This window comes from Solanum verrucosum, unplaced genomic scaffold (genome assembly GCF_900185275.1).
Source record: "Solanum verrucosum unplaced genomic scaffold, falcon-dt-bn FXZP01000492.1, whole genome shotgun sequence".
NCBI classification, from domain to species: domain Eukaryota; kingdom Viridiplantae; phylum Streptophyta; class Magnoliopsida; order Solanales; family Solanaceae; genus Solanum; species Solanum verrucosum.
This window is the reverse complement of record NW_026020541.1, coordinates 10,994-83,082: the sequence shown is the minus strand read 5'-3', so window position 1 is coordinate 83,082 and position 72,089 is coordinate 10,994. Positions and strand designations below refer to the sequence as shown.

At 36.3% G+C, this 72,089-nt stretch overlaps 1 protein-coding gene and 1 pseudogene across 1 annotated transcript; both read right to left on the bottom strand.

Annotated features, from left to right (window-relative positions):
• Positions 1 to 19,357: 19,357 nt before the first annotated feature.
• On the bottom strand, positions 19,358 to 56,755 carry LOC125810004 (histone-lysine N-methyltransferase ASHH1-like; annotated as a pseudogene).
• Positions 56,756 to 58,814: 2,059 nt separating this feature from the next.
• Positions 58,815 to 71,167, bottom strand: LOC125810006 (histone-lysine N-methyltransferase ASHH1-like; the record flags this gene model as incomplete). The annotated part of the gene is made up of 9 exons (XM_049489522.1): positions 58,815 to 59,123; positions 59,708 to 59,888; positions 60,254 to 60,288; positions 61,104 to 61,305; positions 61,442 to 61,535; positions 61,610 to 61,694; positions 61,914 to 62,000; positions 70,144 to 70,300; positions 71,103 to 71,167. Coding segments are annotated over 9 exons (1,215 nt in total), but the record flags the coding sequence as incomplete, so codon positions are not given.
• Positions 71,168 to 72,089: the final 922 nt, after the last annotated feature.

Sequence of the window (72,089 nt, the reverse complement as noted above, 5' to 3'; positions counted from 1 at the left end):
TTTCAGTATCTATATCATGTCCAGATTATATCATTGCTCAGTATGCTTTGTTCAGTTATATGTTATTTCAGCTTTACTCCATCCTGCATGCTCAGTACCTTTCAAGTACTGACGCATACGTGCGCTACATCTTCTCGTGATGTAGGTTCAGGTTCTCAGCATCCAGATCACGCTTAGATCGGTTCCCGATCTCTAGTTCAGCAGAATCAGTGGTGAGTCCTCATTCTCCGAGGACAATAGTCATGAGTTTCTTTTCAGTATTCTTAGTCTTTAGTTTCAGTTTTGCTAGACCTAGTTGGGGCATGTCCCAACATTTCTAGTCAGTTTAGAGGCTTATTTCAGACATAGTTAGATTCAGCTTAGTGTTTTAAGTTTGATATTTCTTTTGTATTAAACTCTCAGATTTGATATATTCAGTTATAGTATATGGGTATTCCGTATCTTTTCAGATTTATTTATGAATCAGCTTCCGCATCAGTTTATTTTCTTTAGTATGCTCATGATCATGCCAGCAGGGTTAGCTTGGGATCACTTGTGGTCCTAGGTCCCGTGTCCGCGTCTTGGGGGTAGCTCGGGGCGTGACAAACTTGGTATCAAAGCATTAGGTTTAAGTGTCCTAGGATGTCTGAAAAGCCGCACTAAGTAGAGTCTTTTTCATGGGTGTGAAGTGCACCACATCTAATGAGAAAGAGGCTATGAAGTGTTTTAGGAAAACTTCACTTTCTTGATATTCTTATCGTGCGTTGGTATGATCTCCTTTCTAATCCATCGTTATGCGCTTAAGATCATGCCTCTTCATAGAGCTTAGGCAAGGAATACTAATGCACGCAATGCTAATGCAGTTCCTCTAGTCCCAGATCAGGGAGTTTCGAATGCAGAGTTTCAAAACACTGTTCCACTTCTTGCTCAAAGTATGAATAATCAGAACAATCAGCAGGTTGAAGGAGATAAGCTTAGGGAAATTGCTAAGGTAACCAAGAAAGCTAGAACAGGGAACTATGAGTACTCTCAACAGAAATCGGGTGGTGGAAATCACTCACAGTTTCGACAAGATCAGAATAGTAGGGCACCAGGCTCTAAGTCTCAGGGAAGTGTTTCAGGAAATAGGACCTACCCAACTTGTCCAAAGTGAGGTAAGAACCATCCAGGCGAGTGTCTTGCAGGCAGGGAAGGATGTTTTGGGTGTGGCCAGTCTGGTCATAGGGTGAAGAATTGCCCTTCTGCCAGGAACGGGCAAGAAGGTAACAATACTAGGGCTCAGTCTACAGCTCCAACAGTACCGAAAGGTCACCCAAATCAGCAGGGTAACTCTTCTGGTACAGGTGGCGGACAGTGCCAAAACAGGCTCTATGCTCTTCAGGCTCCCCAGGACCAGGAAGATTATCTTGATGTGATCACTGGTATGTTTCGAGTTTTTCTTTAGATATTTTGTAGTGTTAGATCCAAGGGCTACCCTTACCTTTGTAACTCTCTTTATAGCAGTAATCTTAGGAGTAAGTCTAGAAACTCCTTCAGAACCCTTCTTAGTCTCTACCCTAGTTGGTGACCTAGTTATAGCTAGACGGGTATACAGAAATTGCCCTATCACAGTGTCTCAGAAAGTCACCTCAGCAGATCTTGTAGAGTTAGAAATGGTAGACTTCGATATAATTCTAGGCATGGATTGGTTTCAATTCTGTCATGCCTCAGTCGATTGTAGAATTTGGGTTGTTTAGTTCCAATTTCCAAACGAGCCAGTCTTAGAATAGAAGGGTAGTATCTTAGTGCCTATATATTGATTATCTCTTACCTTAAGGCCAGAAAGAGGTGAATCTAGAGGGTGGTGTAGCACATATTGAGGAAAAAGGGAATGAAGTAGAAAAAGATGTTCATCGTCTTGCTCTCTTAGGATTTAGTCTTACTAGCACATCAGATGGCGGTGTGATAGTCCATAATAGATCAGAATCTTCTTCGGTAGTGGGAGTTAAGGAAAAGCAAGATAGCGATCCAATATTGCTAGAGCTTAAGGGTGCAGTCCAGAAGCAGACAGTGGAGGTTTTCTCCCAAGGGGGAGATGGTGTACCTCGCTATCAAGGTAGATTGTGTGTTCCTGATGTGGGTGAATTGAGACAGCATATTCTTGGAGAATCCCATAATTCCAGATATTCTATTCATCCAGGCGCCACTAAGATGTACCGCGATCTGCGGAAAGTCTATTGGTGGAATGGTATGAAAAGAGATATAGCAGATTTTGTGGCTAAGTGCCCCAATTGCCAGCAAGTAAAGGTAGAACATCAGAAACCAGGAGGTATGACTCAAGAGATTGACATTCCTACTTGGAAGTGGGAAGTGATCAACATGGACTTCATCACAGGTTTACCTCGTACTCGCAGACAACATGACTCCATTTGGGTGATTGTTGGTAGGGTTACTAAGTCTTCTCGCTTTTTGGCGGTCAAGACTACAGATTCGGTAGAGGATTACGCCAAGCTTTACATTAATGAGATTGCAAGGTTGCATGGGGTTCCTTTGTCTATCATCTCAGATAGAGGTCCTCAGTTTACATCTCATTTCTGGAAGTCATTTCAGAAAGGTCTTGGTACTCAGGTTAATCTTAGCATAACATTTCATCCGCAGACGAATGGTCAGGCAAAGCGTACCATTCAGACCTTAGAGGATATGTTGAGAGCTTGTGTGATCGACTTCAAGGGTAGTTGGGACGATCACCTTTCTCTTATTGAGTTTGCCTACAACAATAGTTACCATTCCAGCATTCAGATGGCCCCTTATGAGGCATTGTATGGGCGTAGATGTAGATCTCCAGTTGGTTGGTTTGAAGTAGGTGAAGCAGCCTTGATAGGACCAGATTCAGTCCTTGATGCTATGGAGAAAGTGCAACTCATTAGAGATAGACTTAAGACTGCCCAGAGTCGCCAGAAGTCTTATGCAGATGTGAGAAGAAGGAAACTAGAGTTCCAAGTTGATGATTGGGTTTTCCTGAAAGTGTCACCTATGAAGGGGGTGATGAGATTTGGCAAAAAAGGAAAGCTCAGTCCCAGATATGTAGGCCCTTACCGGATCTTGAAAAGGATTGGTAAAGTGACTTATGAGTTAGAGTTGCCAGCAGACTTAGCAGCAGTGCATCCAGTCTTTCACATTTCTCTTTTGAAGAAGTGTGTGGGTGATCCAGCATCCATAGTGCCATTAGAGAGTGTGGCCGTGAAAGATAGTCTTTCTTATGAGGATGTACCAGTTGAGATTCTCGATCGTCAGGTTAGAAGGTTGAGAAACAAAGAAGTCGCTTCAGTCAAGGTTTTGTGGAGGAGTCAGTCAGTAGAGGGAGCTACTTGGGAAGCAGAAGCAGCCATGAAGTCCAAGTATCCTCACCTCTTTCCTTTCGATTCCATTCCAGCTTGAGGTAATAGTTCCTCATCAGTTTTTCAGTCATTCATGCGTAAATTCAGTCTTAGAATCATGTTTCTTCAGTTTGTACTTGCATTTTCAGCGTATTTGCATGTTCTTGGAACTCAGTTCAGTCAGAAATTCAATTTTCAGTGTTTAGTGGTAGGGATTGTAGCCCTCTCCCTCCATTTCAGCTAGTCTAGTCTTCATTCGAGGACGAATGGTCCCAAGGGGGAGATAATGTAACACCCCGTATTCGAAACAGACAAAAATACAGATTTTGAGAAGTTGCAGGTGCAACTTACGGTCACCATCCACGGACCGTAGGTCAGACCATGGCCCGTGCTGGTGGTCCGTGGTTCACCACTGCAACCCCTCCCCAAACCAGCTCAGAAAATTGGCTAAGTCCCGACTCACGGACAGACCCACGGTCCGTAGATCAGACCACGGTCCGTGGTCTGTGTCCGTGGATCGAGACCTCCTTTACCCAGCCTCTGACACGAACTACGGTTGACCAGCACGGACCGTCGTTCGATCCACGGTCCGTAGGTCTGATGGTAGATCGAAGGTTAGCAGCCAGTTAGCTGAAAATTCTGATGGGTCAACTTCAGATGGTCATAACTTTTAGCACAAAATGAATTATGTGTCCCATGATCTATGTTTAGATAGATAATTGAATTATCTTTCCAACGCCACCGAGCTTGCTAAATTCCGAGCTCCGAGTGAAAAGTTATGCCCGTTTTAGTGAAGCCCTGTCGGGCATACTCGATCTACGGACCCAATCGACGGACCGTCGATTGATTGACGGACCGTCAATCAGGTCCGTCAGTCACTCTGACAGCAGCTAATTCAAGGGTCTTTTGGTCTTTTCCTATTTCGTTTAACCCTTAAGATACGTCGTTTAGACCCTAAATCAGGAGATTTTAATCAGTTTAAACCTAGAAACATAACTAGAACTTACCTAAGTCAAATCATTAATCAAACTTAGAAGAATTAGAACGCTAAAAGGAGAAAAGAAGTCAAGAACCCTAGTTCAAGAACGCAGCAAGGTTCCTTCAGTTCCAGCCCCGAAATCGAAAGATTTCTCCGTGGAATTCGTCACCAGGTATGTGGGATTTCACTAGTGGGTTCCTTTCGCCCATTAGGTCCCTAGAATTCAGCCAGATTCTTGATTCCATGATTATGAACAGACCTAGGGTTTCTAGAATCTCAACAGATCATCATGAATTAGTTATTTAAATGTTCCAAATCAGATTATCATGTTAATGCTCAGTTTATCGCATAAATTTCAGAACCCTAGCTATGTATTTCATTAGTTCTTGAATTACACATGCTAGGTCAGATATTTCAGTTATTCAGATATACATGCTCCAGTTTTATGCCACATTATCAGTATATTTCAGTATACACCCTATTTTGAGTTATAAATCTTGAGAAGCTTTTCTTTAAGACAATACTTGAGTTTTAAACTGAGTTTTTGAGAAAGTTAAGATGAGTTTGAGAAAGAGCTTCTAAAACATGATTAGTATGACAATTGAGTAGGTCATCAATGTATGAATAGTATGGTATCTAGATATACCATCAATGTTTATGCAGTATGACTTCCCAAGTCATCAATGATCAGAGTATTGTTTTCTAAAAAGGAGTTTTCAAGTATGAGTATCTACATGTCAGTATTTTAAGCTATTCAGTATTTCAGTCATAATATATTCAGTTATACATGCCTCAGTTTATGAATGCATCATTATCAGATTAATTGTTGCATTCTCAGTTTGCATGTTCAGTTTCGAGCTATCCAGTATTTACAGAAATTCAGTCATAACTAGTTAACCATTTAATTCATTGGGAGTAGCATAATACCGAGTTGGACTAGGGTTTCAGCGTACCCATATAGTCCCAGAACTACGAGCCACGTAGGTGTAAGTCCCCTCTGTGGGCAACATCAGTTTAGTGATCACGCCAGCATGCCTCTATACCTCTGGCAGGGTATATTGGGTCCTCTCGATGGGGCGTATACATCGGACTCCACATTTAGCTCATGTGGTTTTATGTCGGTTATTAGTAGCTCCCACAGTTCAGTCAGACTCTATTGCATTGACCATATTTCAGTACAGTCAGTATTCAGTCTCAGCATGTTATAAATTTGGTCATTGCATTCAGTTAGCTCAGTATTCAGTATTTCAGTATCTATATCATGTCCAGATTATATCATTGCTCAGTATGCTTTGTTCAGTTATATGTTATTTCAGCTTTACTCCATCCTGCATGCTCAGTACCTTTCAAGTACTGACGCATACGTGCGCTACATCTTCTCGTGATGTAGGTTCAGGTTCTCAGCATCCAGATCACGCTTAGATCGGTTCCCGATCTCTAGTTCAGCAGAATCAGTGGTGAGTCCTCATTCTCCGAGGACAATAGTCATGAGTTTCTTTTCAGTATTCTTAGTCTTTAGTTTCAGTTTTGCTAGACCTAGTTGGGGCATGTCCCAACATTTCTAGTCAGTTTAGAGGCTTATTTCAGACATAGTTAGATTCAGCTTAGTGTTTTAAGTTTGATATTTCTTTTGTATTAAACTCTCAGATTTGATATATTCAGTTATAGTATATGGGTATTCCGTATCTTTTCAGATTTATTTATGAATCAGCTTCCGCATCAGTTTATTTTCTTTAGTATGCTCATGATCATGCCAGCAGGGTTAGCTTGGGATCACTTGTGGTCCTAGGTCCCGTGTCCGCGTCTTGGGGGTAGCTCGGGGCGTGACAAACTTGGTATCAAAGCATTAGGTTTAAGTGTCCTAGGATGTCTGAAAAGCCGCACTAAGTAGAGTCTTTTTCATGGGTGTGAAGTGCACCACATCTAATGAGAAAGAGGCTATGAAGTGTTTTAGGAAAACTTCACTTTCTTGATATTCTTATCGTGCGTTGGTATGATCTCCTTTCTAATCCATCGTTATGCGCTTAAGATCATGCCTCTTCATAGAGCTTAGGCAAGGAATACTAATGCACGCAATGCTAATGCAGTTCCTCTAGTCCCAGATCAGGGAGTTTCGAATGCAGAGTTTCAAAACACTGTTCCACTTCTTGCTCAAAGTATGAATAATCAGAACAATCAGCAGGTTGAAGGAGATAAGCTTAGGGAAATTGCTAAGGTAACCAAGAAAGCTAGAACAGGGAACTATGAGTACTCTCAACAGAAATCGGGTGGTGGAAATCACTCACAGTTTCGACAAGATCAGAATAGTAGGGCACCAGGCTCTAAGTCTCAGGGAAGTGTTTCAGGAAATAGGACCTACCCAACTTGTCCAAAGTGAGGTAAGAACCATCCAGGCGAGTGTCTTGCAGGCAGGGAAGGATGTTTTGGGTGTGGCCAGTCTGGTCATAGGGTGAAGAATTGCCCTTCTGCCAGGAACGGGCAAGAAGGTAACAATACTAGGGCTCAGTCTACAGCTCCAACAGTACCGAAAGGTCACCCAAATCAGCAGGGTAACTCTTCTGGTACAGGTGGCGGACAGTGCCAAAACAGGCTCTATGCTCTTCAGGCTCCCCAGGACCAGGAAGATTATCTTGATGTGATCACTGGTATGTTTCGAGTTTTTCTTTAGATATTTTGTAGTGTTAGATCCAAGGGCTACCCTTACCTTTGTAACTCTCTTTATAGCAGTAATCTTAGGAGTAAGTCTAGAAACTCCTTCAGAACCCTTCTTAGTCTCTACCCTAGTTGGTGACCTAGTTATAGCTAGACGGGTATACAGAAATTGCCCTATCACAGTGTCTCAGAAAGTCACCTCAGCAGATCTTGTAGAGTTAGAAATGGTAGACTTCGATATAATTCTAGGCATGGATTGGTTTCAATTCTGTCATGCCTCAGTCGATTGTAGAATTTGGGTTGTTTAGTTCCAATTTCCAAACGAGCCAGTCTTAGAATAGAAGGGTAGTATCTTAGTGCCTATATATTGATTATCTCTTACCTTAAGGCCAGAAAGAGGTGAATCTAGAGGGTGGTGTAGCACATATTGAGGAAAAAGGGAATGAAGTAGAAAAAGATGTTCATCGTCTTGCTCTCTTAGGATTTAGTCTTACTAGCACATCAGATGGCGGTGTGATAGTCCATAATAGATCAGAATCTTCTTCGGTAGTGGGAGTTAAGGAAAAGCAAGATAGCGATCCAATATTGCTAGAGCTTAAGGGTGCAGTCCAGAAGCAGACAGTGGAGGTTTTCTCCCAAGGGGGAGATGGTGTACCTCGCTATCAAGGTAGATTGTGTGTTCCTGATGTGGGTGAATTGAGACAGCATATTCTTGGAGAATCCCATAATTCCAGATATTCTATTCATCCAGGCGCCACTAAGATGTACCGCGATCTGCGGAAAGTCTATTGGTGGAATGGTATGAAAAGAGATATAGCAGATTTTGTGGCTAAGTGCCCCAATTGCCAGCAAGTAAAGGTAGAACATCAGAAACCAGGAGGTATGACTCAAGAGATTGACATTCCTACTTGGAAGTGGGAAGTGATCAACATGGACTTCATCACAGGTTTACCTCGTACTCGCAGACAACATGACTCCATTTGGGTGATTGTTGGTAGGGTTACTAAGTCTTCTCGCTTTTTGGCGGTCAAGACTACAGATTCGGTAGAGGATTACGCCAAGCTTTACATTAATGAGATTGCAAGGTTGCATGGGGTTCCTTTGTCTATCATCTCAGATAGAGGTCCTCAGTTTACATCTCATTTCTGGAAGTCATTTCAGAAAGGTCTTGGTACTCAGGTTAATCTTAGCATAACATTTCATCCGCAGACGAATGGTCAGGCAAAGCGTACCATTCAGACCTTAGAGGATATGTTGAGAGCTTGTGTGATCGACTTCAAGGGTAGTTGGGACGATCACCTTTCTCTTATTGAGTTTGCCTACAACAATAGTTACCATTCCAGCATTCAGATGGCCCCTTATGAGGCATTGTATGGGCGTAGATGTAGATCTCCAGTTGGTTGGTTTGAAGTAGGTGAAGCAGCCTTGATAGGACCAGATTCAGTCCTTGATGCTATGGAGAAAGTGCAACTCATTAGAGATAGACTTAAGACTGCCCAGAGTCGCCAGAAGTCTTATGCAGATGTGAGAAGAAGGAAACTAGAGTTCCAAGTTGATGATTGGGTTTTCCTGAAAGTGTCACCTATGAAGGGGGTGATGAGATTTGGCAAAAAAGGAAAGCTCAGTCCCAGATATGTAGGCCCTTACCGGATCTTGAAAAGGATTGGTAAAGTGACTTATGAGTTAGAGTTGCCAGCAGACTTAGCAGCAGTGCATCCAGTCTTTCACATTTCTCTTTTGAAGAAGTGTGTGGGTGATCCAGCATCCATAGTGCCATTAGAGAGTGTGGCCGTGAAAGATAGTCTTTCTTATGAGGATGTACCAGTTGAGATTCTCGATCGTCAGGTTAGAAGGTTGAGAAACAAAGAAGTCGCTTCAGTCAAGGTTTTGTGGAGGAGTCAGTCAGTAGAGGGAGCTACTTGGGAAGCAGAAGCAGCCATGAAGTCCAAGTATCCTCACCTCTTTCCTTTCGATTCCATTCCAGCTTGAGGTAATAGTTCCTCATCAGTTTTTCAGTCATTCATGCGTAAATTCAGTCTTAGAATCATGTTTCTTCAGTTTGTACTTGCATTTTCAGCGTATTTGCATGTTCTTGGAACTCAGTTCAGTCAGAAATTCAATTTTCAGTGTTTAGTGGTAGGGATTGTAGCCCTCTCCCTCCATTTCAGCTAGTCTAGTCTTCATTCGAGGACGAATGGTCCCAAGGGGGAGATAATGTAACACCCCGTATTCGAAACAGACAAAAATACAGATTTTGAGAAGTTGCAGGTGCAACTTACGGTCACCATCCACGGACCGTAGGTCAGACCATGGCCCGTGCTGGTGGTCCGTGGTTCACCACTGCAACCCCTCCCCAAACCAGCTCAGAAAATTGGCTAAGTCCCGACTCACGGACAGACCCACGGTCCGTAGATCAGACCACGGTCCGTGGTCTGTGTCCGTGGATCGAGACCTCCTTTACCCAGCCTCTGACACGAACTACGGTTGACCAGCACGGACCGTCGTTCGATCCACGGTCCGTAGGTCTGATGGTAGATCGAAGGTTAGCAGCCAGTTAGCTGAAAATTCTGATGGGTCAACTTCAGATGGTCATAACTTTTAGCACAAAATGAATTATGTGTCCCATGATCTATGTTTAGATAGATAATTGAATTATCTTTCCAACGCCACCGAGCTTGCTAAATTCCGAGCTCCGAGTGAAAAGTTATGCCCGTTTTAGTGAAGCCCTGTCGGGCATACTCGATCTACGGACCCAATCGACGGACCGTCGATTGATTGACGGACCGTCAATCAGGTCCGTCAGTCACTCTGACAGCAGCTAATTCAAGGGTCTTTTGGTCTTTTCCTATTTCGTTTAACCCTTAAGATACGTCGTTTAGACCCTAAATCAGGAGATTTTAATCAGTTTAAACCTAGAAACATAACTAGAACTTACCTAAGTCAAATCATTAATCAAACTTAGAAGAATTAGAACGCTAAAAGGAGAAAAGAAGTCAAGAACCCTAGTTCAAGAACGCAGCAAGGTTCCTTCAGTTCCAGCCCCGAAATCGAAAGATTTCTCCGTGGAATTCGTCACCAGGTATGTGGGATTTCACTAGTGGGTTCCTTTCGCCCATTAGGTCCCTAGAATTCAGCCAGATTCTTGATTCCATGATTATGAACAGACCTAGGGTTTCTAGAATCTCAACAGATCATCATGAATTAGTTATTTAAATGTTCCAAATCAGATTATCATGTTAATGCTCAGTTTATCGCATAAATTTCAGAACCCTAGCTATGTATTTCATTAGTTCTTGAATTACACATGCTAGGTCAGATATTTCAGTTATTCAGATATACATGCTCCAGTTTTATGCCACATTATCAGTATATTTCAGTATACACCCTATTTTGAGTTATAAATCTTGAGAAGCTTTTCTTTAAGACAATACTTGAGTTTTAAACTGAGTTTTTGAGAAAGTTAAGATGAGTTTGAGAAAGAGCTTCTAAAACATGATTAGTATGACAATTGAGTAGGTCATCAATGTATGAATAGTATGGTATCTAGATATACCATCAATGTTTATGCAGTATGACTTCCCAAGTCATCAATGATCAGAGTATTGTTTTCTAAAAAGGAGTTTTCAAGTATGAGTATCTACATGTCAGTATTTTAAGCTATTCAGTATTTCAGTCATAATATATTCAGTTATACATGCCTCAGTTTATGAATGCATCATTATCAGATTAATTGTTGCATTCTCAGTTTGCATGTTCAGTTTCGAGCTATCCAGTATTTACAGAAATTCAGTCATAACTAGTTAACCATTTAATTCATTGGGAGTAGCATAATACCGAGTTGGACTAGGGTTTCAGCGTACCCATATAGTCCCAGAACTACGAGCCACGTAGGTGTAAGTCCCCTCTGTGGGCAACATCAGTTTAGTGATCACGCCAGCATGCCTCTATACCTCTGGCAGGGTATATTGGGTCCTCTCGATGGGGCGTATACATCGGACTCCACATTTAGCTCATGTGGTTTTATGTCGGTTATTAGTAGCTCCCACAGTTCAGTCAGACTCTATTACATTGACCATATTTCAGTACAGTCAGTATTCAGTCTCAGCATGTTATAAATTTGGTCATTGCATTCAGTTAGCTCAGTATTCAGTATTTCAGTATCTATATCATGTCCAGATTATATCATTGCTCAGTATGCTTTGTTCAGTTATATGTTATTTCAGCTTTACTCCATCCTGCATGCTCAGTACCTTTCAAGTACTGACGCATACGTGCGCTACATCTTCTCGTGATGTAGGTTCAGGTTCTCAGCATCCAGATCACGCTTAGATCGGTTCCCGATCTCTAGTTCAGCAGAATCAGTGGTGAGTCCTCATTCTCCGAGGACAATAGTCATGAGTTTCTTTTCAGTATTCTTAGTCTTTAGTTTCAGTTTTGCTAGACCTAGTTGGGGCATGTCCCAACATTTCTAGTCAGTTTAGAGGCTTATTTCAGACATAGTTAGATTCAGCTTAGTGTTTTAAGTTTGATATTTCTTTTGTATTAAACTCTCAGATTTGATATATTCAGTTATAGTATATGGGTATTCCCTATCTTTTCAGATTTATTTATGAATCAGCTTCCGCATCAGTTTATTTTCTTTAGTATGCTCATGATCATGCCAGCAGGGTTAGCTTGGGATCACTTGTGGTCCTAGGTCCCGTGTCCGCGTCTTGGGGGTAGCTCGGGGCGTGACATAATATGGATCATATTTATGATTCTTACGATGATGATTGGGCTGAAAAAGATCCAAACGGTTGCATGATCCATTATCAATGACGAATCATTATAATGTTGAAAAAGAGGGGAAAGTAGAACATGTTGATAAATACCATTTTCTACCCAAGGTTCATATTTCTAATATATGTAGTTGACTTTGATTCATAAATTTATGTATAATGCCTTCGTTTCAACTTTATGATACATTACAATTTCATCATGTACAATGTACCGTGTTCAAATATTAGTTTTGATATATAATCCTAATTTATTAAAACACAAATTAGTATATATCATGTTCATAATTATATATTTGATACATAACTATTGCAAATTTCGTTATCTTTTACTACTAGATACATACACACATACTTATTCAACTAGAAGACTATGTATCAGTAGACATTATCAAATATTATTGTTGATATATAAACACTAATATTTTATAACAATACCAGTTTGTATCATAATCATAATTATGTATATGGCACATAACTTTGTTATGTATATAACATCGTTATGTATCATATGTCGTTATATGCAACACTATTTTATAACTAAATCAGTGTATATCATATTTATAATTATTTTTTTGTATATGATACATAAATTTGTCGAATTGACTATGTATTAGATGTTGTTATGTATCTGCAGTCCTCGAGTAACATTTTAAGACATAGTTGCACCAATTGTTTAACGCATGTATATCAAATTCAACAAATTTTAGACTTTATTGTATTTATCATATACATATCAAATAACCACAGTGTTATATAGCAATCACAAAATAAATGTTATTGAGAACAATTACATGTATATTATATCTCTTATAAACTACAACATTTTTTCAATTAGAATAAGAGACATAAATAATAATGTATAATGCATAATTTTATGGTCATGATACATAAATAGTAATGTATAGTCAATGTCGGTGGAGGGTGAAAACGCCATAGAGGCAATGATAATGACACGAAGGGAGTGGCTGAGAGCCCTCAGAGAAGCTCAAGAACTTCTTCAAACCCTTGACGATGATAGTCATAAGGCTAATAATGAAGATATTTATGATGTATCTTCTCAAAGTTTTTGATAATTTTGAATCAAAATTGAAAGGATCTTTGATGAACTTGGAGAAGTATTTTGAAACTCAAATTTTCTAATAATTTTGAATCAAAATTAAAAGGATCTTCGATGAATCGGGAAAAGAATGATGAACTGGGAGAAGAATTTTGAATGTCAAACTTTTCGTCAATTTTGAATCAAAATCAAAAAGATCTTCGATGAACTGAGAGATTCACAAAAGAAATTATTTGTCCAACAACTATTCCATCACTTTTGTATTGTTTATAACTCACTCGCTTTCCAGACTCCTGAACGTCTCAAAAAAATAGAGATATTCATCATGTATTAGTTGTTGTTTTCGACTTTTTTTTAATTTGGTACGATCTGGGAGAGATTTGAGAGAACAAAATTTGATTTTTTTTTGAAGTTGTTACGATTTGGTGGAGATCGACATTAACTTGATTTGGGGAAATCAATCACATTCAGTTTTACATTTCCTTTCCTTTTAAATCGTAACTGATTTTTTTAATGTATTAGATGTATTGTATCCGGCTTATGTATCCAAATGAAACTAATTTTAGGGAATTTTTTTAAATTGAAAAAAGGTAGGGATAGAAATATGTAATTTGCTCCTTACACTATGGAATTCTTAATTTTTTTACATAATAATTTGATAAACAAAGTTATAGATGTAGAAAGGAATACTAAGTTGTTTGGCTCAAAATCATAATTATAATTACTTATTATACCTTTTATATGATATAATTAATATTATAATTATGATATGAAATTTTTTCTCTAACTCTAACTATACCCTTAACATAATGTAGGATATATTAGTTTCTAGGCTTTTGGTAGTTCTTTTAATATTTGCAAATGAAAATGTGTAAACAGAGATTCTAGAAATTGCATTTCGACTATGAACAAGTATTCTAAAAATAACATTTTGACAAAATATGAAATGTAATAATAAGTGAATAGATGTTAGTGAATTAGTCAAGAGCACACTAACTCATATTCAACGAAGTATGTAATGTAATAATTTAATTTGAAAAATCCTGAAAGTTGAAAGAAAGATTAATATCTACTAAATTGTTTCGTTCAAAAATAAAAATTATAATTTGAAATTATTTTTGCCATCTATATGAGATAGATAATATTTTGATCGTAATATAAATTTTATTTTAATTTCAACTATATTCTCAATTGAATACAATATGTATTTAATTTCAAATTTTATATCGAAATAATTCACTTAATCCCTCCAACCAAATGACTCATAGAGATAGGAAGAAACATTTTGATTGTCAAAAGTTTTTAGTTGGTTCTTTAATATTTGTAAATGAAACCGTATGAATAAACATTCTAGAAATTATTTTTTTACAAATTGTGATTTGTAAAATAATAGTTTGATGAATAATGGTGCACTAACCATGAGAACACTAACTCCTATTAGATCATAATTTTACTTATTTGTACTATCTATAATACAACAACAATAACATACCACTATAATCTCGCAAGTTAAGAATTTGGTTGAGGGAGGATAAATGATACTCTCTCTCTACTTCCTTTCCTTTTTGGCCAGTTCCAAAAAAAAAATGACACATTTCTATATTAAGTAACAATTAAACTATAAAATTTATATTTTACCCTTAATAAAATGATTTACAGCCACAAAAATTTCTATCATTCATTTTGAACCACAAGTTTTAAAAGTCTTCATTTCTTTCTTAAACTCTATGTCGAGTCAAACTACCTCACATAAAATGGAACGGAGGGAGTAATAAATATCCAAGTTAAGAAGGGTAATTAAGATTTAAGATAAACTTTATAAATTTTCATGTCCCTGTCAATATTTACACTTTTAATTTATTTTTAAAAAAAAGAAATCGTAAATGTGGAAAAGGAAGACTAGATCTAGTAAGTTGTTAGGTTCCAAATCATATAATTTGAAATTATAACTTTCTATATGAGATATATAAGATGATTGTGATATAAAATTTATCTTAATTTTAGTTATATCATCTACTAAATGCAGGACATATTTAATTGTAAATTTTATATTGGAATAATCAGTTAATCCTTTTAACTAAACGATTAGGAAGAATTTTTTTGATCAACTTTTAATCGTTTCTCTAATTTTTGTAAATTAAATAGTATGAACAAACATTTTTTTTGATGGATATGGAATATAATAGTAATTTGATTTTTTTTAACAATAGTGAATGTGGAAAGCAGGGGAGGATCATAATTATGATTATTTATTTTACTTTCTATATGAGATTAAATAATTTTATGATGGTAATAAAAAATTTATCTTGATTTTAATTATACCCTCAACTAAGTTCGTGATATATTTAGTTTTAAATTTTATATGTAGATAACTGACTAAGTTCTTCTTACTAAACGACTCCTAAGTTAGGAAGAGACTTTTTGATAGTCAAAAGCTTTAATTCCTTCATTTGTGATGAAACAATACGAACAAACAGGGGTTTCCTCGAAAAGACGAGGACTCACCAAACACTGTTGCTAGCTGATTAGAGATAGTACTAATCATCAATATTAGTCACATTCCGTTGAAATAAAGCCCAATGTTTTAGCTCCCTTTTTTCATCAACATATTTTTTCATTTCTTCCCTTACACCATCCGGGCATTTTTCACACCTGAGACGTCCTTGTAAGTACCAACTAGATGTTGTTTGTGATGAAAGATTCCGCCATTAGTAACTTTTTTACAAAAGTTACATTCAATTGCGTTCCTATTGGTCTCACTTGTTCTTTTCCCATATTTTTTTTTAAAAGCAAATTTATACCACTAGACAGTGGTCTAGTGGTTTTTATTAATAATAATCATAAAAAATTCTCAATAGAAATAAGTACAAGCAAGGGAGGCTAGGTCCTTACCAATCCTAATGAGGTACCTAACCTCTACTAATTAACAACCATAAAGAAAATACGAGCTAGAGAGAACTAGATATTCTATGATCATCACAAAGTTTATATGACGCTCTATGATGATATTACAAGTGAGGATTCTTAAGTAATGAAAAATCATAAAGGCCAAGGAGAAAGTTGAGTTATCGACCTCAAACTTCCTTTTACAGATGTATGAACTAAACAAGATAGATTGACCTTCTAAAGGAACCTGAAATATGTTTCTCCTGTCTTCTTCTTCAAATCTGTCCAATAACAGTTGACAATTCCAACCGGGGTCAGCCATTTTTAATTGCTATTAAGATCAAAGAAACATAATCAGCACTATATTTTAATCACTGTAACAATATATAATCACTGTTAAGAAAAATCAGCAAAACAGAGCAGAAAAACAGCAATGTTGGTACAGTAAAACAGAACAGAACAAGACTGCAAAACAGAGCAGAAGAAAAGAAGAGGAGGAAAGAAAGAACACTTACCTGAAGTCAAGAAGCAACAGAATGAAAACCGCGACTGAACTGTCGAGGACTGAGGTTAAACATATGCGCGACTTGTTTTTTCATTCAAAAATGCACTTTCAAAAGGTCAAAAACAAAAAGTATTTTATTCACTTTTAAGAGAAGATGAGGAGGATAACTCCCTGCTTATTCCTTGTAAAAGTACTACAACACACGGCTACCTACTGTCCTTATATTGTAATCCTCGACCGCCAAATCTTCTTACTAGAGTCATGTCCTCAGTAAGTTGAAGATGTGTCATGTCCCATCTAATCACCTTCCCCAAATATTCTTCGACCTACCTATACCACTCTAAAAATCTGTTATAGCCAAACTCGCACACCTACTTACCTGGAGCTTCCCCACACCTCTTCTTCACATGCTTGAACCATCTCAACCTTGCTTCCCTCATCTTGTCCATCACGGAGGTCACTCCTACATTGTCTTGTATAGCTTCGTTCCAAATCCTATCACTCCTAGTATGCCTACACATCCATCTAAGCGTGTGCGTTCTTGACAGGCAAGCACTCCACCCCATACAACTGTGTAGGTCTAACCACCACTCTTTAGCCTGGCTTAACCTGAAACTTTTGGATTCTAGGGTCTGTCTCCAAACTTCTAACCTATCATTAAATCCACCATGGGTCTCTCAGTCAATACTATGTCATCTGCGAATAACACACACCAGACACATCCACTTGAATATGTTGCGTCAATTCGTCCATCACTAAGGCAAATAAAAAGGGCTAAGGGTTGATCTCTAGTGCAACCCTCTCATGATCGAGAAGTGTTTTGAGTCACCTCCAACCGTTGTTACCTGGCTCTTTTCTCCATCGTGCATGCCTTAATTACTCTAATGTAAGCCACACATACATCTCTAGACTCCAAACACCTCCATAGAACCTCCTTAGGATCTTTATCGCATGCCTTTTCTAGGTCAATAAACACAACGTTTAGGTCCCTCTTCCTATCCCTATACAACTCCAACAATCTCCTTATAAGATGGATGACTTTTGTAGTTGACCGCCCTGACCGAATCCAAATTGGTTCTCGGAGATAGGCACACCCCTCCTCATCTTTACCTCGACCACCATCTCCCACACTTTCATAGTGTGGATTAGTAACTTCATACCCTTATATATAGTTGTTGTAGTTTTGAATATCACCATTGCTTTTTGTACAAAGGGATCAATGTAAATACAAGTATATTTGTGTACGCAGTAAGAACACGAGGATCACCTCAAAATTGTGTTTCAAACACTGCAAGAACAGTAGCCTTAGGCCAAGTTCATCAGGTGCGAATTTTTTACTAGACTTGATGACACTTTTGGGGGATGTTGTATCTAAGGATGGGATTACGGTGGATAATAAAAATACAGTAGCAGTTCAAAAATGGCGAAGACCCACGAGATTTATACAATGAAACCAACAAGATTTATACAGACCACAAGAGGCTGAATTTGTTATCCAGCAGAAAGATTTGATTCTTCAATTTACAATGATAAATAAAATTACTCAATGACTACGTAGAATTTTACCATTCGGTGTCATTCAGGAAAGAAAATGATGCGGCAGATGCATTAAGGAAATCCATGGGCTATTTGGCTCATATAGCTCCTGCAAAGAGACTTTTGGCCTAAGATATGCATAAACTTGAGGATATCAGTATCAAATTTAGTGTGAGAAACTCAAAGACATTGTTGGCTTCTGTTCATGCCAAGTTTCTAATGGTAGAACACATCAAGGCCACCTAATACAAGGATGGGAAATTGTGTGAATACCGTAACGTCGTTCTAGTGATTACAGACAAGGATATGACTTATTGCTGGCTATGAAGGAAGATGTTGCTAAATTCGTTTATAGTTGTTTGGCTTGTCACCAGGTTTAAGCTATCAACAACCCATAGGACTGCTATAACAGTTTTAGTTTCCAAAGGTGAAATGAAAAATCTTTTCTACAGATTTTAAGACCAGGCTACCACGAACCCTTAGAGGTTATGACTCTGTGTGGGTATTTGTAGAAACCAGATTCCCAGTACACTTTTAACGGTAGAGAAAATATGCAGAAATTATACATGAATTAAATTTTCCGACTCCATGAAGTTCCAGTGTCCATCATTTCTGACAGAGGATGACTGTTTACTGTACGCTTTTGGGAATCTTTTCAATACATGAGTAAATCTTAGTTCCATATTTCATCCGGAGACAGACGACAATCTGAGCATACTTATTAGATGACATGTTAAGAGTTTGCATTCTTGATTTCAGATGTTTATGTACCATTAGCAAAATTTTCCTACGACAATGACTTTCAGTCAAGCATTCAGATGGCTCAATATGAAGCCTTGTATGATAGGCAGTCATTCTTTCATCAGACAGTTTGAAGTTGGTGAAGCTAATGTATTGGGACTAGACTGGGTACAGGAAGCTCTGGACAAGGTCTAGCCAATCAGACAAAGGATGCTCACAGTTCAAATAAGATAAAAAGACTTATGCGGATAAGTGAAGAAAAAACTTTGGGATAGTTTGGTACAAAAATTAATAACGCAGTGGTTAGTTATGCTAAATGGAGGGTTTATTTTATATCAAGTGTTTGGTTCATTGTTTCCCACCAAATCTTGTGTTCGGATTAAAACTCTACGAAAAGCTTCTTTTCTCTTTTATTTGAACTGTGAGCATCCTCAAGTTTAGCTCTTTGCTAACATACTTTTAATTTAGAACTCTTAGAGTAGCGACGTTAATCATTTTTATTAGTGTCATGAGTAGTATTCTTTTTCTCTAAAATACCAATAAGAATTGCTTGGAACACTAGCTCCTAAGCGCTGGTCAGGATCCTAAATTGGGTCGTGACATGAGAATACAAGGAAATAAAATTGTGTAAACAAGAATTCCACCAAGTGAAGGGTATATTAGCTCTACTGATAATTCAGAAGCAACAAAAAATCTGCAAAATAAATGGAGACAATAAATATAAGCAAAAGTTCACATTAAAAGCTAAAAGGTAGTTTTCACAAAATCCTCCACAGACCATAGGACAAACAAAATCAAATTTATAATGGTTCAACATCTATTTCTCATCTTCATCAGCTTCATCAACTAGCTATAATTGTTGCATTCTACGACTGTTGAAGGAAGTGACTATTCAGTAGCTTCACCTTCTTCCATATCTTCATCTTTATCATCACTAGTATTAGTCACATCCGCTTGAAGTAAAGCTTGACGTTTTTGTTCCTTCTTTACATCAACATATTTCTTCATTTCTTCCCTTACAGCATCCGGGCATTGTTCACACCGTGAGACGTCCCTGCAAGTACCAATAAGGTGTTGTTTGTGACGAAAGATTCCGCCATTAGTAACTTTTTTACAAAAGTTACACTCAACTGCGGCCTTATTGGTCTCGCTTGCTCTTTTCCCATATTTCCAACCCGGGTCAGCAGTTTTTAATCACTGTTAAGATCAAAGAAACATAATCAACAAGATAAACAAAGTAATTGAAATAACAAGTAGTAGTAAAAGTGAAGAATAAGATACTATGCAAGTACTACTAAATGAAGAGAAGATGAGAAGGGGAGAATAACACACGACTACCTACTATCCTTACACACATCAACCAAATATTTGCAAAGAATCACCGATCAATTTCAACTCCTTTGAAGTACCTGTTCAGAAACTTTGGCAGATATTTGGACTTGAACCACTACTCTAAATACTCAAGGTAATACTCCCACCGTATCCATTTATAGACTTGTGACTAGTGTTGGACTTCACTTTCGCATTTGGAGATGGACTTAGTATTATTGTGTTGCGAATGGCTACTGATAAAGATATTACTTGTTTAGTTGATATTGATTGGTTCTATTGTTGATTCTGAGATAGGGGAAATTTTTGGATAGCCCTAAAGTGGAGGAAATCTGTCCGATTTTCTATTAATTATCAATAAGCATTGCTTTGAACACTAGCTCCTAAGCGTCAGTCGTGGTCCTAAATTGGATCGTGATATGAGAATACAAGGAATAAAAGTAAGAACAAGATATTTGACCTTCAGCTTGGGTTTGCGTTGAGACTTCTTGGTTGCGCTATTAGTTGGTTCCCACTTGAACGTAGACCCCTCACCGTCATTCAATATCTTTGTGTGCTCATTTCCTCCACTAGTTCTGGAGATCACTATAGTAGATTCATCATCTGTTGAGTCATAAACTGGAAGATCATCCACGATATATCTGTAGTAAGAAATCCTGATTGAAATAAATATCCAAGAATTAGAAGGATATGAGTAAAAGCTGTAGCATTCAAACTATAATATCATGGACAATTTTGCTCCGATGAAACTCATAAATCACTACCTGAAAGTTTTTCTTATTACTGCTACAAATAAGTGAACTACCTCAATTATATCATTTAGTTAGAAAGTAAAGGTCAAGTCATCCAACAGTAAACCAAAATGATACAAGCTTCAACTCTAATGTTTCTCTTTTACATAGAGAATCAAGATGTAGAAGTAATGGAGCTCCTGAAACAAATCAAGTTAACAGAACCAGAGTCTTAAGATTTGTACAAACTACAAAAAAACAAAGTTGAGCATTACCTGTCATCCCCATCTTCCCAGACATGGTTGTACTCCTGAGCAAAGATAAAAAATGGAACAAAAGAATAACATATGAGACTGATAGATTCATATCGAATTTAGAAGCATCTATTATGTTTTAGAGTACTGAAGAAAGCATATATCAACAGGTAGCTCTTTCCTCCCCTTTCTTTGTTATGTTTACCAATATGAGCACATCTACCACACTCTTTCTAATAAATTTCATTTGAATTACTAAGTTCTACTATTTACGTTAGCTGGGATTATTGTTCCTTTTCAGACAATCTCAAATGAACTATGAAATCTATGTCCAGTGTCATAATTCAAAACCCATTAAGATTGTGTATCAATGTCTCAGGATTAGAACACAGTGCTCTCATCCTGGAAGACAGTGACAATCAGTTTACATCTATTGTCCCATTGATCAACTTTGTTTTAAATGAAAAAAGAGAAGAAGACATCTACTACAACTATGTTATAAATGAAAAAAGAGAAGAAGACATCAATTGTTGTGCTATAAATACAAGCATAATAAGCAATAAGCATTTATCTTTTTCATTTTATCAGAGCAATAAGATTTATCCTGAATGACTTTCCTTTTCAGCTTCAAATGCAACACACTGAGTTTGACAAGGATACACCATACTACAACATGTGACTTGTGGATTGTAGCATGTGATTAGCAAATTCAATCTATATGCATAAATCATTACTCTGTTTGTTGTCTAAAATCTGGGAAGAAGGAACATGTGATATGATACTACAAAGGGTATTTAAGATATAACAATTCATAAGAAACTTAAGTTACCCGGAATCGTCGACACTTGGCACCCAAAAATAAGGAACAGTTTGCAGCTCCACACAGACCACGAACATTTGCACCCCCGTAGTACCACTCAAAATTATATTCATATGTCAGCTCCATTCCAACAGATATATCTTGCTTCGCAAATATACCTACCCTTGTTTCCCCCGACACTATCCATTTACTTGTTTCACAATTTGGACTGCTGTGAAATTCAGGAAGACACAGTATCAGTGCTATCAATAAACACCAATTAACCATAACAATATATCACTACCTGACCAAGATAATTATCTTATTTCGCTTTTCATCAATTTGACAACCGGAGTTCCAGCACTTACCATGAATGATTTATGAATCTTGCAAGACTTCCCTTCCGGGTGGAGTCAATGAAATCATTACCATCCACAGAAATTATGTACACGTCCTTGAGGTCTGCACAAATCATATGAAATTATAGTAGTGATCTGTTTATGTATTACTGTTGGAATGTATGAGTCCACCTATCAGTCAAGGATCAGGTCCTTTCACTCAGCAAGAACAGTAACTAAAATATGCGTCCACTTGTTTCGATGGGACCAGGTCCTCAGCACAGTTACAATAACAGAAAATAAACAGAGTGCTGAAAGTAAAGATTGCACAACAACTTTACGTGGAAACCTCCTTGCTCAAGGGAGTAAAACCACGACCTGGCCTGCCAGGACTTTTCAAACTTCTTTCACTAATCTTCTCCAAGCAAAAGTAAAAGCAAGTTTACAAACCGAGATTAGCCTACTAATCCCAACTCTAAGCAATACCTCCTATTACTTAGATGAGCCAAACCGGATACAACACCGCCCACTATACTAATCCTAACCGATTAATATAGACTTTTAGAGTAAGAACCTAAGTTACCCTTAACCTAGTTCTTACAATGATTCAAACAAGTTTGAAACGTTTCTTTCACAAAACGAATCCTACAATGTAAGCACTATTACAAGCAAACAAAGTAACAGCTGGTACAAGAAGCTCTTGAAGTTATCGATCAAATCCCTTGTTGTTCTTGAAGCTCTTGAAGTAATTGATCAAGTCCCTTGCTGTTCTTGAAGCTTGAAAGACTCTCTCTTTTTAATGAATTTTCAATATTGTTGTCTTTTGTTTAGTATATACCACAAAAAGTTATTACCAAACGTACAAGCAACCTCCTTGCTTCTGATTGGTGAAGTACTCTGCAACTTCTGACGCAGACAGCTTTTACAGCTGTACCGCACTTTGACACTGGACGAGCATACTCTGCAGAGGACCAGGTCCCTGCACTTGTGAGGAGATCATCAAAACACCAAAAGGCATAAGCTCTTATCAATTTCCCCCTTTTTGATGATGACAAACAACCTGCATAACTCCTCACGTGAGTGAACAGACATTCATTCAAATACATAACAAGTTCCCCCTTTGTTAGTGCACCAGTAACAACCACAGTTCATTCCCCTTAGTTCAATGCCCCTAACAACCATAGTTCGTTCCCCCTTAGTTCAGTGCCCCCTATTCCACAACCAACTTTACAACAAAACTTCCCCCTTTTGACATCATTGAAAAGGTGAAGCAGTAAACATATTCAAGTTAAATGCAAGGCAATAAAGAATTCAGGGCCTTGGGCCACACAGAACATGTGTATGTAAGCATAAAGAGAATATTAAGCCACACATGAACAGGGGAGAAACATAAATAACATTAGATCACAAATACTGACCACTGTAGTCAAGCAAAACAAACACAAAGCCACAAGAGTTTTAATCATGATTGAAGAACAAAAAGGGAAACTAAGGAAACAAGACACTTTTAGGATGGAAGGGGAAATAGATTGAGGGTGCGTAGAAACAGAGACAGATGCTCATTTGCATCCTCATGAGCCTTGATAAGCTACATGTTAAGAGCCTTAACTTCCTCACTGGGTGATGCATTTGTCTTCAACAACCTTTCATTTTCATCCCTCAACTTTTGCAACACCTGCTCATTTCCATCGCTGGTACCAGGTCCCCTCGAAACCGCATTCTGTAATTCAGACCTTAGTGAAGTGATTTAAATCTCGTTGTTATTCAGAATCTCAGTAAGATCAGTCACTTCCCGTTTAAGAGCAGCCTGCTGCGCTAGAACATCTGCCACTTAAGATCTGCCCTAGCTTTTCCTTCAACACAATCACATTCCAGCATAATGGCAGGGAGGTTGATCTCTTCAAGTTCATCAAGCTTCTCCATGAGAAAAAAGATCAGCAGTAGATGCCACTGTTCTCTTTTTCAGTTCTGGGCACTAACACCTTGTTGATGAACTCAAAAAGCAACTGATGGAGATAGCAAAAAAAAAAGATTTGACATTCTAAATTTGGTTAGAATGTCAGGGTCAAAGACTCTGCCATTCCATTGCCGTTATCCTCTCCTCCCTTGTCATTTTCTTTTCTTCACTTTGATTTTGCACCCTAGAACCTGGTCCCTTTATGAGTTATAATTTTCAGCCACCTGTTTTCTAACTTTCTCCCTTTTTACATGAGATTTCTTTACAGCCTTCTGGAGTAAAAATGAAAAGTTGAATGAACTAAGATTTTCAACTTCTTGGGAGATAGGGATCTTTGAAAAAGAATTAGAGTTAGACATTTTGAGAAAGAGAGAAAAGCTTTTGGAAAGGGGATTAGTGAATTTCAACAAGAATTGTTTGATGAGATTTTGTAATTTGATTCACTAAGAGAAGTAGTATATAAAACCAAAAAGACATCGAGTCTTCAACAGTAGCAACCTTTGGTTTAAAAGCGAAAAGACATCTGAAACTGACGCGATGAATGGGCGAGGGACATGTGGCAGTGATGTTGACATACAAACAGTGTAGTGTAAGTGATACTAACCTCAGCAGGACTAGGTCCCCTTTTCAGTTTGCAACCCTGTCAGTATGATTTAATCTTCCCTTCAGCTAGACATACCATGAGTGTATACCTACATTAAGGTACCATAAGTGAATTCTTAAGTGGCAAGCATTAAAACAAGTATAGATACCTGCCCTCCGTAACATAATCAAAATAGAAGATTTTTGTGCAAACTTGTCACGGAATCAGGTAATCTTGTGCATCCCCAGCCTCATCTTGCTTTTAATGAAACATTCTTTACTCAATGACTCTGTAAAGATATCAGTCAGCTGGTCCTCAGTCTTACAGAACTTCATCACCACATTTTGCTTCTCAACATTGTCCCTCAGGAAATCAGTGATGATCCAAGAAAATGTGTCATGCCTGATGTACTCTTTCGATCTACAAGAAAGCCTGCATAGTCAGCATCTGCAAAACCAATTAGATCAAGTAAGTCACCTGTTAGGTAGAGGAGGACCAGGTCCTGAGTTCCCTTCAAGTATCTCAGGATACGTTTAGCTGCCTTTAGATGGGATTCCTTTGGTGCTGCTTGAAATCTTGCACTCATTCCTCAACTCCATCTTCATCTAAGTCAAGCTTCACACTTGTGCTCATGGGAGTGTCAAGAACTTTTGCCTCAATTGAATTGAACTTTCAAAGCAGTTCCTTGATGTATTTCTCTTGACATAAAGGCTGAATATGCAACTAGATTTCTTGTCCTAGATCTAGTTTGAATTCCAGAGTCAAGTGGAGAGATGAAATTATCCAATGGATGTGAGAATTGATGTTTCCATCCGGACTTTATGATCAACTCTTCTTCGATTTCAGCATCAGATTCAACATCATCAGCTTCATGATTTTGAGATGGAACCTTCTGGGTAGTATCAGAGGGACCAGGTGCTCATGTGAGATCTGCAGCAATTTCCTTTGCAACCTGTTTATTTCCAGGATTTAGGATATCCTTGTCTTCCCTTTCCTTGATTCGCTCCTCCATCTCATGGTATCCCTTCATCACTCCTTCTCTGCTTTGAATTCTAACAGGTTCACACAGATTCATGTGGAGAAGTTCCAAAGGTCTGGTAGTGCTCACACCCTTCTTTGCCTTGAAAGAAAATCTTGTTCGTTTGCCTTTTACACACACATCACAAATTTTGTCATTTGAGAACTTCAGCTTTGGTAGTCCGCGGACCAGGTCCCCTGCAACAAGCTTGTTAAGTAAAGAGGTACTTACATGACCCAGTCGCCTATGCCAAAGATTTGCATCATCAGTTTGAGCACTCAGACATGACAAGTTGTTTCCCTTCAGACATGAACTTGACTTCATTTTTCCTTGTCGCAAATATGATACACACTTTAGAGATTAAACTTCAAACCGTCCACATAGTATACACAGTCTATGGAATGATCTGGAGTTCTTCCTATCTTGCCAATACCAAGAATAAAACCTTTCTTTCCACCGCCAAATTACACACCACCACCTTGGTGTGCTTCCAAAGAGAGGAAGTTTAGAGTATTTCCAGTCATATGCCTTGAGCATCCACTATCCATGTACCAACATTAACTGCTCCCTCTCTTCTGCACAAGAATCACTTATTAGACTTGGGAACCCACTTCAGACGGAGTTCCCAATAACTATCAAAAGGCTTAATAAGAAACCTTCCTGTCCAGGGGGGCAAAGTGTTCTTACGGAGACGATAACGGGGACCAGGTCCCTTGAGTTCCCTTTTATCATTGTTTTCAGAGCTGACAAATTTCTCATGCTTTTCTTTTGCTTTTCTCAGAGTCTCACACTTTTCTTTTAGATGACCATTACGCCCACAGTGAGTGCATAACAGATTGTCAGATACAGACACATATTTGCTATGAGGATTATAAGGAGGTTCTATTGGTCTACGTCCCAACCCTTTCTTTTCATTGAAACTCTGATTAGACAGATTAGAGAGTATCTTAGAAGAGTCAGTTCATTTTAGAGAGTGGCTTAACTCCTCCTTGACCTTACTCAGATCCTTTCTCAGTTGAGAATTTGTTTCAAGAGAAGCAACTAACTTGGACTCAAGGATTTTGAGCTTTTCTTCCAGTTCTTCCTCAAGGATGCTAAGCTTTCTTTTTCCACCTACTGAGGTACCAGGTCCCTCACTGGGTTCCAGACTATCATTCTCGAGGATACCTATCCTGATACTCAGTTTAGACATGAGAGCAGAATTCTTATCTTCACACAAACTTAATATTTTATTCAACATTAAGTTTTCAGTGGTTCGTTCATCAACACAATCAATAAGCAGAGCAACAAGTTTCCTCAAATTTTCAATAGGCAGATTATCTAGATCATCTTTAAGATCAAAAAGAGTTACCTCATCTGAATCCTCTTCATCATCAGAATTTGCCATTGATGAGAAGATGGAATTGAAGACATTTTTATCATCTTTAATAACCATCATTGAAACATATTCATAGCTTTCTGCATCTTCTTCTGACTCACTTGAATCATTTCCCCATACAGCAAAGGCTTTTCTCACCAACTGATCAGCATGAGCCTTTCTCCGAGCACTGTCTGGGACCAGGTCCCTCTTACAAGGTTTGAAGTTCTGAGTTTCCTGCTTCTGGCTGGGACAGTCCCTCATAAAATGACCAGGTTTGCCACATTTATGACAAAGGTCATTTGCGTTTGCTGCTCTGCTGGTCGAAGCCTTCTTTTGAAAGACGTCATGTTTCTTGATGATTTTTTGAAACCTTTTCGTAACATAGGCCATTTGATCTTCCTCCTCAGTCGTATCATTTTGTGAGTTTTTTAGAGCAATAAATTTCTCCTTCTTCATGTTTGTCCTCTGTTTTTTGTTCAGCTCGTAGGTCTGGAGATTTCCAATCAGCTCATCCATGGAAAGTGTCTTCAGATCTTTTGCCTCTGTTATAACATCAACTTTGCTTTCCCATGACTTGGGAAGAACCTTGAGAATCTTGTGAACTTGTTTGCTTGAGGGAATGGGCTCACCTAAGCATCTTAGTTCATTGGTGATGGAAGTGAATCTTGAGTTCATTTCAAAGATAGTTTCACCTTCCTTCATACAAAAATTCTCGTATTGAGTCGTAAGCATATCGACCTTAGACTCTTTTACTCGTTGTGTTCCCTCATGGGCTGTTTGGAGACAATCCCATATCTCTTTGGCAGATTCACAGGCAGAAATTCTGTTGTACTCCTCCGCTCCAATCCCACACACTAGGATCTTCTTGGCTTTGTAATTTTTTTCAATCTTCTTCCTATCAGCTTCATTGTATTCTTTTCTTGTCTTGACCATAGAAGTGGTGGTCTCTCCATCCTTCACTTCCTTGACTGGAATGTAAGGACCATCAAGAATGATACCCCACAACTCAGTGTCCTCTGCATTGATATAATCATGCATACGATTTTTCCACCATCCATAATACTGACCATTGAATCGAGGTGGTCTGATCGAAGACTGTCCTTCCTCCATGTTAGGTGGAGCGGCCATTCCGTCAGGATCTTTCCTTTTCTTGGTGTTAACCAGAGAGAAAAGACTTGCTCTGATACCACTTGTTGGAATGCATGAGTCCACCTATCAGTCAAGGATTAGGTCCTTTCACTCAGCAAGAACAGTAACTAAAATATGCATCCACTTGTTTCGATGGGACCAGGTCCTCAACACAGTTACAATAACAGAAAATAAACAGAGTGCTGAAAGTAAAGATTGCACAACAACTTTACGTGGAAACCTCCTTGCTCAAGGGAGTAAAACCACGACCTGGCCTGCCAGGACTTTTCAAACTTCTTTCACTAATCTTCTCCAAGCAAAAGTAAAAGCAAGTTTACAAACCGAGATTAGCCTACTAATCCCAACTCTAAGCAATACCTCCTATTACTTAGATGAGCCAAATCGGATACAACACCGCCCACTATACTAATCCTAACCGATTAATATATAATTTTAGAGTAAGAACCTAAGTTACCCTTAACCTAGTTCTTACAATGATTCAAACAAGTTTGAAACGTTTCTTTCACAAAACGAATCCTACAATGTAAGCACTATTACAAGCAAACAAAGTAACAGCTGGTACAAGAAGCTCTTGAAGTTATCGATCAGATCCCTTGTTGTTCTTGAAGCTCTTGAAGTAATTGATCAAGTCCCTTGCTGTTCTTGAAGCTTGAAAGACTCTCTCTTTTTAATGAATTTTCAATATTGTTGTCTTTTGTTTAGTATATACCACAAAAAGTTATTACCAAACGTACAAGCAACCTCCTTGCTTCTGATTGGTGAAGTACTCTGCAACTTCTGATGCAGACAACTTTTACAGCTGTACCGCACTTTGACACTGGACGAGCATACTCTGCAGAGGACCAGGTCCCTGCACTTGTGAGGAGATCATCAAAACATCAAAAAGCATAAGCTCTTATCAATTACCAACCATCTCTAATGTTGATAACTTACCATGAGATTCATAAGCCTGAGATCTTTTCTTTACTTCTTCAAATGATATCACTTCTCCACAACATTCAATGATGAACTGTCCAGCCTATAATGTGAAGAGAGAGGAACAATTAAGAATAGACCATAAATATAGTTAATGTACAAAGGCCTTTAAGATATTCCACAGAAAGCTCGAATTTGATAGGCTCAGTTCTGGAATTTTGATGATGAAAAAAAATAAACTCTTTTTATATATGCCGAAACTGTGCTATACAAACTAATGGTCAAAAATAATTTAAATAGGGGGTTGCTTTAGCATAATTACCTTATATTCTCATCAGCTAAAAGACCCCAGCCACACCCTTCAGTCCTCAACAACTTAGTTTTTGCATATTCACATTTCTGGAATCTCTGTGGACAGCAAGAAAAATACTTCAAAACAATCCAAATGACACTCATTGTCTTTTTTCTAATACGGCACTGAGTAGAATCTCCTATTAGTTATTGAAGCAATCATCACATTTAAGGAACCACAAACTCCTCCTCACACTAGATGAAAGGATAAATTTAAGTGAAGAAAGATTCTCAACACAAAAAGAACTAAATAACACGCAGCAATTATTTTTAATTTCATTTTTTTGTTTATAAAGGAATAACTAGGAGCAATTATGTCATACGACAACTGCTTGGAACAAAGCGAGTTCAATCAAACAGAGATTTCCAGTTCCTCAGCATATATGATAGATAAACCACTAATTCTGAAGCAGCATTTAATCACACCCCAATGAAATAGGAAACCTTTTGTACAAATATAGAGATCACAGTTGCATTTTCTCACAAAATATCAATCAAACCCAAATATCACACCTTCTCGGAAAACCTTCTAGCCGCAACCAAATTTATTAAGCAAATGAATCACCATTTACAGTTATAGAGAGCACATGACCTCCCTGGGGTATCACATATGCAACGATGACACACTTTGTTGCATGGCCATAGAATAAAATTTTATAGAGCTCGGCTTCCTCATATCACATAAATCTCTAGATGTTCACTGGTTGGTGGTTTGCAACATACGATGGAGCTCCTTTATAGGAGTATAGTCTACACAAAATAAGGAAGATTTCCTAGTCACAAGGATGCCTAATTATACTTATAATACAACCATTAAAAGTATTATTTTTTATGATCGTGGCATTTTGGCCCCTTGCGCGCACCTAGACTAATTCCATGGGGTACCTACTACCTCCCACTTGCACAAATACCAGATAACACAGTCAATCAAAGGCTCTTACATATCCAGACTGTGCCCAAAAAGACATAGCAAGAGTAGTATCAGTACAAACCACACGTACTGGTAGGCATCATCGGTCAACCCGATGCCCACCACATAATATAAGAATTCAATTAGCAAGATCATGCAATAAAAACCACTTGCTCCTCGACCTTTACTCTCTCTCGAATACCTCAGAATTACACTAGCACCCTTACTACTACTTCCGTTTCAGTCAACTCACCTTACTAGGTTCTTAATCATGGCCTAACCATTCTAACCCATAGAAGAGTTCACAATTACAACTACCAACATTTCCTTGAACCATCAACCCTACACAACATACCCTTGCCTTCTCTTCATCTTACCCAATCCTTGCCACCTGGTGCCTCTTATCAAGGCTTCCTAACCTCAAACCACGAATCCCTTGCAACACCCAGAAAACCTTTCTCTCAATATTAACAACTCTTGAACCCTTGGCTCTCCCCGGCTCGTTCAACAATAAGATACATAACGAATTAAATCAACATAGTAGAACAAACATATATAGGTCATCACTTTCTTTTAACCCTTCAGGAGCAATACAACATCAATTATCACTTAAGAACAACGTACAACTTCACAATTAATAGATATGCAATTATGTCAAGTCATTGGTCCTGTCATGGAACCCAAACCCAAACTGTTAGCATACCGAAACGTGGTACCCGATCCAATGTTTATGCTGAAACGTGACAATCGATCCAAGTTAGTGTGTCGGAACGCAACACCCGATCCACTCAACAAGCCACAATCACAATCACAATCACAAGTATATTCTCAAAATTATACAATCAAGTCATGATTCATGGCGTTCATCATTCACCTATCTCATTTACTACTAGTGTGGTCAATAATTGCAAGATTCACATACATACATGTATTATAATGTAGCAAGAGAAAACATATATCACACAATCATGAAATCACAACCATCACCTACCCATATATCATCGTCTAAGGCTTCTTCCTAGGATTTAATTATCTCTTATTCGATGCACGAAGGCCTACGCATAAATCCTACCATTGATTTACATTATATTACGCAGTGGGCATAGATTTATAACTACTCAATTAATAAACCTAGCCTACCTGGGCGCCAAGAAGCTGCACGGAGTTTTTGGCTTCAATTCTTATTTTTGGACTTTGTGAGGATGATCTTGACCTGAAATCCGCAATCCACTGCTCTCCTTACGCTAGAAATCTCCTTCTCCTTCCTTCCCAAGCTTAGAGCAGCTTTTTGGGGGGTTTCTAAGGTGGTTTACGTCTAAATTAGGTATTTTAGGAAAAAGAAGAAAATAAGATTTCGTGTTATTTACATTCTGTCTCGCCTATCCTGCTCAAGCGCCAGCTTACCCCGCCGTGGCGCCACTACCCTAGCGGCATCTGGCCCTCTTTGGTGGGACAGTGGCCCAGTATTTTTCCAAAATTTGCTTTTTCTAAATAACGACGGTTCGGGTCATTATAGAACTAGAGCACATTTGGAATGAACAATTACATCATACACAAACAATAAGGTTTAGATCTAAACTCTTCAAACTTTTTCCATTATACCCTAGGGAAATGTCACCGAGATTTCCTAGACTAGAATAGAAAAATAATCTTTAAACTAAGAAAAAATGTTAAATAAAGAAAATAATATAAGTTCATAGATCTAACTCTTCAGTATGTATCTAGATATATCAAATGCAAAAACGAGTGTATTTTTAAAATCCAAAATCAAAAAAGTAAAATCGTACCAAAATTGGCTTTTGAAACACCCTCGTACAGCGCATATGCATTTGCATTTGCTTTTTCTTTCTCGATCTTTACTTTTTCTTTATTCATTGTTATTATTTTTTACCGTATGCTGAAAAGGCTAGAAGGCGCAGTTGAGTTTGGTTAGGAATAACTTTTTTCGAGAGGTGAACTTCGAAAATCAGTTTTGCCCTAAAAATTTGGAAATCAAGTCACCTAGTCGAAATAGAAAACTATAAAGAAAGGGAGGCTAAGGTTATGAAGTAAGGTCATCTGGTTAAGGAAAGTTCACGTTATGCTAAGCAATTTCATAATCTAAGGTGTTAGCTGGTTAGGTCAGCTGGTTAAGGAAATCTCGCTTAGCTAAGCGATTTCATTATCTTAGGTGTTGGTTGGTTAGGTTAGCTGGTTAAGGAAAGCTCACTTAGCCTAACTAACACCCTAGATTATGAAATCGCTTAGCATAACTTGAGCTTTCCTTAACCAGCTGACCTTACTTCGTAACCTTAATTAGACTCCCTTTCTTTATAGTTTTCTAGTTCGACTAAGTGACTTGATTTCCCAAATTTTTAGGGCAAAACTGATTTTCAAAGTTCACCACTCGAAAAAAGTTATTCCTAGACAAACTCCACTGTGCCTTCTAGCCTTTTAAGCATACAGTAAAAAAGAAAAACAATGAATAACGAAAAAGCGAAGATCGAGAAAGCAAAAGCAAAATCAACATCAGATGCGCTACACGAGGGCGTTTCGAAAGCCAATTTTGGTACGATTTTACTTTTTTTATTTTGGATTTTGAAAATACATTCGTTTTTGCATTTGATATATCTACATACATATTGAAGAGTTAGATATATGAACTTATCTTGTTTTCTTTATTTTAACATTTTTTCTTAGTTTAGAGATTATTTTTCTATTCTAGACTTGGAAGTCTCGGTGACATTTCCCTAGGGTAAAACGGAAAAAGTTTGAAGAGTTTATATCTAAATATTATTGTTTGTGTATGATGTAATTGCTCATTCCAAATGTGCTCTAGTTCATACCCTTACCAATGATTTGAGGCATTTACTTGAGTAGAGGGTCTATCAGAAACGATCTTTCTACCTTGTAGGGTAAAGTTTATAAGACTAGAGCTGACATCTCTTTTCTGTAAGTGTTGTTAGTAATTTTATGAACTCCCCCATAAGTCATTGGGATGCAGTTGTTTGTATTCTGCGATATATAAAGTCAGTTTCAAGTGAAGGACTATTCTTTGAGGATCAATGTTACAAGCATATCATTGGATATACATATGTTAATTAGGAAGGATCACCATTAGATAGATGTATTACATCTGAATATTGTGTTTTAGTGGAAGGTAATTTGGTGTCGTAGAAGAGTAAGAAACAGAGTGTGGTTGCTCGATCTAGTACAGAAGCAGAATATCGAGCAATGGTTGTAGCAACCCGTGAGCTAGTTTGGATCAAACAATTGCTGAGAGAACTAAAAGTTGAAGAAATCGATCGGATGGAACTTGTGTATGATAATCTAACGCACCTTCATCTCGCATCAAATCCAATATTTCATGAGAGGACTAAGCACGTTGAGATTGATTGTCACTTTGTCAAAGAAAGATAATCTCAAGAGATATTACTACAAAATTTGTGAAGTCGAGTAATTTACTTTTAAATTTCTTCACCAAGTCCCTCACCATTAGAGGTGGAGACTGTGATATGTTCATGGAATGTTTTGAAGAGGATCTCACCTCCTCTAAATCGGACGGTGAGGCTACCAGGGATCATGAAAAGAGATATTCATCGATTAAATACCCCCTATGGAATCTCTAGACACAACAACCAAGCACAACCTACCTCCAAGGAACCCCTCCAATCCGGGAGGATGCTCTAACATTACCATCAAAGTTTCCACAACCAATATTCAAAATCAAATAACCCCTACAACTAATGTTTCCAATGGTTAGCTTCGTATCATGGAATATTAGGGGAATAGGATCCAACGGTTCCTTGGAAATATTACTCCTCTTTAAACAACAATTTCATTGTCCTCTCCTCTACCTACAAGAACCTATGTTTGCTTGTGATAAAATGGATAAATTTAGAAGAAATCTTGGTTTTCATCAGCCCTACAACAACAGTTCTAACAAAATCTGGATCCTTTAGTTGAATGACATTGATGATGAGGTCATTCATGATTGGGAGCAACATGTTTTTCTCAAAGTTATTCATAATGTTGACCAAATTTTTTTCCTTTCAGTTATCTATGCCAAATGTACAGAGCTGAGGAAAAACCTATGGGCAGAATTGAGAGTTATAGCAAACATTATCCAAGACCCTTGGGGAGCAACAGACAACTTTAACGTGGTGGTATCCAGTGATGAGAAATTTGGAAGAAGACTTCATAAAATGGAAGAAACTCTTGATTTCATTGAATGCCTTAATGAGTGTGGTCTTCAAGATGCAGGTTTCTCACGTTCTAAATTTCCTTGGTGCGACAGTAGAGACCCCCCTAACAATATTTAGGGAAGATTGGATAGACTTGTTTATAACTCTTTATGGTATGATATGTATAATGCTACTAATTTTACTCACTTAACCAGAACGTTCTCGGACCATGCTCTACTTTTGGTTAAGATGAATAATGATACTCCTCCCACTATCAAATATTTCAAATTCTTGAATATATAGGAGGATCACTCTGACTTCTTGGATATAGTTCAAAACTCTTGGAATGAAGAAGTCAATAGGAACCCCCTGTATATCCTTCACCAGAAAATCCACAAGACTTACAAAGCTATTAGTTCTTGGTCTTGACAAGCTTTTGGGGACCTCTACGAAGAACCTAAGAGACTTGAAAGCCAAATTCAAGCTCTTGAAGACAACAATGTAACCAAAAACACCGGAGATAACAAGAGAGATCTCGCTAGGCTGAAGGCCGAATTCACTAGATTTCTCAAACTTCAAGAGTCTATCCTCAAACAAAAAGCTAGGGTCAAATGGCTTGAAGGAGATTTCAACACTGCGTATTTTCTCAACATCATCAGAGACAGGAGAAAAAGGTCGAACATTAGGAAAATTATGGATGAACACAACAACTGCCTAAAAGGAAATGACAAAATTGCTGAAGGGGCTATTGGATTTTACAAGAATCTCTTTACTTATGACAATACTAACCCTGATTATAGCTCCCTTAATATTATTCATAGGTGCATCACAAAAGAGGACAATGACATGTTTTGCACCCTTCCAACACTCAAAGAACTTCAGGATTGTGTATTCTCTCTAGATCTCGATAGTGCTCCTAGACTGGATGGCCTAAGTGGGTACTTTTATCAAAATACTTAGAGCATCATTGCATCAGATCTCCATAAAGTTGTGACTGATTTTTTCGCAACTGATATCCTTCCAAAAAATTGTATACTCATACTTTACTTGTTCTTATTCCTAAGATTGATCACCCCCAATCTTTTTTTAATTTGGGATCTATCAGTCTGTGTAACGTTTTTAGTAAAATTATTTCTAAAATATTGACTAACAAATTGACCTCCATCCTTCCTCGAATTATCTCCAGGAATCAAAGTAGCTTTTTTGATAACCGAGAAATTCGTCTGTGACCCGTCACACTTTGAACCAATCACAATCTTTTAAATTCGGTGAATAATGGGCCCTCCCCTCTACCCTTCTCCACTCAAATATCGGGCTTCTCTTTGCATGGTGTGGGGCTTGAACCTGCGACCTAAGTCACAAATCCGCCACCTTTTGCCACTCGAGCTAGGCCTTGGGAGCAGGAATCAAAGTAGCTTTCTCAAAGGCAGAGCCATTACTGGAAACATTCTTCTTGCCCAAGAAAATATTAGTGATCTTGGCAAACCTAACAGAGGGGGCAATGTAGTGATGAAACTAGATATGACTAATGCTTATGACAAAGTACCTCGAGAATCAACACCCTATAAAGACTCAATGGTCCTCTAGCAACTCTCAAAATTGTAAAGTCATCTGTGAAGTTAAGTCAGTGGTGGAGCAACATATTTACTGAAAGGTTGGAAGAGGAAATGTTGATATTTGGTTTGATAAATGGTCAGATCTAGGACCCTTGCACTTGCTCTACCCCAACAATGAAGGGCATATCTCTATCAAGCTAATTATTGTTCTTACTAGTAATTGTCCAAGCAGAGCTCCCGAATGATCTAAAGAACAATATCATCAACTTGGGGATTATTCTCAACGGTCTCACAAATGACAAAAGCTATCTGGGAAAACACCAATTCTGGCCACTTCACTCTCCACTCTGGTTGGGATATTATTAGAAAGAAAAGAAACCACAACAATACCACCAACAAGATCTCAAATAATAGCATTACATTTAATATGGCTTTCCTACTGATGAGAAAGTGGCTAAGTAGGGCATCAATATTATCTTGGGATATCATTGTTGTGCTGCAACTAATGAGAACAACAACTTGGAAACAGTGAATCACCTATTCTGTTAGGGTGAACATGCTAGAAAAGTGTGGTGTGAGATCGCAGGTCCACTGGGAGTGAGACTCACCCATAGGACACTTAAAATCCGCATCCTCAATTAGTGGAATACTGTTACAAAGAACTCCATTGCTAATTTTGTTATTCATGCTCTCCCTCTCCCCCCCCCCCCCCCCCCAATGATTTGTTGGGAGATATGGAGAGAAAGATGCTCTAAGGAATTTGATGCTATTAAGCCTTCTGTATACAGATCTAAAGCTAATATTCTTTTTACCATTGTGCATATTACTAAGAAGAAATTTGGCAAAGCTAACATTGTAGAGTCTTGGAGAAATATACACTACATTTTGGATGCCGAAATTCACCACAGAACCACTACCATAGGTAAGTGGATAAAACCTCCAAATATGTATGTAAAACTCAACAGTGATGGTAGTTGCATTCAAGGCCGTTGTGGTGGAGGTGGTCTGATCAGAAACTCATTGGGAAACCTCGTGTTTGCTTAGTGCATCAATTGGAACCTGGCACGAGTAACATCGCAGAAATGGCAGCTCTTGTTTATGGCCTTAAATGGTATGCTAATAGAGGCTTCTCTAATGTATGGGTTGAAACAGACTCCATGTTGTTAACTAGATGTATTAAAAGAGAATGGGACCCACCGTGGAAGATCAATGCCAGGAAAATAATTGAAGAGCATGGTTACCATATTTGTCATTGCTTTAGGGAGGCTAATAAACCTGCTGAAAAAATCGCCAACTTGAGTCATGGCTTTTTTAGGAGTTCTCTTCAACTCTTTTTTTATCCTTCCTAAGCAAGTTAGAGGTCTCTCCAGTATGGATAGATGGGATTTCCCAACCTTTAGTACTAAATCAATGTAACCAGCCAATATTATTTACGAGCCCTCCTAAATTGTATGCCTGTGCTCAGATAGCTTTTGAGCTAATTTGGACACCCCCCCCCCTCCCCCTTTTCTGGTGCTACTTAGTAGAATAGTCCTACACTGTTATTACCCCTTATCATGTCAAAGTTTGGGATGTCAAACTCAAAGTTGTACGTTTGCCCAAAATCAATGATCAAAGTTGGAATTTTTTTTAAAAAAAATAATAATTAGGAAAGGTAATAGCATGACAGGACTTTTTTGAGCTTATCATAAAAGTTCTAAAATACCACTACTTCCACTCTTTCTCAACACATGATTGTAACACAAATTTGGTGCACTATCCATAAAATCTGTTGTAAATTTAGAAATCGATAAGACCACTGTAAAAGTATAGTAATAAAGAGAAACAACAGAGTAACGTTCAACTAATTAAGAGAATTATCTAATTTACCTGATTTCTGCAAGTGTCACCACACGAACAGTATCCCGGTGTACATTCAATGTTTGTTAATAAATTCAAACATCTTCCTACACATGCACTATTAGGATCACTTGCATCATACTTGCATTCACATATAGCAATATCCTCTTCTCTCAGTTTCTAATGCCTGTAAGACATAAGAAAATTGCAATTAAAAATGACTACCCAAAGCCAAGATCAATGATAATTGAAAACCATTCAACTCCAACTCAAAGTCAACTAATCGAGGTATGCATCATTTAGAAGCTTTAGTTTTGGAAGTCAAAATGCTATAAACTACATAATAAGAAATAGAACACAAAAACTTTCTAAGGAATGAAACAAGAACTTATTTCTCTTTCACAAAAAGAAACTAATTTTTTGTATCTCATCTTATAGAACAAAGAAAAAAAATGAAACATAAGCATTATTCAACATTAGTTTCAATTCACAAAAGGTTCTTCCTTTTAAGCTTGACCAGATAATCACAACCCGCAATTCAAATTTCTTGTTTACTCATTTTCTTGTCATTGAATTCATACTCCCATGGCATCCTTGGCACAACATGGAAAAAGATACAATGTTTATCGAAGTTTAATCTCTTTTTTTATTAGTGGTTTTTGAAAGCTTTATCTTAAAAGTGAAAGCAATGGTAATAACCAATCTTTTTTTTTTTTTTAAATGGTAATGTTAACGTAATGCAATAACCAATCTTTTTTGCATAGTTATTGTATCCTGATCTTAGATACGCAAACTAACTGTTTCGACCATAATCAATATCTCATCCAAGTGGTACTCACAATTGCAGACAACGTAACAATAATTCAGAAGTATAAGCAACAAGTGTACGAAAATGAACTTCAAAGTTTAAGGGTTATCAAAAGAAAGAATGCAATTAACTGGCAGGAAAATCATCATTAAAAGAAACAAAGAAAGGATTTGAACTCACTTTCGCCATATAAATTCATTTTGAGTAATATGCATAAATGGTGTTACTCCTTCGGGCAGTTGGACCTTCAAAACAAAAGTTAAGAATTCATCATTACTTGATGTAAATAGAATGGCATATTGTAATGCAAAATCACGTATACAAGCAAAGGGTCTACATTTATTATACAGTCATAAACATTATTATATAGACATCATTACTTAATGTTAATAGAATGGCATATTGCAATGCAAAATCACGTATATAAGCAAAGAGTCTGCATTTATTATATAGTCATAAACATTGCTATACAATATTATTTTAGCAAATATTTAATCAAATATCATACATGATTACATACACCATGCCATCGATGTGTGCATCCATGTTTTGATGGAAGGGCAGGTGAAGTAACTCGATAAGAAAAGGCACAATTGAATGCAGAAACCATAAAATTGTCATTCCAAACCAGAATGATATTAAATAAGCCCACATTTTCGATACGTAAATTTTATTAATAAAAGCATCAGCACTAAGATGGTGCTAGAACAGTAGAACGTGTATGACTATAGCTCTTTCCAGCTGCAAGGAGTCAATATAATCCAAAAGAGTGTAGAAATGATTTACATTTTTCAATAAGCCCATGTTTGTTGAGAGGACAAACCAGATTTTATTGAGAAAGATCAGTTATTGAGGAACTATAGCTTTGAACTAGTTAGTTATGAAGGGCAATAATAAAAGTAGTCTAGTCTAGACATGTGTTGACTCAATATCACTTGTTTAAATAATTCTATACCATTTATAGCACCAGAGTCTACTAAAAATGATGAAACTCATTTATGTACTCAACACAAGACACTGATATCTTCACTTACTAGTCTTTTTATACTAGTACAACTATCAACCGATATTCTCAGGATCCAACAACAACATTACCCAGTGATACATTCTTAGGATCAAATTATTGTAGTAATCTTACCACCAGTTTTGATGTCATATCAAAAAAAGAATTTTTTTTTTATCATTAGTTCTCTAGGTATATTGTTGTATCAGTTCTTTGGGTATTGTCTTCTCATGATTTCAGAAGTCTACAGAGTCACACAAAATCATATCCACATTGTTACATGTCATCATCACTCCAAGTGACACATAAATGATCTAACACATTTGGAATGAAGAATACATCATACAGGAACAATAAGCTTTATATCTAAACTCTTCAATCCTTTCCAGTTTCACTCAAGGAAACTGTTGCTGAGACTTGCAAGACTTAAATAGGAAAATAATTTGAGAACCAAGTAAGAAATGCTAGGATCTAAAAACCAAGTAAGAAATGCTAGGAAAATAATTTGTGAACCCAGTAAGACTTGCAACTCATCAATAATAAATGTTGATTCTTGCACTCTCTTTTCTTTAATAATATTTATTATTTTCTTTTGTATCAATCTAAAAAGGGCTTTCCTAGAATGGAAGATCCTCTATCCAAGCATTCAAGTTAATAAGTTAACTTACGTTCATATCTCATATGTGATGTAATGCCTTACTAAATTTTCTATTTTTACACTTTCTTTTCACAAGGTAAATAATTTCATTAATGTTTGGGTCAAAAGGCATTTGAATACAAGAAGTATACCTAAAGGAAAACCCTATAAAATATATGATTTTCTATGAAAATCACCTAATCTTCTACACAACATGAGACTTCATGGTTGCACCAAGAGAAAATAATGGATAGGAGGCTTCTCCTCACCTTAATAAAATTCATCATCTCTGCACCTTCAAAAGTTCTCTCCACCTTTTCGTACTAAAAACTATTAATCTAAAAACTTATTCAAATATTATTTTATAAAAAACTTTTTGTCAACTTAATATAATGAACTATTCAAATGCTTTATTTTAACTGTGTTGGTCATAGTATGCCATTTTTTCGTAGGATTGTCAATTTTTCTCTTTTTATTTAGTTATCACCACTAATAACTAGGTCTACCAAGATAAGTTCTCCATACTTGAGAAGATCATTTGAGATTACTAGAATTAGCTTCCATCTGTTGAACTAGTAAGAGAAACATCCAAGGAAACAACATCTTGAATCCCATATGAGAAAGCTACAAATTTGTTTACTCTTTAAACAACACAACCACATAATTACATCCAATTTATTCAATGATCACTTTGCTAATTTGAAGTAGATAAACATATTAACATGTAAATCTGATTGCAAAAACATTGGTCCAGGTCTAAAAATTGATAGGGGTGTAAAACCTTTTCTTAACCAATGTTCACCCAATTGAGGAACAACGACTAAGAAAATTAACAAGAATGGCAGAAAGAAAAAAATGGGAGAGAAACGTTCTAAGAAGCTAGACAAACATCCAAATCATCATTTTCGTAGTAGAATTTGGTCAAATTATGATTAAATCAATTCTCCTAAAAAGGATCGGTAGCATGGAGTCATTAATCATGCTTGGTTATTTTTTTATTTTTTTATGACAAGGGAAACCCGCAGCTGATACTCTTTGGGTGCGCACAGGGTAAAAACCCCGCTCCTATGCAATAGCTCACAAACCACATAGGAGAGGTAACCCGCACTAGAAAAGCCCGGTGCGACGAGCTCGACCCAGAAGGCAAACCCCTTGCTTTCGCTGCCAAGGGGTTTTGAACTTGAGACCTCCAACATGGAAGTCCCAAGCCCAAACCACTGGGTTGGTTATAAAAAATATTATTCTTCAATTAGGTTCCTAATTTGACTTGCCTGAAGAATATTGGAACTCCACTCCAAACCTTGAGTTAAGTGCAGTGCATGCAACTGGACGCTTTGTCTCGCTTAGGCGAAACTTCAGTACAGGCACCAAGGCAATAATTGCCACTAAAGCTTGTAACTTATTATGCATGAGCTCATCGTTGAAACAGTCACAATAAATAATAAAATTGTTGTTGTCAATACAAAATATTAATTGTTAAGGAAACTTTGTCAAATAGGAAATAAAAACCTACCAATTTAGTATAGACACTACACTCGAACTAGAAGCTTAAACTCCATCTTTGCATCTGAATCACAAATTTAAAATGATTTTTTAATTTGATTTTCGCAATACTTCATATTTTTCACTTATTCTAGTTATTTTAATACTCTATTCAAAAGAACCGTTTGCATCATATGTTATACGTAAATAAGTAAATAAAGTGTTATTTATCTAACATCTTAAACTTTTAGATGAGATAGTTACACAATTCAACATGGTATTAGCCCATATAGAGGCAGTGAACTCAAGCCTCACTACAACCCATTATCAAAAAACATGTGCATGGTTCATGCTTGCACATGACGAGGCGTGTTGAAATCATAATTAAGTAAATATAATTTGTTCTCTTTCATAAGATAGTTAGACACGTCAACAATATATACATGAGATTACCCTAAAAGTAGTTTGCTTTTGCTCATTATGACCTTTTAACTATTGTGGGGTCTCATTAACCCCCTATACTATTTTGAAGCGGTATTATTGCCACCCGACATAGAGAATGAGATGCACTCTTTTAAAGAGCACGAGAGAAAAAATAAAGAAAAATTTACCACATTTTTCCTTCTTTCCTTTTCCTTTTTCTTTTTTTCTCCTCTCCTCTTCACTTGTCATACCTTCTACTTTGTTGGTGGTTCCCAAAACTTATTCACTTATGGTGTCCAAAACTAGAAATTATACCTCATTACTGAACATAAACAATACAATTTGAGAGCTAGTAGATAAACCAAAAATAGGGATGGATCTGACTCTACTATCATAGTAACAAAATGAACCTACACATAACACAACCCCAATAACTACGTCATGAGGTGAGGATTCTCCAAAACTAGTCCATTTCGTTTACCCATAGGACACTTAACAAATGCCAAAAGTTAGATATTACGTTTTCTTTTCCTTTTGATAGAATAATAATGATGGTACCCAATTAGCTTACGCATATCTTGACTACTAAAATTCATATATGATATAAAAGAAATATCAAACATATTATATTCCAAGTGGAATTCTATATAAAAATGGATGGTTTGGTATATATGGACAATTTGTAAAAATGTTTTTCCATCATCTAGAAGATTACTCAACATTTTAAAGCCACCACTACTAAACGTGTTACTTAGATTCTTAACAAAACTTATGACTTCCAATTCAATTTGATTCTCTGTTAATGAAAATAAGCACTTGAATTCTCGAGTTGGAAACATCAAGTTTACCCTAAAGAGCGAATGACTAAAATTACTTTAAGCATTAGCTAAAGCAAATTGTATGTCACGCCCCGAGCCTACACCCTGGGCGGGACCGGCACCCAGAGACCATTTCTGGCCCCAAGCGAACCCTTGGCCTGGCTTTCTTAACTCAGCGGAAACCTCAACAGAATAACTCAATGCAATGCAACATTTCAAAATAACTTAACTTATAAAATATGGCTATAAAGGCAACTCGAATCTCAAAATAGAATGTTTACATATATATAGATGAGAGACTCAAAACTAACTGACTGACGGTCTGTCTATGAAGCCTCTAAAAATACTGAGATGGATGTTAGGACAGACCCCGCAACATCCCAATAAAAACAAAGAACACCAAAATAATCGAGTCCTCCGGAATGCAAGGAGGCTCACCACTGACTCTGGAGTGCTCAGTTGTATCAACGACGTGCAAGATGCTGATCTGGGGTACCTGAATCTGCATCATCAACGATGCAGGCCAACTGGCATCAGTACATGGAATGTACGAGTATGCGAGCTGGAAAACTAAGCAACAAAGGCTAGAAGGAAAAAAAATCTGGAAGAAACTGAATAGCTTACCTGGCTCAACTCAACTCAACCTGACTGACTTCTTTCAATATAAGGCAGTTTTAAAGCAAGTGCGATATAAAGAAAGACTTTTTAAAACATGCTATAAACTCTGTATGTACACTAAGATACAATAAGCCTGAAATGTATATAGAAATACAATGAACTGATGTATATAAAAAATACAATAATCTCTGCATATGAAAATATAATAACTGCTGTGGGAGCCTCTCTAACCGACAACCATCACATAAGAGCTATAGTGATGATACAGCGATCGACCTCACGCTGCCAGAGCATCTTATACCCGGCCAAAAGTATAAGACCTGAACTGCCTAATGGATCCACTAGTCTAATCTGAAAAGGATTCATCTAGAAAGCATGATCCTTTTCTACCCATGGTGGCTAACATGGTTCTATGGGGGCTGTGGGTTCTTTGAACGCTCCCCCAATTCGGTGCTCGATACTACTCCCAAAAACGTACTGGCTCTTATGTTTTTAAAACATATTTATTCCTGCTGATATGAGATAATTACTCAAAAACTAGCCCGAAGGCTCCTTTGGAAATCTCAGTTTCCAACCTTGTCTAAATGTAAAAACATTTATTTAAAACTTCCTTGGGAATACAGAGTTCCCTAATAACTTTGAGAAAAGAACTCAACTTTGAACTCATGACTTAACTTGAAACTGAGACTCTTACTCGACTTGAAACTCTATACTCTTTTACTTGACTTCTGACTATCTTTCCTTGAATCGGAATTATGAATTCAAGGTATTCGATCACATGTTGAGGAGGGATCCTTGAATGCTTAGATGTACTTAGGAGTGTCGGAAACTACTATAAAACATAGGTATAATACTTTGGAACTTGCATGAGAAAGTGAGAAAAGAAACGGGGAAAACTTGGCTGAGACTTCAGGTTTCTGGTGACACAGGTGGAACCTACGGACGCCATCGACGGACCGTAGATGGACTTACGGTCCGTACTGCAGGTCCATGGATCGCGTCAGAGATTTTTTTTTCCAGAATTCATTTAAGAAAAAAAAAATGACTAAGTGTTGACCTACGGTCCGGACTTACGGTCCGTAGGTCAGGTTACGGACCGTAGGTCGTGCCCGTAGATCGATGCCCAAAAACCCATCTTCTGTCCCGATTGACGGTTGACCAGTACGGACCGTCAATCGATCTACGGTCCGTAGGTCACGTCCGTAAATCGGGATCGACAGCCAAAACTTTCTGGGAATTGATGGTGATTCAACTTCAAAAGGGTCACAACTCTTAGAATCATAATTCCCTCAATCATACAATAGGTTTCAACTTAAATACACAACCTAATCATGTCTCACAACGAACAATAACAAACAACTTCAACAACAATTCCAATCTTTTCTCAAATCATAGGATAAACTTAGTGTGTGAGAGGGAAAGGATCAACCCACACGAAAACTCACATGCCTTGATAGGGATCACCCCCGACGAAAAATCCACAACGGAAACTTGTTGATCTCCTTTCTCCTCTTTCTTCTCTTCTTCTTCTTCTCCTTCTTCTCTTCTTCACTCTCACGAACCCTAACTCTTTCTCTTCAAAATGGGACAAAAGTGATCCAAAGATCATCCTAATACAACAATATGAGCTCAAAATAAATAATTTGTGAAAGGACCAAAATGCCATTAAATTTCCGGATGGATTTTCCTTCCAACTGCCCAGCTTCTACAGGGAATAACTCCCTCATACGAACTCGGAATTGAGCAAACTCAGTGGCGTTGGAAAGATTGTTCCAAGGGCTTCGCAACCATAACTGGAACTACTCCTAACTCATCCTGAGCTAGGAGTTACGACTACTCAAAGTTGGCCAAAAACTCATTGATTTCCACGCTTAGCCAAATTTCCAGATTCGTCATTTTTCCAAAAATGACTATTTCCAAATTTCAAGCTCCTTCTAAGCCACTTCAAATTGTCGGATGCTACATTGTATGCACATACCTGTGTTGCCAAAGATTTATTAAAGGTGCGGTTAAGCTCTAAAGTTGAGCGAAAAACAGGTTGAGCGCCGCATTTTGCTTAGTTGGTACATCAATGCGGTCATCAAGACACTAAGGTGTATACCTTACTAAAAATGGGTGTGGTCCTTAATAGGCAACACTAGATGATAAAATTCACTTAAATGTGAAAAAAACAACTAATTCCTTTGTACATATAGTTATTATTCTTCGATTTTAATTATTTTTGTTTGCTTCCTTATTAAAATCGTATTATATATTTAAGCTTAAAGCTCCAATAGACCTCATTACTTTTTTGCACAATTGCCTTTGATAACATCGCCTTACACACATGTTAGAGTTACGATTCTCTTCCAAAACTGTCTCTATTTCCACAGAGGTGGGAAGTAATACCAGTATGCTACCACTTTTGGTTTTAATTTCTCCAAGAAACCATATATGCAACCTCAAAGTGTTAATCTAGTAATACAAACATCAAATAAAAGCTTTCATTCCATGAGAATGATACAGGCAAATATATATGTTGCTCTCAAGAAGTTAAAGTTAGAGGTAGCTTTAGTCATTTTCCAATGTGCACAAGCGGGAAAAAAAAAACATGTCGTTCTTCATTCTTTCTAAGTTTACATCCTCTTGTGTTAAATATTTCATGTGCTTCCAAGCATCACATGATGCAAAGAAAGTATGACCATTGCATCTTTCTTTCTACTTCTAAGATCTCCTTGAATGGATCTTCTTTTATCTCTCTCTTTACCTCGTAATTTTATTACCTCTTGGAGCAAGTAGCTTAGAAATACAATAGTTCCTCAAGGACACACAGTAAGTCCATGCAACATCACATTTTTAAAATTTTACAACAGACTTGAGAAATAGTAACAAATAACATGAACTTAGGCATACCACATTGTTGTGCGACATCTATCCAACCTCTTGTGGAATCTGGAAACTCCAAAAACTCAACAAAGTACAAGGTTTTCATCAGTTTCATATCCAAGCACAAGATTACACACACAACCAAAAAAAAAATGAGTAGCCATTAATGGGTGTGCATTCCTATATATCAACTAAAAATAGTCCATTTTGTGCTTCATGTTCTAGAAATGAAAATGTGATCGAAGAATTAATAAAAATTACAAAAAGTATGAATTCCCAATCTGAACCAACAAAAGTTCTTCAAAATACAAAATAATTCAAAAGTAAAAATCTCTCATATACAGAATTACCAATGCCTGTAGACCATAAAAAATTTCTTTAAAACTAGGTATATGTCTAGAATTAACCGGCGAACAACAAAACTTTTTAGATCAAACTAGAATTAACCCGCGAACAACAAAACTTGTTAGATCAAACTAGAATTAACCCTTGAACAACAAAAAAAACAAAAAAAAACCCTAAACCCATAAAAAACCCTTTCTTTTTTTGCATAAATCAAATTTCTCAAAAGCAATGAACAACAAAACTTCTTAGATCAAACTAGAATTAACCCTTAAACAACGTAAAAAAACACCCTAAACCCATAAAAATCCTCTTTTTTTTGCATAAATCCAATTTCTCAAAAGCAGTGAACAACAAAACTTTTTAGATCAAACTAGAATTAACCCTTGAACAACAAAAAAAAAGAAAAGAAAAAAAAAACTAAACCCATAAAAATCCTTTATTTTTTTTTTGCATAAATCAAATATTTCAAAAGCAGCTTCATTCAATTAATCCAACATCACAACTGGGCAGAGATAGAAACACCAAAACTCATGAGGAAAAAAAATGTAAAATTGAGCATACCTTTGACGCAACGTTTGCAGAAAATAGGTTTCTCCAAAAAACTAAAACGTCTCTCTTGTCTTCGTATATATACACAAACAAACAAACTGAGATTATCACAATCTATATTTATTGTGAAGAAAGAAAACAGATTTTCTCAAGGGGTTTAAACTAGAAGACAAAAGATGGGTTTTGTTTGAAGTTTTAACAACGAAATTTTGAATACCTCTACGACGACATTCCATACTTATTTATTTGTTTATTTTTGTTAACTAGTACTCCAATTTTTAAATAATAGATATTCCCTCCTTTTTGTTTCTAATTGATTTTTCTAAAGTATTTGTTCTACTCTTACATCATCAATTTTTGCCTTCGTATTTTACTTCTTTAAAATTATCATATTTTCATTTTATAATTTATAATTTATGTAGCAAATTTCCTACGAAAAATATTATTTTCATGAAAAGGAATAGTGAAAAATGTTAACGGAGTATATAAGGCAATATTGTTCTATAATGAAATAAATAAATAGAATTAGAAATATTTTTATTAAATGATGAAAACTATATGTAATAATTTAACAGGGGAAAGGACAAATATACCCCCAACTATGACAAATGAAACTCCATGTGTTTCTTTAACACCCCGTATCCGAAACAGACCAAAAATGCAGATTTTGAGAAGTTGCAGGTGCAACTTACGGTCACCATCCATGGACCGTAGGTCAGACCACGGCCCGTGCTGGTGGTCCGTGGTTCACCACTGCAACCCCTCCCTAGCCAAGCTCAGAAAAATCGGCTAAGTCTCGACTCACGGACAGACCCACGGTCCGTAGATCAGACAACGGTCTGTGGTCTATGTCTGTGGATCAAGACCTCATTTACCCAGCCTTTGACACAAACTACGGTTGACCAGCACGGACCGTCAATCGATCCACGGTCCGTAGGTCTGACCGTAGATGAGGGTCAGCAGCCAGTTAGCTGAAAAATATTGATGGGTCAACTTCAGATTGTCATACCTCTTAGCACAAAATGAATAATATGTACCATGACCTATGGTTAGATAGATAATTGAATTATGCCTGTTTTAGTGATACTCTGTCGGGCAGACTCGACCTACAAACCCAATCGACGGACCGTCGATTGATTGACGGACCGTAGGTCCATTCCGTCAGTCACTCCGACAGCAGTTAATTCAGGGGTCTTTTGGTCTTTTCCTATTTCATTTAACCCCTAAGATACGTCGTTTAGACCCTAAATCATGAGGTTTTAATCAGTTTAAGCCTAGAAACATAACTAGAACTTACCTTAATCAAAATCATTAATCAAACTTAGAAAATTAGAAAAAAGAGAGGAGAAAAAGGTCAAGAACCCTAGTTCAAGAACGCAGCGAGGTTTCTTCAGTTCCAGCCCCGAAATCGAAAGATTTCTCCGTGGAATTCGTCACCAGGTATGTGGGATTTCACTAGTGGGTTCCTTTCGCCTATTAGATCCCTAGAATTCAGTCAGATTCTTGATTCCATGATTATGAACAGACCTAGGGTTTCTAGAATTATAGCAGATCATCATGAATTAGTTATTTAAATGTTCCAAATCATATTATCATGTTATTGCTCAGTTTATCGCATGAATTTCAGAACCCTAGCTATGTATTTCTTTAGTTCTTGAATTACACATGCTAGGTCAGATATTTCAGTATTCAGTTTTACATGCCTCAGTTTATGAATGCATCATTATCAGATTAATTGTTGCATTCTCAGTTTGTATGTTCAATTTTGAGCTATCCAGTATTTACAGAAATTCAGTCATAACAAGTTAACCACTTAATTCATTGGGAGTAGCATAATACCGAGTTGGACTAGGGTTTAGCGTACCCATATAGTCCCAGAACTACGAGCCACGTAGGGGTAAGTCCCCTCTGTGGGCAACATCAGTTTAGTGATCACGCCAGCATGCCTCTATACCTCTGGCAGGGTATATTGGGTCCTCTCGATGGGGCGTATACATCGGACTCCACATTTAGCTCATGTGGTTTTTTGTCGGTTATTAGTAGCTCCCACTGTTCAGTCAGACTCTTTTGCATTGACCATATTTCAGTACAGTCAGTATTCAGTCTCAACATGTTATAAATTTGGTCATTGCATCAGTTAGCTCAGTATTCAGTATTTTCAGTATCTATATCATGTTCAGATTATTTCATTGCTTTATTGCTTTGTTCAGTTATTTGTTATTTCAATTTTACTCTATCCTGCATGCTCAGTACCCTTCAAGTACCGACGCATACGTGCGCTACATCTTCTCGTGATGTAGGTTCAGGTTCTCAGCATCCAGATCACGCTTAGATCGATTCCCGATCTTCAGTTCAGCAGCATCAGTGGTGAGTCCTCATTCTTCGAGGACTAGTGACATGTTTATCTTTATCGCTTTTAGTCTTTAGTTTCAGTTTTGCTAGATCTAGTTGGAGCATGTCCCAACATTTCTAGTCAGTTTAGAGGCTTATTTCAGACATAGTTAGATTCAGCTTAGTGTTTACAGTTTGATATTTCTTTTGTATTAAACTCTCAGACTTGATATATTCAGTTATAGTATATGGGTATTCCCCATCTTTTCAGATTTATTTATGAATTAGCTTCCGCATCAGTTTATTATCTTTAGTATGCTCATGATCATGCCAGCATGGTTAGCTTGGGATCACTTGTGATCCTAGGTCACGTGTCCGCGTCTCGGGGCGTGACAGTTTCTTTTTATATGTCACCTTTTTGGATTGCACTTGCATTAAGAAATTAAGTAATTTTACCCTTCTACCCTTATTTAATGTTTTCATAAGTTAACTTTTCAATAAATAATGAATATGCTAGATTTCAAAAATTAAAATGCATTTGGATGACTATTTAAATTTTTGAGTTTATTTTTGGAGCCAAATTTTTTCACCAATTGATCCAAAAATTTAAAAAATTTAAAATTTTCCCACCTCAATTTTCTTATATATTTTTTTGTAATTAATAAAATTAAAATGCATTTGGATGGCTATTTGAAAAAATTAAGCTTCAACTTTCAAGATTATTTTTGAATTTTTCTTCATCTTTTATTTTTAATTTATCTGTTGAGATTTCTTTTTCAAAATTAGATTTTATAGAATAGTGAATGGAGAGAGTAATTAATCAAGTACTCCAATGAATATTAATTAGGAAAACCTACATAAATATACTATGTTACGAAAAGATTTATCATTAATAGCAATATCATTTTTTTTCACTTGATCACTTTTTATATATTTATAATACAATTTTAATACATATTACAAAGAACAATTTATAAAACAAATATAATACATGTTTTATTGATTGATAATACATTTATCACAGATTTTAATGCACTTATAATAATATGTGTCAATTTCATACCACACAAGCATATTATATTTTAAAACAGTTATAATACATATATATTGCATACATAATTCACCTATAATACATATTATTCACCATATATTTTATTATTCCCTACCATTTCAAAATATTACGAAAATCCTTCTTTTTCCTTCAAAACCCCACTCTTCCGGAAGCACAACTTCTCAATTCACAAAGGTCATTTCTCTCTTCCTATTTTCAAGTCCTTCAATCTTTTCATATATTCACTCCCTCAATCTCAACAGTTACTTCCTTTATTACAATTTTTAATTTCAATTTTTTTCACACTCCAGTCAATCGATTTCAAATTCTTCAATATGTAGTTTTTCTTCTTCTCAGACTTACAGTTCATCATTTTTTTTTCATCTTCAAAGTCTTGATACATATAGATGATGATCCTTATTTTAGTATTAAAATTATCCAATTAATCTCACCTAATATGGATCATATTTATGATTCTTACGATGATGATTGGGCTGAAACAGATCCAAACGGTTGCATGATCCATTATCAATGACGAATCATTATAATGTTGAAAAAGAGGGGAAAGTAGAACATGTTGATAAATACCATTTTCTACCCAAGGTTCATATTTCTAATATATGTAGTTGACTTTGATTCATAAATTTATGTATAATGCCTTCGTTTCAACTTTATGATACATTACAATTTCATCATGTACAATGTACCGTGTTCAAATATTAATTTTGATATATAATCCTAATTTATTAAAACACAAATTAGTATATATCATGTTCATAATTATGTATTTGATACATAACTATTGCAAATTTCGTTATTTTTTACTACCAGATACATACATACATACATACTTATTCAACTAGAAGAATATGTATCTGTAGACATTATCAAATATTATTGTTGATATATAAACACTAATATTTTATAACAATACCGGTTTGTATCATAATCATAATTATGTATATGACACATAACTTTGTTATGTATATAACATCGTTATGTATCATGTGTCGTTATATGCAACACTATTTTATAACTAAATCAGTGTATATCATATTTATAATTTTTTTTTGTATATGATACATAAATTTGTCGAATTGACTATGTATTAGATGTTGTTATGTATCTGCAGTCCTCGAGTAACATTTTAAGACATAGTTGCACCAATTGTTTAACACATGTATATCAAATTCAACAAATTTTAGACTTTATTGTATTTATCATATACATATCAAATAACCACAGTGTTATGTAGCAATCACAAAATAAATGTTATTGAGAACAATTACATGTATATTATATCTCTTATAAACTACAACATTTTTTCAATTAGAATAAGAGACATAAATAATAATGTATAATGCATAATTTTATGGTCATGATACATAAATAGTAATGTATAGTCAATGTCGGTGGAGGTTGAAAACGCCATAGAGGCGATGATAACGACGCGAAGGGAGAGGCTGAGAGCCCTCAAAGAAGCTCAAGAACTTCTTCAAACCCTTGACGATGATAGTCATAAGGCTAATAATTAAGATATTTATGATGTATCTTCTCAAAGTTTTTGATAATTTTGAATCAAAATTGAAAGGATCTTTGATGAACTTGGAGAAGTATTTTGAAACTCAATTTTTCTAATAATTTTGAATCAAAATTAAAAGGATCTTCAATGAATCGGGAAAAGAATGATGAACTGGGAGAAGAATTTTGAATGTAAAAATTTTCGTCAATTTTGAATCAAAATCAAAAAGATCTTCAATGAACTGAGAGATTCACAAAAGAAATTATTTGTCCAACAACTATTCCATCACTTTTGTATTGTTTATAACTCACTCGCTTTCCAGACTCCTGAACGTCTCAACAAAATAGAGATATTCATCATGTATTAGTTGTTGTTTTCGACTTTTTTTTTAATTTGGTACGATCTGGGAGAGATTTGAGAGAACAAAATTTGATTTTTTTGAAGTTGTTACGATTTGGTGGAGATCGACATTAACTTGATTTGGGGAAATCAATCACATTCAGTTTTACATTTCCTTTCCTTTTAAATCGTAACTAATTTTTTTAATGTATTAGATGTATTGTATCCGGCTTATGTATCCAAATGAAACTAATTTTAGGGAATTTTTTTAAATTAAAAAAAGGTAGGGATAGAAATATGTAATTTGCTCCTTACACTATGGAATTCTTAATTTTTTACATAATAATTTGATAAACAAAGTTATAGATGTAGAAAGGAATACTAAGTTGTTTGGCTCAAAATCATAATTATAATTACTTATTATACCTTTTATATGATATAGTTAATATTATAATTATGATATGAAATTTTTTCTCAATTCTAACTATACCTTTAACATAATGTAGGATATATTAGTTTCTAGGCTTTTGGTAGTTCTTTTAATATTTGCAAATGAAAATGTGTAAACAGAGATTCTAGAAATTGCATTTCGACTATGAACAAGTATTCTAAAAATAACATTTTGACAAAATATGAAATGTAATAATAAGTGAATGGATGTTAGTGAACTAGTCAAGAGCACACTAACTCATATTCAACGAAGTATGTAATGTAATAATTTAATTGGAAAAATCCTGAAAGTTGAAAGAAAGATTAATATCTACTAAATTGTTTCGTTCAAAAATAAAAATTATAATTTGAAATTATTTTTACCATCTATATGAGATAGGTAATATTTTGATCGTAATATAAATTTTATTTTAATTTCAACTATATTCTCAATTGAATACAATATGTATTTAATTTCAAATTTTATATCGAAATAATTCACTTAATCCCTCCAACCAAATGACTCATAGAGATAGGAAGAAACATTTTGATTGTCAAAAGTTTTTAGTTGTTTCATTAATATTTGTAAATGAAACCGTATGAATAAACATTCTAGAAATTATTTTTTTACAAATTATGATTTGTAAAGTAATTGTTTGAAGAATAATGGTGCACTAACCATGAGAACACTAACTCCTATTAGATCATAATTTTACTTATTTGTACTATCTATAATACAACAACAATAACATACGACTATAATCTCGCAAGTTAAGAATTTGGTTGAGGGACGATAAATGATACTCTCTCTCTGTCCCGTGACTTACTTTCCTTTTTGGTCAGTTCCAAAAAAAATGACACATTTCTATATTAAGTAACAATTAAACTATAAAATGTATATTTTACCCTTAATGAAATGATTTACAGCCACAAAAATTTATATCATTCATTTTGAACCATAAGTTTTAAAAGTCTTCATTTCTTTCTTAAACTCTGTGTCAAGTCAAACTACCTCACATAAAATGGAACGGAGGGAGTAATAAATATCCAAGTTAAGAAGGGTAATTAAGATTTAAGATAAACTTTATAAATTTTCATGTCCCTGCCAATATTTACACTTTTAATTTACTTTTTTAAAAAAGAAATCGTAAATGTGGAAAAGGAAGACTAGATCTAGTAAGTTGTTAGGTTCAAAATCATAATTTGAAATTATAACTTTCTATATGAGATACATAAGATGATTGTGATATAAAATTTGTCTTAATTTTAGTTATATCATCTACTAAATGTAGGACATATTTAATTGTAAATTTTATATTGGAATAATCAGTTAATCCTTTTAACTAAACGATAAGGAAGAATATTTTTGATCAACTTTTAATCGTTTCTCTAATTTTTGTAAATTAAATAGTATGAACAAACATTTTTATTGATGGATATGGAATATAATAGTAATTTGATTTTTTTTTAAAATAGTGATTGTGGAAAGCAGGGGCGGATCATAATTATGATTATTTATTTTACTTTCTATATGAGATTAAATAATTTTATGATGGTAATAAAAAATTTATCTTGATTTTAATTATACCCTCAACTAAGTTCATGATATATTTAGTTTTAAATTTTATATGTAGATAATTGGCTAAGTTCTTCTTACTAAACGACTCCTAAGTTCGGAAGAGACTTTTTGACAGTCAAAAGCTTTAATTCCTTCATTTGTGATGAAACAATACGAACAAACAGGGGTTTCCTCGAAAAGACGAGGACTCACCAAACACTGTTGCTAGCTGATTAGAGATAGTACTAATCATCAATATTAGTCACATTTCGTTGAAATAAAACCCAATGTTTTAGCTCGCTTTTTTCATCAACATATTTTTTCATTTCTTCCCTTACACCATCCGGGCATTTTTCACACCCTGAGAAGTCCTTGTAAGTACCAACTAGATGTTGTTTGTGATGAAAGATTCCGCCATTAGTAACGTTTTTACAAAAGTTACATTCAATTGCGTTCCTATTGGTCTCACTTGTTCTTTTCCCATAGTTTTTTTTTTGAAAGCAAATTTATACCACTAGACAGTGGTATAGTGGCTTATTATTAATAATAATCATAAAAAATTTTCAATAGGAATAAGTACAAGCAAGGGAGGCTAGGTCCTTACCAATCCTAATGAGGTACCTAACCTCTACTAATTAACAACCATAAAGAAAATACGAGCTAGAGAGAACTAGATATTCTATGATCATCACAAAGTTTATATTACGCTCTATGATGCTATTACAAGTGAGGATTCTTGAGTAATGAAAAATCATAAAGGTCAAGGAGAAAGTTGAGTTATCGACCTCAAACTTCCTTTTATAGATGTATGAACTAAACAAGATAGATTGACCTTCTAAAGGAACCTGAAATATGTTTCTCCTGTCTTCTTCAAATTTGTCCAATAACAGTTGACAATTCCAACCGGGGTCAGCCATTTTTAATTGCTGTTAAGATCAAAGAAACATAATCAGCACTATATTTTAATCACTGTAACAATATACAATCACTGTTAAGAAAAATAATCAGCAAAACAGAGCAGAGAAACAGCAATGTTGGTACAGTAAAACAGAACAGAACAAGACTGCAAAACAGAGCAGAAGAAAAGAGGAGGAGGAAAGAAAGAACACTTACCTGAAGTCAAGAAGCAACAGAATGAAAACCGCGACTGAACTGTCGAGGACTGAGGTTAAACATATGCGCGACTTGTTTTTTCATTCAAAAATGCACTTTCAAAAGGTCAAAAACAAAAAGTATTTTAGTCACTTTTAAGAGAAGATGAGGAGGATAACTCCCTGCTTATTCCTTGTAAAAGTACTACAACACACGGCTACCTACTGTCCTTATATTGTAATCCTCGACCGCCAAATCTTCTTACCTAGAATAATGTCCTCAGTAAGTTGAAGATGTGTCATGTCCCATCTAATCACCTTCCCCAAATATTCTTGGACCTACCTATACCACTCCTAAAAATTTGTTATAGCCAAACTCGCACACCTACTTACCTGGAGCTTCCCCGCACTCTTCTTCACATGCTTGAACCATCTCAACCTTGCTTCCCTCATCTTGTCCATCACGGAGGTCACTCCTACATTGTCTTGTATAGCTTCGTTCCAAATCCTGTCACTCCTAGTATGCCTACACATCCATCTAAGCGTGTGCGTTCTTGACAGGCAAGCACTCCACCCGATACAACTGTGTAGGTCTAACCACCACTCTATCGCATGTAGGTCTAACCACCACTCTATAGCCTGGCTTAAACTAAAACTTCTGGATTTTAGGGTCTATCTCCAAACTTCTAACCTATCATTAAATCCACCATGGGTCTCTCAATCAATACTATGTCATCTGCGAATAACACACACCAGACACATCCACTTGAATATGTTACGTCAATTCGTCCATCACTAAGGAAAATAAAAATGGGCTAAGGGTTGATCTCTAGTGCAACCCTATCATGATCGAGAAGTGTTTTGAGTCACCTCCAACCGTTCTTACCTGGCTCTTTTCTCCATCGTGCATGTCCTTAATTACTCTAATGTAAGCCACACATACACCTCTAGACTCCAAACACCTCCATAGAACCTCCTTAGGATCTTTATCGCATGCCTTTTCTAGGTCAATAAACACAACGTTAAGGTCCCTCTTCCTATCCCTATACAACTCCAACAATCTCCTTATAAGATGGATAACTTTTGTAGTTGACCGCCCTGACCCGAATCCAAATTGGTTCTCGGAGATAGGCACACTCCTCCTCATCTTTACCTCCACCACCATCTCCCACACTTTCATAGTGTGGATTAGTAACTTCATACCCCTATATATAGTTGTTGCAGTTTTGAATATCACCCTTGCTTTTTGTACAAAGGGATCAATGTAAATACAAGTATATTTGTGTACGCAGTAAGAACACGAGGATCACCTCAAAATTGTGTTTAAAACACTGCAAGAACAGTAGCCTTAGGCCAAGTTCGTCAGGTGCGAATTTTTTACTAGATTTGATGAAACTTTTGGGGGATGTTGTATCTAAGGATGGGATTACGGTGGATAATAAAAAAACAGCAGCAGTTCAAAAATGGCGAAGACCCACGAGATTTATACAATGAAACCAACAAGATTTATACAGACCACAAGAGGCTGAATTTGTTATCCAGCAGAAAGATTTGATTCTTCAATTTACAATGATGAATAAAATTACTCAATGACTACGTAGAATTTTACCATTCGGTGTCATTCAGGAAAGAAAATGATGCGGCAGATGCATTAAGGAAATCCATGGGCTATTTGGCTCATATAGCTCCTGCAAAGAGACTTTTGGCCTAAGATATGCATAAACTTGAGGATATCAGTATCAAATTTAGTGTGAGAAACTCAAAGACATTGTTGGCTTATGTTCAGGCCAAGTTTCTAATGGTAGAACACATCAAGGCCACCTAATACAAGGATGGGAAATTGTGTGAATACCGTAACGACGTTCTAGTGATTACAGACAAGGATATGACTTATTGCTGGCTATGAAGGAAGATGTTGCTAAATTCGTTTATAGTTGTTTGGCTTGTCACCAGGTTTAAGCTATCAACAACCCATAGGACTGCTATAACAGTTTGAGTTTCCAAAGGTGAAATGAGAAATCTTTTCTACAGATTTTATGACCAGGCTACCACGAACCCTTAGAGGTTATGACTCTGTGTGGGTATTTGTAGAAACCAGATACCCAGTACACTTTTAACGGTAAAAACCGGATACAATGGAGAAAATATGCAGAAATTATACATGAATTAAATTTTCCGACTCCATGAGGTTCCAGTGTCCATCATTTCTGACAGAGGATGACTGTTTACTGTACGCTTTTGGAAATCTTTTCAATACATGAGTAGATCTTAGTTCCATATTTCATCCGGAGACAGACGACAATCTGAGCATACTTATTAGATGACATGTTAAGAGTTTGCATTCTTGATTTCAGATGTTTATGTACCATTAGCAAAATTTTCCTACGACTATGACTTTCAGTCAAGCATTCAGATGGCTCAATATGAAGCCTTGTATGATAGGCAGTCATTCTTTCATCAGACAGTTTGAAGTTGGTGAGGCTAATGTATTGGGACTAGACTGGGTACAGGAAGCTCTGGACAAGGTCTAGCCAATCAGACAGAGGATGCTCACAGTTCAAATAAGATAAAAAGACTTATGCGGATAAGTGAAGAAAAAACTTTGGGATAGTTTGGTACAAAAATTAATAACGCAGTGGTTAGTAATGCTAAATGGAGGGTTTATTTTATATCAAGTGTTTGGTTCATTGTTTCCCACCAAATCTTATGTTCGGATTAAAACTCTACGAAAAGCTTCTTTTATCTTTTATTTGAACTGTGAGAATCCTCAAGTTTAGCTCTTTGCTAACATAATTTTAATTTAGAACTCTTAGAGTAGCGACGTTAATCATTTTTATTAGTGTCATGAGTAGTATTCGTTTTCTCTAAAATACCAATAAGAATTGCTTGGAACACTAGCTCCTAAGCGCTGGTCAGGATCCTAAATTGGGTCGTGACATGAGAATACAAGGAAATAAATTTGTGTAAATGAGAATTCCACCAAGTGAAGGGTATATTAGCTCTACTGATAATTCAGAAGCAACAAAAAATCTGCAAAATAAATGGAGACAATAAATATAAGTAAAAGTTCACATTAAAAGCTAAAAGGTAGTTTTCACAAAATCCTCCACAGACCATAGGACAAACAAAATCAAATTTATAATGGTTCAACATCTATTTCTCATCTTCATTAGCTTCATCAACTAGCTATAATTGTTGCATTCTATGACTGTTGAAGGAAGTGACTATTCAGTAGCTTCACCTTCTTCCATATCTTCATCTTTATCATCACTAGTATTAGTCACATCCGCTTGAAGTAAAGCCTGACATTTTTGTTCCTTCTTTACATCAACATATTTCTTCATTTCTTCCCTTACAGCATCTGGGCATTGTTCACACCGTGAGACGTCCCTGCAAGTACCAATAAGGTGCTGTTTGTGACGAAAGATTCCGCCATTAGTAACTTTTTTACAAAAGTTACACTCAACTGCGGCCTTATTGGTCTCGCTTGCTCTTTTCCCATATTTCCAACCCGGGTCAGCAGTTTTTAATCGCTGTTAAGATCAAAGAAACATAATCAACAAGATAAACAAAGTAATTGAAATAACAAGTAGTAGTAAAAATGAAGAATAAGATACTATGCAAGTACTACTAAATGAAGAGAAGATGAGAATAACACACGACTACCTACTATTCTTACACAAATCAACCAAATATTTGCAAAGAATCACCGATCAATTTCAACTCCTTCGAAGTACCTGTTCAGAAACTTTGGCAGATATTTGGACTTGAACCACTACTCTAAATACTCAAGGTAATACTCCCACCGTATCCATTTATAGACTTGTGACTAGTCTTGGACTTCACTTTCGCATTTGGAGATGGACTTAGTATTATTGTGTTGCGAATGGCTACTGATGAAGATATTACTTGTTTAGTTGATATTGATTGGTTCTATTGTTGATTCTGAGATAGGGGAAATTTTTGGATAGCCCTAAAGTGGAGGAAATCTGTCCGATTTTCTATTAATTATCAATAAGCATTGCTTTGAACACTAGCTCCTAAGCGTCGGTCGTGGTCCTAAATTGGATCGTGACATGAGAATACAAGGAATAAAAGTAAGAACAAGATATTTGACCTTCAGCTTGGGTTTCCGTTGAGACTTCTTGGTTGCGCTATTAGTTGGTTCCCACTTGAACGTAGACCCCTTACCGTCATTCAATATCTTTGTGTGCTCATTTCCTCCACTAGTTATACAGATCACTAGAGTAGATTCATCATCTGTTGAGTCATAAACTGGAAGATCATCCACGATATATCTGCAGTAAGAAATCCCGATTGAAATAAATATCCAAGAATTAGAAGGAAATGAGTAAAAGCTGTAGCATTCAAACTATAATATCATGGACAATTTTGATCCGATGAAACTCATAAAGCACTACCTGAAAGTTTTTCTTATTTCTGCTACAAATAAGTGAACTACCTCAATTATATCATTTAGTTAGAAAGTAAAGGTCAAGTCATCTAACAGTAAACCAAAATAATACAAGCTTCAACTCTAATGTTTCTCTTTTACATAGAGAATCAAGATGTAGAAGTAATGGAGCTCCTGAAACAAATCAAGTTAACAGAACCAGAGTCTTAAGATTTGTACAAACTACAAAAAAACAAAGTTGAGCATTACCTGTCATCCCCATCTTCCCAGACATGGTTGTACTCCTAAGCAAAGATAAAAAATGGAACAAAAGAATAACATATGAGACTGACAGATTCATATCGAATTTAGAAGCATCTATTATGTTTTAGAGTACTGAAGAAAGCATATATCAACAGGTAGCTCTTTCCTCCCCTTTCTTTGTTATGTTTACCAATATGAGCACATCTACCACACTCTTTCTAATAAATTTCATTTGAATTACTAAGTTCTACTATTTACGTTAGCTGGGATTATCGTTCCTTTTCAGACAATCTCAAATGAACTGTGAAATCTATGTCCAGTGTCATAATTCAAAACCCATTAAGATTGTGTATCAATGTCTCAGGATTAGAACACAGTGCTCTCATCCTGGAAGACAGTGACAATCAGTTTACATCTATTGTCCCATTGATCAACTATGTTTTAAATGAAAAAAGAGAAGAAGACATCTACTACAACTATGTTATAAATGAAAAAAGAGAAGAAGACATCTACTACAACTATGTTATAAATGAAAAAAGAGAAGAAGACATAAATTGTTGTGCTATAAATTCAAGCATAATAAGCAATAAGCATTTATCTTTTTCATTTTATCGGAGCAATAAGATTTATCCTGAACGACTTCCCTTTTCAGCTTCAAATGCAACACACTGAGTTTGACAAGGATACACCATACTACAACATGTGACTTGCGGATTGTAGCATGTGATTAGCAAATTCAATCTATATGCATAAATCATTACTCTGTTTGTTGTCTAAAATCTGGGAAGAAGGAACATGTGATATGATACTACAAAGGGTATTTAAGATATAACAATTCATAAGAAACTTAAGTTACCCGGAATCGTCGACACTTGGCACCCAAAAATAAGGAACAGTTTGCAGCTCCACACAGACAACGAACATTTGCACCCCCGTAGTACCACTCAAAACTATATTCATATGTCAGCTCCATTCCAACAGATATATCTTGCTTCGCAAATATACCTACCCTTGTTTCCCCCGACACTATCCATTTACTTGTTTCACAATTTGGACTGCTGTGAAATTCAGGAAGACACAGTATCAGTGCAATCAATAAACACCAATTAACCATAGCAATATGTTACTACCTGACCAAGATAATTATCTTATTTCGCTTTTCATCAATTTGACAACCGGAGTTCTAGCACTTACCATGAATGATTTATGAATCTTGCAAGACTTCCCTTCCGGGTGAAGTCAATGAAATCATTACCATCCACAGAAATTATGTACACGTCCTTGAGGTCTGCACAAATCATATGAAATTATAGTAGTGATCTGTTTATGTATTACCAACCATCTCTAATGTTGATAACTTACCATGAGATTCATATGCCTGAGATCTTTTCTTTACTTCTTCAAATGATATCACTTCTCCACAACATTCAATGATGAACTGTCCAGCCTATCATGTGAAAAGAGAGGAACAATTAAGAATAGACCATAAATACAGTTACTGCACAATGGCCTTTAAGATATTCCACAGAAAGCTCGAATTTGATAGGCTCAGTTCTAGATTTTTGGTGATGAAAAAAAATAAACTCTTTTTATATATGCCGAAACTGTGCTATACAAACTAATGGTCAAAAATAATTTAAATAGGGGGTTGCTTCAGCAGAATTACCTTTATATTCTCATCAGCTAAAAGACCCCAACCACGCCCTTCAGTCCTGAACAACTTACTTTTTGCATATTCACATTTCTGGAATCTCTGTGGACAGCAAGAAAAATACTTCAAAACAATCCAAATGACACTCACTGTCTTTTTTCTAATACGGCACTGAGTAGAATCTCCTATTAGTTATTGAAGCAATCATCACATATAAGGAACCACAAACTCCTCCTCACACTAGATGAAAGGATAAATTTAAGTGAAGAAAGATTCTCAACACAAAAAGAACTAAATAACAAGCAGCAATTATTTTTAATTTCATTTTTTTGTTTATAAAGGAATAACTAGGAGCAATTATGTCATACGACAACTGCTTGGAACAAAGCGAGTTCAATCAAACAGAGATTTCCAGTTCCTCAGCATATATGATAGATAAACCACTAATTCTGAAGCAGCATTTAATCACACCCCAATGAAATAGGAAACCTTTTGTACAAATATAGAGATCATAGTTGCATTTTCTCACAAAATATCAATCAAACCCAAATATCACACCTTCTCGGAAAACCTTCTAGCCGCAACCAAATTTATTAAGCAAATGAATCACCATTTACAGTTATAGAGAGCACATGACCTCCCTGGGGTATCACATATGCAACGATGACACACTTTGTTGCATGGCCATAGAATAAAATTTTATAGAGCTCGGCTTCCTCATATCACATAAATCTCTAGATGTTCACTGGTTGGTGGTTTGCAACATACGATGGAGCTCCTTTATAGGAGTATAGTCTACACAAAATAAGGAAGATTTCCTAGTCACAAGGATGCCTAATTATACTTATAATACAACCATTAAAAGTATTATTTTTTATGATCGTGGCATTTTGGCCCCTTGCGCGCACCTAGACTAATTCCATGGGGTACCTACTACCTCCCACTTGCACAAATACCAGATAACACAGTCAATCAAAGGCTCTTACATATCCAGACTGTGCCCAAAAAGACATAGCAAGAGTAGTATCAGTACATACCACACGTACTGGTAGGCATCATCGGTCAACCCGATTCCTACCACATAATATAAGAATTCAATTAGCAAGATCATGCAATAAAAACCACTTGCTCCTCCACCTTTACTCTCTCTCGAATACCTCAGAATTACACTAGCACCCTTACTACTACTTCCGTTTCAGTCAACTCACCTTACTAGGTTCTTAGTCATGGCCTAACCATTCTAACCCATAGAAGAGTTCACAATTACAACTACCAACATTTCCTTGAACCATCAACCCTACACAACATACCCTTGCCTTTTCTTCATCTTACCCAATCCTTGCCACCTGGTGCCTCTTATCAAGGCTTCCTAACCTCAAACCACGAATCCCTTGCAACACCCGGACAACCTTTCTCTCAATATTAACAACTCTTGAACCCTTGGCTCTCCCCGGCTCGTTCAACAATGAGATACATAACGAATTAAATCAACATAGTAGAACAAATAGATATAGGTCATCACCTTCTTTTAACCCTTCAGGAGCAATACAACATCAATTATCACTTAAGAACAATGTACAACTTCACAATTAATAGATATGCAATTATGTCAAGTCATTGTCCTGTCATGGAACCCAAACCCAAACTGTTAGCATACCGAAACGTGGTACCCGATCCAATGTTTATGCCGAAACGTGGCAACCGATCCAAGTTAGTGTGTCGAAACGCAACACCCAATCCACTCAACAAGCCACAATCACAAGTATATTCTCAAAATCATACAATCAAGTCATGATTCATGGCGTTCATCATTCACCTATCTCATTTACTACTAGTGTGACCGATAATTGCAAGATTCACATACATACATGTATTATAATGAAGCAAGAGCAAACATATGTCACACAATCATGAAATCACAACCATCACCTACCCCTAGTTCATCGTCTAAGGCTTCTTCCTAGGATTTAATTATCTCTTATTCGGTGCACGAAGGCCTACACATAAATCCTACCATTGAATTACATTATATTTTGCAGTGAAGACAGATTTATAACTACTCAATTAATAAACCTAGCCTTCCTGGGCGCCAAGTAGTTGCACGGAGTTTTTGGCTTCGATTCTTATTTTCGGACTTCATGAGGGTGATCTTGACCTGAAATCCGCAATCCACCGCTCTCCTTACGCTAGAAATCTCCTTCTCCTTCCTTCCCAATCTTAGAGCAGCTTTTTGGGGGTTTCTAAGGTGGTTTACATCTAAAATAGGTATTTTAGGAAAAAGGAGAAAATAAGATTTCGTGTTATTTACATTCTGTCTCGCCTATCCCGCTCAAGCGCCAGCTTACCCCGCCGTGGCGCCACTACCCTAGCGGCATCTGGCCCTCTTTGGTGGGACAGTGGCCCAGTATTTTTCCAAAATTTGCTTTTCCTAAATAACGACGGTTCGGGTCGTTACAAAACTAGAGCACATTTGGAATGAACAATTACATCATACACAAACAATAAGGTTTAGATCTAAACTCTTCAAACTTTTTCCATTTTACCCTAGGGAAATGTCACCGAGACTTCCTAGACTAGAATAGAAAAATAATCTTTAAACTAAGAAAAAATGTTAAATAAAGAAAATAATATAAGTTCATAGATCTAACTCTTCAGTATGTATCTAGATATATCAAATGCAAAAACGAGTGTATTTTTAAAATCCAAAATCAAAAAAGTAAAATCGTACCAAAATTGGCTTTTGAAACGCCCTCGCATCTGCTTTTGATTTTGCTTTTGCTTTCTCGATCTTCACTTTTTCTTTATTCATTGTTATTATTTTTTACCGTATGCTGAAAAGGCTAGAAGGCGCAGTGGAGTTTGGCTAGGAATAACTTTGTTCGAGAGGTGAACTTCGAAAATCAGCTTTGCCCAAAAAATTTGGAAATCAAGTCACTTAGTCGAAATAGAAAACTATAAATAAAGGGAGGCTAAGGTTATGAAGTAAGGTCATCTGGTTAAGGAAAGTTCACGTTATGCTAAGTGATTTCATAATCTAAGGTGTTAGCTGGTTAGGTCAGCTGGTTAAGGAAAGCTCGCTTAGCTAAGCGATTTCATAATCTAAGGTGTTGGCTGGTTAGGTCAGCTGGTTAAGGAAAGCTCACTTAGCCTAACTAACACCCTAGATTATGAAATCGCTTAGCATAACCTGAGCTTTCCTTAACCAGCTGACCTTACTTCGTAACCTTAATTAGCCTCCCTTTCTTTATAGTTTTCTAGTTCGACTAACTGACTTGATTTCCCAAATTTTTAGGGCAAAACTGATTTCCAAAGTTCACCACTCGAAAAAAGTTATTCCTAGACAAACTCCACTGCGCCTTCTAGCCTTTTAAGCATACGGTAAAAAAGAAAAACAATGAATAACGAAAAAGCGAAGATCGAGAAAGCAAAAGCAAAATCAACATCTACACGAGGGCGTTTCGAAAGCCAATTTTGGTACGATTTTACTTTTTTTATTTTGGATTTTGAAAATACATTCGTTTTTGCATTTGATATATCTACATACATATTGAAGAGTTAGATATATGAACTTATCTTATTTTCTTTATTTTAACATTTTTTCTTAGTTTAGAGATTATTTTTTCATTCTAGACATGGAAGTCTCGGTGACATTTCCCTAGGGTAAAACGGAAAAAGTTTGAAGAGTTTATATCTGATGTAATTGTTCATTCCAAATGTGCTCTAGTCCATACCCTTACCAATGATTTGAGGCATTTACTTGAGCAGAGGGTCTATCAGAAATGATCTTTCTACCTTGTAGGGTGAAGTTTATAAGACTAGAGCTGACATCTCTTTTTCGTAAGTGTTGTTAGTAAGTTTATGACTTCCCCCATAAGTCATTGGGATGCAGTTGTTTGTATTCTGCAATATATAAAGTCAGTTTCAAGTAAAGGACTACTTTTTGAGGATCAAGGTTACAAGCATATCATTGGATATACAGATGTTAATTGGGCAGGATCACCATTAGATAGACGTATTACATCTGAATATTGTGTTTTAGTGGAAGGTAATTTGGTGTCGTGGAAGAGTAAGAAACAGAGTGTGGTTGCTCGATCTAGTACAGAAGCAGAATATCGAGAAATGGTTGTAGCAACCCGTGAGCTAGTTTGGATCAAACAATTGCTGAGAGAACTAAAAGTTGAAGAAATCGATCGGATGGAACTTGTGTGTGATAATCTAACGCACCTTCATCTCGCATCAAATCCAATATTTCATGAGAGGACTAAGCACGTTGAGATTGATTGTCACTTTGTCAAAGAAAGATAATCTCAAGAGATATTATTACAAAATTTGTGAAGTCGAGTAATTTACTTTTAAATTTCTTCACCAAGTCCCTCACCATTAGAGGTGGAGACTGTGATATGTTCATGGAATGTTTTGAAGAGGATCTCACCTCCTCTAAATCGGACGGTGAGGCTACCAGGGATCATGAAAAGAGATATTCATCGATTAAATACCCCCTATGGATTCTCTAGACACAACAACCAAGCACAACCTACCTCCAAGGAACCCCTCCAATCCGGGAGGATGCTCTAACATTACCATCAAAGTTGCCACAACCAATATTCAAAATCAAATAACCCCTACAACTAATGTTTCCAATGGTTAGCTTCGTATCATGGAATATTAGGGGAATAGGATCCAACGGTTCCTTGGAAATATTACTCCTCTTTAAACAACAATTTCATTGTCCTCTCCTCTACCTACAAGAACCTATGGTTACTTGTGATAAAATGGATAAATTTAGAAGAAAGCTTGGTTTTCATCAGGCCTACAACAACAGTTCTAACAAAATCTGGATCCTTTGGTTGAATGACATTGATGATGAGGTCATTCATGATTGGGAGCAACATGATTTTCTCAAAGTTATTCATAATGTTGACCAAAATTTTTTCCTTTCAGTTATCTATGCCAAATGCACAAAGCTGAGGAAAAACCTATGGGCAGAATTGAGAGTTATAGCAAAAATTATCCAAGACCCTTGGGGAGCAACAGACACCTTTAACGTGGTGGTATCCAGTGATGAGAAATTTGGAAGAAGACTTCATAAAATGGAAGAAACTCTTGATTTCATTGAATGCCTTAATGAGTGTGGTCTTCAAGATGCAGGTTTCTCAGGTTCTAAATTTCCTTGGTGCGACAGTAGAGACCCCCCTAACAATATTTGGGGAAGATTGGATAGACTTGTTTATAACTCTTAATGGTATGATATGTATAAGGCTACTAATTTTACTCACTTATCCAGAACGTGCTCGGACCATGCTCTACTTTTGGTTAAGATGAATAATGATACTCCTCCCACTATCAAATATTTCAAATTCTTGAATATATAGGAGGATCACTCTGACTTCTTGGATATAGTTCAAAACTCTTGGAATGAAGAAGTCAATAGGAACCCCCTGTATATCCTTTACCAGAAAATTAGCAAGACTTACAAAGCTATGAGTTCTTGGTCTAGACAAGCTTTTGGGGACCTCTACGAAGAACCTAAGAGACTTGAAAGCCAAATTCAAGCTCTTGAAGACAACAATGTAACCAAAAACACCGGAGATAACAAGAGAGATCTCTCTAAGCTCAAGGCCGAATTCACTAGATTTCTCAAACTTCAAGATTCTATCCTCAAACAAAAAGCTAGGGTCAAATGGCTTGAAGGAGATTCCAACACGGCGTATTTTCTCAACATCATAAGAGACAGGAGAAAAAGGTCGAACATTAGGAAAATTATGGATGAACACAACAACTGCCTAAAAGGAAATGACAAAATTGCTGAAGGGGCTATTAGATTTTACAAGAATCTCTTTACTTATGACAATACTAACCCTGATTATAGCTCCCTTAATATTCTTCATAGGTGCATCACAAAAGAGGACAATGATATGTTTTGCACCCTTCCAACACTCAAAGAACTTCAGGATTGTGTATTCTCTCTAGATCTCGATAGTGCTCCTAGACTGGATGGCCTAAGTGGGTACTTTTATCAAAATACTTAGAGCATCATTGCATCAGATCTCCATAAAGCTGTGACTGTTTTTTTCGCAGGTGATATCCTTCCAAAAAATTGTATACTCATACTTGTCTTGTTCTTATTCCTAAGATTGATCACCCCCAATCTTTTTTTTGATTTGAGATCTATCAGTCTGTGTAACGTTTTTAGTAAAATTATTTCTAAAATATTGACTAACAAATTGACCTCTGTCCTTCCTTGAATTATCTCCAGGAATCAAAGTAACTTTTTTGATAACCGAGAAATTCGTCTATGACCCGTCACACTTTGAACCAATCACAGTCTTTTAAATTCGGTGAATAATGGGCCCTCCCCTCTACCCTTCTCCACTCAAATATCGGGCTTCTCTTTGCATGGTGTGGGGCTTGAACCTGCGACCTAAGTCACAAATCCGCCACCTTTTGCCACTCGAGCTAGGCCTTGGGAGCAGGAATCAAAGTAGCTTTCTCAAAGGCAGAGCCATTACTGGAAACATTCTTCTTGCCCAAGAAAATATTAGTGATCTTGGCAAACCTAACAGAGGGGGCAATGTAGTGATGAAACTAGATATGACTAATGCTTATGACAAAGTCTCCTAGACTTACCTCTGCCTTGTTCTTAGGCATCTTGGTTTATCTAAGCATTGGTTTTACCTTATCCATAATTATATCTCCAACAACTGGTATTCTATAGTAGTAAATGGAGGTCGTCATGGTTTATTTAACTCTTCTAAGGGTTTGAGGTACGGAGATCCTCTTTCCCCCTTCCTCTTCATTCTGAGCGTTGAATTGTTGTCTCAAATGCTTTACAATCTGCATAATCACACTGCTTACAAGAATTTTTATATGTGCAATAATAGTCCTAAAATTAATCATTTAACTTCTGCTGATAACACCATTAGTTTTTGCGATGGTAGCAAGAGATCTATCAAACTAATCACTGACATTGTAGATAGGTATGAACAAATATAAGGTCAACAGATCAACAAGAACAAGAGTAGCGGAATACTGTTACAAAGAACTCCATTGCTAATTTTGTTATTCATGCTCTCCCTCCCCCGCCCCCAATAATTTGTTGGGAGATATGGAGAAAGATGCTCTAAGGAATTTGATGCTATTAAGCCTTCTGTATACAGATCTAAAGCTAATATTCTTTTTACCATTGTGCATATTACTAAGAAGAAATTTGGCAAAGCTAACATTGTAGAGTCTTGGAGAAATATACACTACATTTTGGATGCCGAAATTCACCACAGAACCACTACCATAAGTAAGTGGATAAAACCTCCTAATATGTATGTAAAACTCAACAGTGATGGTAGTTGCATTCAAGGTCGTTGTGGTGGAGGTGGTCTGATCAGAAACTCATTGGGAAATCTGGTGTTTGCTTAGTGCATCAATTGGAAACTAGCACGAGTAACATCGCACAAATAGCAGCTCTTCTTTATGGCCTTAAATGGTATGCTAATAGAGGCTTCTCTAATGTCTGGGTTGAAACAGACTCCATGTTGTTAACTAGATGTATTAAAAGAGAATGGGACCCACCGTGGAAGATCAATGCCGGGAAATTAATTGAAGAGCATGGTTACCATATTAGTCATTGCTTTAGGGAGGCTAATAAACCTGCTGAAAAAATCGCCAACTTGAGTCATGGCTTTTTTAGGATTTCTCTTCAACTCTTTTTTTATCCTTCCTAAGCAAGTTAGAGGTCTCTCCAGTATGGATAGATGGGATTTCCCAAGCTTTAGCACTAAATCAATGTAACCTGCCAATATTATTTACAAGCCCTCCTAAATTTTATGCATGTGCTCAGTTAGCTTTTGAGCTAATTTGGACACCCCCCCCCCCCCCACCCTCCCCCTTTTCTGGTGCTACTTAGTAGAACAGTCCTACACTGTTATTACCCCTTACCATGTCAAAGTTTAGGATGTCAAACTCAAAGTTGTACTTTTGCCCATATCAATGATCAAAGTTGGAATTTTAAAAAAAATAAATAATAATTAGGAAAGGTAATGGCATGACAGGACTTTTTTGAGCTTATCATAAAAGTTCTAAAATACCACTACTTCCACTCTTTCTCAACACATGATTGTAACACAAATTTGGTGCACTATCCATAAAATCTGTTGTAAATTTAGAAATCGATAAGACCACTGTAAAAGTATAGTAATAAAGAGAAACAACAGAGTAACGTTCAACTAATTAAGAGAATTATCTAATTTACCTGATTTCTGCAAGTTTCACCACACGGACAGTATCCCGGTGTACATTCAATGTTTGTTAATAAATTCAAACATCTTCCTACACATGCACTATTAGGATCACTTGCATCATACTTGCATTCACATATAGCAATATCCTCTTCTCTCGGTTTCTTATGCCTGTAAGACATAAGAAAATTGCAATTAAAAATGACTACCTAAAGCCAAGATCAATGATAATTGAAAACCATTCAACTCCAACTCAAAGTCAACTAATCAAGGTATGCATCATTTAGAAGCTTTAGTTTTGGAAGTCAAAATGCTATAAACTACATAATAAGAAATAGGACACAAAAACTTTCTAAGGAATGAAACAAGAACTTATTTCTCTTTCACAAAAAAAAACTAATTTTTTGTATCTCAACTTATAGAACAAAGAAAAGAAAATGAAACATAAGCATTATTCAACATTAGTTTCAATTCACAAAAAGTTCTTCCTTTTAAGCTTGACCAGATAATCACAACCCGCAATTCAAATTTCTTGTTTACTCATTTTCTTGTCATTGAATTCATACTCCCATGGCATCCTTGTCACAACATGGAAAAAGATACAATGTTTATCGAAGTTTAATCTCTTTTTTTATTAGTGGTTTTTGAAAGCTTTATCTTAAAAGTGAAAGCAATGGCAATAACCAATCTCTTTTTTTTTTTAAAATGGTAATGTTAACGTAATGCAATAACCAATCTTTTTTGCATAGTTATTGTATCTAGATCTTAGATACGCAAACTAACTGTTTCGACCATAATCAATATGTCATCCAAGTGGTACTCACAATTGCAGACAACGTAACAATAATTTAGAAGTATAAGCAACAAGTGTATGAAAATGAACTTCAAAGTTTAAGGGTTATCAAAAGAAAGAATGCAATTAACTGGCAGGAAAATCATCATTAAAAGAAACAAAGAAAGGATTTGAACTCACTTTCGCCATATAAATTCATTTTGAGTAATATGCATAAATGGTGTTACTCCTTCGGGCAGTTGGACCTTCAAAACAAAAGTTAAGAATTCATCATTACTTGATGTAAATAGAATGGCATATTGTAATGCAAAATCACGTATATAAGCAAAGGGTCTGCATTGATTATACAGTCATAAACATTAGTATATAGACATCATTACTTAATGTTAATAGAATGGCATATTGCAATGCAAAATCACGTATATAAGCAAAGAATCTACATTTATTATATAGTCATAAACATTACTATACAATATTATTTTAGCAAATATTCAATCAAATATCATACATGATTACATACACCATGCCATCGATGTGTGCATCCATGTTTTGATGGAAGGGCAGGTGAAGTAACTCGATAAGAAAAGGCACAATTGAATGCAGAAATCATAAAATTGTCATTCCAAACCAAAATGATATTAAATAAGCCCACTTTTTCGATACATAAATTTTATTAATAAAAGCATCAACACTAAGATGGTGCTAGAACAGTAGAACGTGTATGACTATAGCTCTTTCCAGCTGCAAGGAGTCAATATAATCCAAAAGAGTGTAGAAATGATTTACATTTTTCAATAAGCCCACGTTTGTTGAGAGGACAAACCAGATTTTATTGAGAAAGATCAGTTATTGAGGAACTACAACTTTGAACTAGTTAGTTATGAAGGGCAATAATAAAAGTAGTCTAGTCTAGACATGTGTCGACTCAATATCACTTGTTTAAATAATTCTATACCATTTATAGCACCAGAGTCTACTAAAAATGATGAAACTCATATATATGTACTCAACAGAAGACACTAATATCTTCACTTTCTAGTCTTTTTATACTAGTACAGCTATCAACTGATATTCTCAGGATCCAACAACAACATTACCCAGTGATACATTCTTAGGATCAAATTATTGTAGTAATCTTACCACCAGTTCTGATGTCATATCAAAAAA